This window comes from Manihot esculenta, chromosome 7 (assembly GCF_001659605.2).
Source record: "Manihot esculenta cultivar AM560-2 chromosome 7, M.esculenta_v8, whole genome shotgun sequence".
Taxonomy (NCBI): domain Eukaryota; kingdom Viridiplantae; phylum Streptophyta; class Magnoliopsida; order Malpighiales; family Euphorbiaceae; genus Manihot; species Manihot esculenta.
Genome location: NC_035167.2, coordinates 28707367 through 28779455, shown reverse-complemented (window position 1 = coordinate 28779455; position 72089 = coordinate 28707367). Strand labels below are relative to the sequence as shown.

Below are 72089 nucleotides of genomic sequence, written 5' to 3'. Positions count from 1 at the left end.
GCACAAAAAAGCAATTGGGTGGACCTTGGAGGACATAAAAGGCACCTCAAGACCATTCGGTGGAGGCTCATCTCACCAGAATCAGAGACAGGATACAGCACATGAAGCTATTGACATACGGAGTCCACAAATAAGCAAGGTTTTCAAGGTTAATGGGCATCGTTTGAAGAGATTCTATGAAGGTTTTATTGTCCATGTTGTGGAGGAGGTTCCCTTGGATCCCCCTTCCCAAGACTGCTGAGCAAGACACTGAAGTCCAGCCCAAGACAGAAAACAGGGCGCTACTGGGAGGCAGCCCAGATATAGTGATATGCCCAGTGATTTGCCCACTGCTTGCCCAAATCGCCGGGCAAATCGACTGAATGTACCATAGTCACAAGCGATCGGGGCAGTGATTTGCCCAATTGCCTAGATAATTTGACCAAGATCACCGGTCCAATCGCAAAATCAAGCACATCATCAGAAAAGGGCGTGAACAGTACCAGCCCAGCAACTGCAAAGGAGAAGCGGTCTGGCCAAGTGATTTGCCCACTGCTTATCCAAATCACTGGTCAAATCACCCTGTCAAGAATCCAGAGGGCCAGCATTAAATGATCAAGGCAGTTCACATACCCAAATCACTTTAAGTAGTTCTTTTCTTTTACTCTTTTACTTTTTACGCTATCTACTGTTTTTATCTCTTCTTCTTCAAGATTTCTCCTCTCCGACCCACCACTCACCCACCGGCAAACTCAAGACCACAATGGTAAGAATTAAGATGAAGGCCACCGGCGGACCGTCCATGTGGAAGAAACCAGGGCTGCCGAGACCCATCCCCTCCGACAGTGATGACGAAGCGCGGGACACCCCTCCACAGCAGCCCCTGCAGATGGGACAAAACAGGAAACAGGGCAAGAACCAGCAAATACACTTCCAGCAGCCCCCAGCAGGATGCTCCTCAGCCACCTGAAGACGAAGCCCCCAACCAGACAGTAGAGGCTCGTCTCAGTAGGATTGAGGACCGAATGCAAAGGATGGAGCACTTGTTGGACCTGCTGGTGGACCATTTTCTGCCCCAGCACCGTGCCAGATAGCGATTTGCCCAGTGATTTGCCCAGTGCTTGCCCAAGTCACTGGTCAAATCACTCACAGGCCAGGAAGTCCCTTTCCCTTTTCTCCTTCATCTCTTTATATATATATTCAAACATTGAGGACAATATTTGGGATAGGTGTGGGGGTACTGGAGAGTATTTATTTACTGATCTTATCACACCATCTTTTTGATTTCTTTTTGTTTCTTTTTGCATTATTTTTACCCCTTTTTGCACACACCAGAATTTTTTTCACACTCCTAGCACACACACACATAATTTTGTAGCTAATTGCTTTACTCAACATAGATGACAAGGTTGAAAGAGTGCCCTTATCTCATGACCCCATTGATTTGCCACCCCTTTAAGCCTAAATTGAATCATTCACAGTATGTTACCTTCACTTAGGGAGTTTTTCTCTTGAATTGAATTCTTAAAATTGCTATGGTCAAGAGAAATAAAAATACAAATGCATGCAAACACAAAGTTAGTGTAAATCCCTATGAGTTGATTTGCCCAAACTATCATAAAAAACCAGCACAAAGCACAAATCATAAACCTGTTCCAATGGTCTAAAACTATGAACTGTGCATAAAAGCCACTTGGAGAAGTTACTGACTGAGTAACCGGAGGTGTACCACCCATGTACACAATCGCGTAAAAAGGTCAGTAACTTTTTCAAGCAAATAAGTTTCGATGGTCTAGACTATGAACAGAGCTAGTAGCCACTTGAACAAGTGACTAACTGAGTAACCGGGGGTGTATCACCCATGTACACAATCGCGTAAAAAGGTTAGTGACTTTTTCAGGCAAGGATAAGAATAAGTGCTGCTAAAAATAAAAACAAAAATAAAAAGAAATAGAGAAGAAAAGGGGCAAGTCACTCCTAGGGGTTGCATTAAAACTAACATAAAAGAATAAGCATGATTGAGCCAAAAACCTTTCTCTTGACCATGGTAGGTGAAAGGAAACAAGGAAAGGAGAGGATGACTTTAGTGCATGTACTCTATACTGTGATACTTCAGTTTAGGAGTCTAGGGGGGGCTGATTAAGTGGTGCTTAGGTTCTAAGGAAAAAGGGGGCTTGATTGGCTAAGTTATTTGTTGCTTGAGGACAAGCAAAAAGCTAGGTGTGGGGGTATTTGATCAAGCATAAATTAGCCACATTTTTATTATCTTTTTTATTGCTTATTTACACATTTTTTAGCTTAATTTATGATTTTTATCTTGTTTTTACAGAAAAGGAAGAAATTGGAGAATTGGAGAAAAAGTGCAGAAAGTTGACAGAAAAGTGATCGGGTCAGTGATTTGCCCAGTGATGTGCCCACTGCTTGCCCAAATCAGGCTGAAGCAGAAACCTGAAGGCAACAGGCAGAAGTGATATGGGCAGTGATTTGCCCAGGACACTCGGGGACACTGGCCAAATCACTCGCAGAAGACAAAGAGAACTGACTGGCAGAAACGTGATCAGGTCTGTGATTTGCCCAACCCCTTGAAGAAACTGGTCAAATCACCGGGCAAATCACTTCGACAGCAGAAAATACAGCAGAGCGGGAAATTGTTCAGGAAACCGAATTTCAAGTTTTCAGAAGTCCAAATCCAACTCAATCACTACCAAAACAATTCCAAGAGCCACGAAAGAGTTTCTCACCTAAGGAATTCCAGTTGCAATTAAATTCAACATCAAAAGAGGAATCACAAGCCAAATTAAAGAGGGATTTCAAAACCCTAGAAGGATGGAACTCTTCAACTATAAAAGGGCAGCCTCCAAACCAGCAAAAGCATCTTCTGCTGAGGAATTGAACTCGCCAGAAACTCTCCAGCATCTTCCTTTTTCTTTTCTTTTCATCTTTTTGTGTATTTAGTCCACCATGAGTGGCTAAACTCCTTCCTTTCTAGTTGAAGTTGGTGAATTTCAGATTTTGTGATGAATTGGGAGATTTAAATCTCCATTGTTAAACTCTTATTTACTTTCAATATTTATGCAATTTGAGTTTTCCATCATTATTACTTTGCTTTTAGAATCAATAAGGGCCCATTGCTTTTAAATTGCTTAAGTAATATTGTTTGAATGATTTAGGTCCGTAATTGCTTAGGTTGTTCAAATACACATTTAATCAAATTGCATAATCTAAACTTGACCACGCGGTTGGCAAGGATAGAATTGGGTTTCTCTAAGTCTTAATGCAATCAACAGTTGTTCGATGCTATAATGCCCCAAGGACGTTCCTTGGCAACTTGTTGATTAGTGTTTGATTAGCGAACGTTTCCTAATTAAATTAGAACTAAGGAGGAATTTGAATTGTGAGAAGCGTCTTCCACATTCTAAACTAATTTATTGAGATAAATAGAAGTGTTAAAGAATCAATGATCAATTCTAAACAATCTGAAATAGATCCATACTTCAACTAGAAGCTTTTCTCTTATTGATTTACTCATCTTTAAATTATTTGCTTGCTATTGTTAATTAGCTTTAGTACATCTTCAACACAAAACCCCCCTCTTTTATTTACTTGTTATTTACTTGACCTAGTCATTATTAGGAAGGTCTTTAGTGTCAATTCCCTGTGGTTCGACCCTATTGCCACTATCTGCAAATTATTTTGTTGATTGAGAATAGGTTTATTTTTGACGGCTTCGACAACCGCCTATCATTGCCTGAGTCTTGGCCTTGAATGAACATTTTCCCTCCCCAAGTGTAATACCCGGCTAGACTCCGGTATCGGAATTTCTACCGTCCAGTGGAATCTCGGATGTCGGAAACCTCTAGAAGGGTAAAAGCATGTTTTCATGAAATGTTTTCATGTTTTAATGATTTTAAATACGATTCTAAAAGAGTTTTTGCATGAAAAGTCCTTGGAGGAAAACTCAGGTTCGGCCGCCAAAAGTCAAGTTCGGCCGCCGAACATGCATGCGTTTTGGAGGCACGTTAGGCCCCCGAAAGCATGAGTTAGGGAAGTCCAGGTTCGGCCGCCGAAAGTCAAGTTCGGCCGCCGAACATTGCATGGATGCGGAGGCACATTCGGCCCCCGAACGTGGCCTGGCCAGCCACCTATAAAAGGGGCACTTAGCCGAAATGAGCGAGCTTTCTCTCATTTTCGGCCACAGTGAGCTTCCGACCTTCCCTTTGCAAATCTTGTGTTCTTCCTCCAAATCTCTTCCATTTTTCTTGAGTTTTAAACTCACATTGCAAGTTTTGAACATTTAAACCAAGTTTTGGAGCTTTGGAAACTCAGGAGCCCATTTGCTTGGATCTCCGAGTTTAGGTCGTCTCTCTCTCGATCTTCAAGAGGTAAGAGCCGATCTTGAGCTCAATGTATGTTTTTAACAAGTTTTAAGTAGATTTATGGGGTAGAAATGCATGTTTGGGTTATTTGAATATTTGGGTTTATGTTATGATTTTGAACAATGTATGTTGATTTTTGTGTGTTTGAAGTGTTGTAGTTGGGGTATATGCTAGTTTGAGACCCCTAGGTGTAATGTATGATATGTATGCCTGTTTTAGAACTAGTTTTTGCATGATTGGAGCTTGGGAGGCGAAATGTGCATAGAGGAGCTGAGTTTCTGCCCTTCGGGAGAAGCTCAGGTTCGGCCGCCGAAGTGACTTTCGGCCGCCGAACCCCCTTTGTGGAGGCAGCATTCGGCTGCCGAAGTTGCCCCCGAAAAGAGACTTTCGTCTCTGTCTGGGACTTTCGGCCGCCGAAGGTGCCGCCGAAGGTGCCGCCGAAAGTGCCTGACTTTCGGATCTGTCCAGGACTTTCGGCCGCCGAAGGTGCCGCCGAAAGTGCCCTGTTCAGCCATTTCATGCATGTGTTTCTATGATTATTTCATGATGTTTTAGGGAGTTTTTGGGGAGTTTATTAGAGTTATGTTTATGTATGTTTGGTCCCTCATTGGAGTCCACCTGTGTAGGTTCGGACCCGAGGAACCGAGGACCCCAGCAGTGAGATAGCTGCTTCAGAGTCTGTAGAGCTTCAGCCAGAGGTGAGTGGAATAAACCTTAAGTTTTTAAATAAATGAAATATAACTTTTGAGCATGTTCATGCATTATATATGCCATGTGATATTATAGGGTGTTTGCATTAGTAATCACGAAGATGTTGCATTGCATAATTTGATGTGGATGTGGATTGGTTATTGAATGATCCTCTAGTCCTCCTATGGTATGATATGATGATGATGATGATACGGTACGGATTACCAGTGAGGCCCATTCTACGCCCCTGGACTATGTTAAGAGAAAGACCAGTGAGGCCCATTCTACGCCCCTGGCACATTGGAATGTTATGTTATGTTATGTATGTAAGAGAAAGACCAGTGAGACCCATTCTACGCCCCTGGCACAGTTGGACTATGTTGAGGACTATAGGTGACAATACCATCCTTATGTGATATGTTTGTGATGTGTTGCATTTCATGGAAGCATGAAATATTTAATACATGTTTTCTCTGTTCTGCTCACTGGGCTTTATAGCTCACCCCTCTCCCCTAACCCCAGATGTGCAGGTGCAGGGTAGATCAGGAGGTTAGCCAGAGTATGGAAGCTATGTTTATGTAATAGATAGACTGTGGACATGACAATTGTATTATGATGTAATGTAAAGTGTTTTAAAGTTATGTTATGTAATTTGAATATTGAGGATAGAGTTGTGCTTGACCAATACAGATTGTTAATCCCACTTGTATGTACATGGTCTTTATGATATGAGATACGAGGTTATGTTTCAGCCAAGCTTATGTATGATGAGATACCCCATTGGAGCATTTTGATGAGGGCTCCAGTGGAGGTTTATGTTATGTTTATGTTTATGTACAGGTTGAGCTTGGTTGTTATATGAGAATGTTTACAGGTTCATGAGTATTGTTGATCATGTATGGGATTAAACAGGATTACAGGTTATGTTAGGCTTGCTACGGGTCCCGGCGGCCTTACGCCGATCTGACAGGTTTATGGAGTTGCTGCCATTTGCTGGGCAGGACCTTAATACAGACCAGAAGAAGTCAAGGAGGTATATCATGAAGCTCCATTCCAGGTATTCCTCCTTGATACAGTCAGCAGATAGAGAGAGTTTTCACGCCATAGTAGACATGGCTAGGAGGATGGAGGCTAGTGCTATCATCGAGGGAAAAGTCAAACAGTCAACAGCACAGCCTTCTGGTTCTAGAACCCCAGGTAAGGGAAAAGTGGATCCTTCTTCCTTAAGCTCAGGCAGTAAGAGGTGGAGCAGTACCACCAAGAAGTTTAAGAAGAACAAGTTCTGGAACAAGATCAAGTCAGGTCTGGGATTAGGAAGTGGCTCGAGCTCAGGTGCAGATAATGCAGTATGCAAGAAATGTGGGAGACCGCACAGAGGAGTATGTCTGGTTGGGACGTCAGCCTGCTTCAGATGTGGGCAGGAGGGACACATGGCACGAGAGTGTCCTAGAGCAGCTTTTGTGACACAGTCTCAGCAGACAGCTTCTGGTAGTGTGGCACAGCCAGTAGCTCCAGCCATGACACAGGCCAGTGGTAGAGGCAGAGGGAGAGGGTCAGCCTCTTCTTCAGCAGGGTTCAGAGGTGAGGGTTCGCCAGCTCCAGCAAGGATCTTCACCATGACACAGCAGGAGGCAGATGCATCTAACACCGTGGTGGCAGGTAATTTAGTCATTGGGTGTTCTGATGTGTATGCATTAATGGACCCTGGTGCATCTCATTCTTTTATTGCTCCGAGGGCCGTAGAGAGGTTGGGATTAATGGTCTCTGGGTTAGAGTGTCCTCTCTGGGTCAGTGGACCCAAGTGTGATCCATCAGTGGCAGAGTCAGTCTGTCAGTGTAGTCCAGTTTTTGTTGAGGGGAGATGCATGTCCGCCGACCTTGTGGTTCTAGAGTTGACAGATTTTGACGTCATTCTAGGGATGGACTGGTTATCTACCCATGGCGCTACCTTGGACTGCAGGGACAAGGTAGTCAGGTTCAGAGGTCAGGATGGATCAGAGGTCGTCTTCAGAGGAGACAGGAGGGGTACACCTAGAGGTTTGATCTCATCTCTTCAGGCTCGTAGGTTGCTTAGGAGGGGATGTCAGGGGTATTTGGCTCATGTGAGAGAGCTAAACAGTCAGATTAGAGAGCCCGCCGCAGTGCCAGTGGTCAATGAGTTTTTAGATGTGTTCCCAGACGAGTTGCCAGGTTTACCACCTGTTAGGGAGATAGAGTTCGAGATTGAATTGATGCCTGGAACTAGACCGATCTCTATCCCTCCCTACAGGATGGCACCAGCTGAGTTGAAAGAATTGAAAGAACAGTTGCAAGAATTGGTAGACAAGGGCTTCATCCGACCGAGTACCTCACCTTGGGGTGCTCCAGTACTGTTTGTGAGAAAGAAGGATGGATCCCTTAGACTTTGTATCGACTACAGGCAGTTGAACAAAGTCACTACCAAGAACAAGTACCCATTGCCAAGGATCGACGATCTATTCGACCAGCTAGCAGGAGCGGGTTGTTTCTCTAAAATAGATCTGAGATCTGGGTATCATCAGTTGAGGATCAGGGAAGAGGATGTACCAAAGACAGCTTTCAGGACCAGATATGGGCATTTTGAGTTCCTTGTAATGCCGTTCGGGTTAACTAACGCCCCTGCAGCATTCATGGACCTCATGAACAGAGTGTTTAGACAGTACCTGGATCACTTTGTTATTGTCTTCATAGATGATATCTTAGTGTATTCCAGGAATGCCGAGGAGCATGCCCATCATCTGAGGATAGTTCTGCAGACCTTGAGGGAACATGGCTTGTATGCCAAGTTCTCCAAGTGTGAGTTCTGGTTGAGGAGCATCTCGTTCTTGGGGCATGTAGTGTCAGAGAATGGAATTAAAGTAGACCCCAAGAAGATAGAGGCTGTGACTAACTGGCCTAGACCCACCTCAGTGACAGAGATCAGAAGTTTCTTGGGTTTGGCTGGTTATTACAGGAGGTTCGTACAGGACTTCTCAAAGATTGCAGCTCCTCTAACCAGATTGACCAGAAAGAACCAGAGATTCGTATGGACCGATCAATGTGAGGAAAGTTTTGAGGAGCTCAAGAAGAGGTTAACCTCAGCACCAGTGTTAGCTCTGCCGACTAGTAATGAGGACTTCACAGTATTCTGTGATGCATCCAGAGTAGGCTTGGGTTGTGTGTTGATGCAGAATGGCAGGGTGATCGCTTACGCCTCTAGACAACTGAAGAGGCATGAGTTGAATTACCCCACACACGATCTTGAGATGGCAGCAGTCATCTTTGCACTCAAGATGTGGAGGCATTACCTCTATGGGGTAAAATGTGAGATCTTCACAGATCATAAGAGCCTGCAGCACATCTTGAGTCAGAGAGATTTGAATTTACGACAGAGAAGATGGGTAGAACTGCTCAGTGACTATGATTGCAAGATCCAGTACCATCCGGGTAAGGCGAATGTCGTGGCAGACGCCCTAAGCCGGAAGTCACTAGGCAGTCTATCCCACATCATGGCAGAAAGGAGACCAGTGGTGAAGGAGTTGTACAAGCTCATTGAGGAAGGTCTACAGTTGGAGTTGTCTGGTACAGGTGCTTTAATAGCCCAGATGAGAGTGACACCTGTGTTTCTGGAGCAGGTGGCTCAGAAACAGCATGAGGACCCAGCGTTGGTGAAGATTGCCAGGACTGTTCAGTCAGGCAAGAGTGAAGAGTTCAGATTTGATGATAAGGGGATCCTCCGCTATGGGAACAGACTATGTGTACCAGATGACGTGGGATTGAAAGGAGACATTATGAGAGAGGCTCATAATGCAAGATACAGCATTCACCCCGGAGCCACCAAAATGTATCAAGACTTGAAGAAGGTTTATTGGTGGCCAGCAATGAAGAAAGAAGTGGCACAGTTTGTGTCAGCCTGCGAAGTATGTCAGAGGGTGAAGCTGGAACATCAGAAGCCGGCTGGAATGCTTAACCCGCTACCTATTCCAGAGTGGAAATGGGAAAATATAGCTATGGACTTCGTAGTGGGGTTACCGGCAACGTCCAACAGATTGGACTCCATATGGGTGATTGTGGACAGACTCACCAAATCTGCTCACTTCATCCCTGTCAGGAGTGGCTATTCTGTGGACAAGTTGGCACAGGTGTACGTTGATGAGATAGTCAGATTGCATGGGGTTCCTGTTTCTATTGTGTCAGATAGAGGGCCCCAGTTCACCTCCAGGTTTTGGCGGAGTCTGCAGAGTGCTATGGGTACTAGGTTGGATTTCAGCACTGCCTTCCATCCACAGACAGACGGACAGTCAGAGAGGACCATCCAGACCATAGAAGATATGCTAAGGATGTGTGTGCTGGACTTTGGCGGTTCTTGGAGGCAACATCTACCTTTGGTGGAGTTTGCTTACAATAACAGCCATCATGCTAGCATCGGGATGGCTCCATATGAAGCTTTGTATGGGAGAAAGTGCAGATCACCTGTCTATTGGGAAGAAGTTGGAGAGAGGTCCTTAGCAGGGCCTGAGCTTGTAGAGATCACCAGCAGGGTGGTACCCATTATCAGAGAAAGGATCAAGACTGCTATGAGTAGGCAGAAGAGCTATGCAGACATTCGCAGGAGACTAGTAGAGTTTCAGGAGGGAGATCTGGTATTGCTCAAGGTGTCTCCTATGAAAGGAGTGGTTCGGTTCGGGAAGAAAGGTAAGCTGGCTCCATGGTACATCGGACCCTTTGAAGTCCTGCAAAGGATTGGGAATGTGTCGTACAAGCTGGACTTGCCTGCTTCAATGGAAAGAATCCATCCGGTTTTCCATGTTTCCATGTTGAGGAAGTTCGTGTCAGATCCGAGCAAGGTTCTTAGTGAGCCTGATGTGGAGATCCAAGAGGATCTCACCTATGTTGAACAGCCAGTACGGATCCTAGACACCCAGATCAGAAAGTTGAGAAACAAGGAAATCCCAATGGTGAAAGTCCTTTGGAACCACCACAATATGGAAGAATGCACTTGGGAGACACGGGAGTCTATGCTCCAGCAGTACCCTCATCTCTTTTAAGGATAGATCTCTATGTGCTTGTGTGTTATGTATGTATGATATGTTGTATGCTATGCATGTGTTAGTTGAGGAACATTCGGGGACGAATGTTCTTAAGGGGGGGAGAATGTAATACTCGGCTAGACTCCGGTATCGGAATTCCTACCGTCCGGTGGAATCTCGGATGTCGGAAACCTCTAGAAGGGTAAAAGCATGTTTTCATGAAATGTTTTCATGTTTTAATGATTTTAAATACGATTCTAAAAGAGTTTTTGCATGAAAAGTCCTTGGAGGAAAACTCAGGTTCGGCCGCCGAAAGTCAAGTTCGGCCGCCGAACATGCATGCGTTTTGGAGGCACGTTAGGCCCCCGAAAGCATGAGTTAGGGAAGTCCAGGTTCGGCCGCCGAAAGTCAAGTTCGGCCGCCGAACATTGCATGGATGCGGAGGCACATTCGGCCCCCGAACGTGGCCTGGCCAGCCACCTATAAAAGGGGCACTTAGCCGAAATGAGCGAGCTTTCTCTCATTTTCGGCCACAGTGAGCTTCCGACCTTCCCTTTGCAAATCTTGTGTTCTTCCTCCAAATCTCTTCCATTTTTCTTGAGTTTTAAACTCACATTGCAAGTTTTGAACATTTAAACCAAGTTTTGGAGCTTTGGAAACTCAGGAGCCCATTTGCTTGGATCTCCGAGTTTAGGTCGTCTCTCTCTCGATCTTCAAGAGGTAAGAGCCGATCTTGAGCTCAATGTATGTTTTTAACAAGTTTTAAGTAGATTTATGGGGTAGAAATGCATGTTAGGGTTATTTGAATATTTGGGTTTATGTTATGATTTTGAACAATGTATGTTGATTTTTGTGTGTTTGAAGTGTTGTAGTTGGGGTATATGCTAGTTTGAGACCCCTAGGTGTAATGTATGATATGTATGCCTGTTTTAGAACTAGTTTTTGCATGATTGGAGCTTGGGAGGCGAAATGTGCATAGAGGAGCTGAGTTTCTGCCCTTCGGGAGAAGCTCAGGTTCGGCCGCCGAAGTGACTTTCGGCCGCCGAACCCCCTTTGTGGAGGCAGCATTCGGCTGCCGAAGTTGCCCCCGAAAAGAGACTTTCGTCTCTGTCTGGGACTTTCGGCTGCCGAAGGTGCCGCCGAAAGTGCCTGACTTTCGGATCTGTTCAGGACTTTCGACCGCCGAAGGTGCCGCCGAAAGTGCCCTGTTCAGCCATTTCATGCATGTGTTTCTATGATTATTTCATGATGTTTTAGGGAGTTTTTGGGGAGTTTATTAGAGTTATGTTTATGTATGTTTGGTCCCTCATTGGAGTCCACCTGTGTAGGTTCGGACCCGAGGAACCGAGGACAGCAGTGAGATAGCTGCTTCAGAGTCTGTAGAGCTTCAGCCAGAGGTGAGTGGAATAAACCTTAAGTTTTTAAATAAATGAAATATAACTTTTGAGCATGTTCATGCATCATATATGCCATGTGATATTATAGGGTGTTTGCATTAGTAATCACGAAGATGTTGCATTGCATAATTTGATGTGGATGTGGATTGGTTATTGAATGATCCTCTAGTCCTCCTATGGTATGATATGATGATGATGATGATACGGTACGGATTACCAGTGAGGCCCATTCTACGCCCCTGGACTATGTTAAGAGAAAGACCAGTGAGGCCCATTCTACGCCCCTGGCACATTGGAATGTTATGTTATGTTATGTATGTAAGAGAAAGACCAGTGAGGCCCATTCTACGCCCCTGGCACAGTTGGACTATGTTGAGGACTATAGGTGACAATACCATCCTTATGTGATATGTTTGTGATGTGTTGCATTTCATGGAAGCATGAAATATTTAATACATGTTTTCTCTGTTCTACTCACTGGGCTTTATAGCTCACCCCTCTCCCCTAACCCCAGATGTGCAGGTGCAGGGTAGATCAGGAGGTTAGCCAGAGTATGGAAGCTATGTTTATGTAATAGATAGACTGTGGACATGACAATTGTATTATGATGTAATGTAAAGTGTTTTAAAGTTATGTTATGTAATTTGAATATTGAGGATAGAGTTGTGCTTGACCAATACAGATTGTTAATCCCACTTGTATGTACATGGTCTTTATGATATGAGATATGAGGTTATGTTTCAGCCAAGCTTATGTATGATGAGATACCCCATTGGAGCATTTTGATGAGGGCTCCAGTGGAGGTTTATGTTATGTTTATGTTTATGTACAGGTTGAGCTTGGTTGTTATATGAGAATGTTTACAGGTTCATGAGTATTGTTGATCATGTATGGGATTAAACATGATTACAGGTTATGTTAGGCTTGCTACGGGTCCCGGCGGCCTTACGCCGATCTGGATCCTAGCGCCGGTAGCACTCCGAATTTCCGGGGCGTTACACCAAGCCTCTTTAGCAATCTTGTTAGAGGTGGCCCCATTCTCCTGAGCTTGAGACTGTAGATCCTATACTTGCCGCTAAAGAATAGCCACTTGATCCTCGGCGGTTGTGGCCCGATTCTCAAGGATAAGTTTTGTTGTGTTGGCTTCATCCAGGTCTGGAGCTTTTCCACGAACTTTAGGGTCTCTTTCATGGTGTCCTCCACCTCTTCAACCTGAGCCTTTAGCTTTGAGCACTTTTTCTACAGGAGATTTCTAATCGTTTCTTGTGCCCCGAAATCTCACCTTAGAGCCTTGTTCTGCTTCTTGGGCATGTAAACACAAAGGGCACTCTCCATCGTGAAGTGGATAATATTGAAATAGAGGTCTTCTGTCTCAATCTCGTTCAGGCGGTGGCGATCCCTAGGCCTTAGGGCGTTCTTTGCAATAAGGACTGACAGTAGGGGTTCCTTGAGAAGGAAGGTCGCCCAAGTCAATGCTAACGTGAGATGTTGGATAGGGACTGCTGCAAGAGTGCCCCTTGAAGAAGACTCGGATTGAGAGGGGGCTGGTTTCTTGGTTGTAGGAGGAGGAGGAAGCATAATGATCTCCTTTGCTTGGTGAACTTGTTTAGGAGGCGAGCCGGTTGTTCCAGCAATAGTTTTGCCTTTGCGAGTAGCACGTGCAGGTTCGGTGAACTTGTTTTTCTTTCTGGCCATACCTGCACAAAGCAAAAAGTGAGTAAGGTAGTTTTAAAAATAAAAGAAGTTAGAAAGAAAAATACCATGTTCTGCAGTAAAGGGAACATTTTTCTGAGGGTTTTGAAGATTGGGCAGTTGAGGAGCTCGAACCTAGTTTGCCTGAAAATGACTTTGCCAAGACAAAATGGCGTTCCTCACTGCCATGTTGATGTCTACCCTCTCGATCGAGGCCATCATCTGGAGGAAGTCCAAAACCTCTTCCTCGTCCCGCCATGGTCAAACCCCATTCTTCCTAAACTCCACATGAAGGTTCCAGTCAGTCTAAAACCCCCCAAAACTCTCTGGATACCCTGTGGTGAAGGATAAAGAATTTATTTTTCCAATATTTCAAGGAAAAAGGTACCTGGTCAAAAAGAGTCTTGACGTTTTTTCTCGCTGAAGAACCAAAATCTTTATTCCGGGTACCAAAATCTTTAAGTAGGTTACAAACTTTTATAAATAGTATTTTAGGAATAAATTATAGTTTCAGAAGTTTGATTATCCACTAACTTTGAACTAATATCTATAATGGATAGAATAATTGTAATTTTAGACAGATTAAATATAGAGAGATTTAAGGATTCAATTTTAAATATATAAAGACTAATATATTAATTACGCTAAAATTGAAGGACCATAATATAGTTTACACAATATAAAATTCTTCACTTATATTGAAAAGGGTTAAGTGTTTATGAGTACGTTAAATTTAGAGATCAAAATATAGTTTATACAATATAAAATTCTTCACCTTATTAAAAAGGGTTAAGTGTTCGTGAGAATATTTTATATATTTGAGATATTTATTATTTTTTAATCCGTTGATTAATGGAATTATGGATATAAGAGTTCTAATTTAAACAGATTAATTATATAAAAATTTAATTATTTGATTTTAAAAATATAAAAATTAATTTATTAATTATGTTAAAATTTAGAAGTTTAAATTTAGAAATTAAAGTGTAATTTATTTAAATTTTAAATTAAATTATAATAACAAAATCTATATATTTATATATTCTATATTAAAACTTGAGCATTCTATTTTTCTATGTTTTAATTGATTAATTTTAATTTAATATTTAATTTATAATATGATAATGAATAATTTTTAAAATATAATATGATTCATTCAACACAATTCTAATAAAAATAATATAATTTAATTTAATCATCTAACTTAATGTTGCTGAAACAAAGAGAAAGTTTAGAAATTTTTCTATGTTCAACATCCTACTTTTTCTTTTTAGAAATATTTAAGTTTTTTTTTTAATTTTTACATTTTAATTGACTAATTTCAATTTAATATTTAATTTAATATTATTTCAATTTAATATTTAATTTATAATATGAAAGTTGACAATTTACCTAATTCTGATAAAGTTAATATAATCTAATCTAATCATTTAACTTAATTCCTTCTCTATGTTTCAGCATTCTATTTTTTTTAAAAAAATTTTTCATTTTTTTTTTAAATTTTTTAAATTTTGATTGACCAATTTTAATTTAATATTTAATTTATAATATAATAATTCACTATTTTTAAAATATAAATCTAATTATCCAACCTAATTCTAATAAAACAAACATTATTTAATCTAATCATCTAATCAAATCCTATTAAAACTTAACTGCTAAAAATTTAAATTATTTAAATTTCAGTATTTTATTATTTTTTTCTTTTTTAGTAAAATTTTAAATTTTAAATTTTTCTGCATTTTAATTTATCAATTTAATTATATTTTTCAACTAATAATTAACAATTTTTAAAACGTAATTTAATATCTATTCATCTAATCTAATCATATTAAAATTAACATAATTTAATTTAATTATCCAATCCATTCCTACTAAACTAAACTTTCAAAATTTTAAATTAATTAAATTATATATTTATATATATAAGCTGAAACAATGAGAAAATTCAATGCAAGTTTTTTTTTTTTAATTTTGTTTTTCATGTTATTAGTAATTATATTTTATAATTTTCTTTAGAAATAATATGTAGATTTTTTTTCAATTAAATTTAATTAAATTATACTTATTATCACTTTTATGTTTACTTTACTGATCTTAATTAAAAATAAAAATGCATAATTTAAATTATTAATACTAATTTTTATTCATAATAAATATTTTAAAATTATTATTATAAAAATAATTTAATATATTTATATTATAAAGTATTATTTTTTATCGTTATCATAAATTTTCAATAAATATTTGATTATAATCATCTATTTTTAAGCACATTTTTTATCCAATTATATTTATTTAAGTTATTAATTTAGCTCCATATAAATATAATGCATTTATATATAGAAATTTATAAATTTAATTTTATATAAAAAATACATTTTAATAATTTTTATTTTAGATATTTGTATCAATATTTTTATGCTTATAATGAATTATATATGAATTTTGTTATAAATATTTAATTTAAAAAGTATTAAATATGTAGGTTGAGTAAAATAGATACTATAAATAAATAGAATATTAATGAAAATTCTGAATAATAATTATATTACTAAAAAGAGTTAAATATTATTTAAATAGTTGACAGTGCAGTTGTCGAAGCCGGTCAAAAATAACCTTTCTGGTTATCAACAATTTACAACTGTGAAAGGATCGAATCCACAGGGAATTGAAGACTTACCTATTTTCTTTATCAAGACCAATAAAATAAACTGAAATAAAAATAAACTGCAAAAGAAGAAAACTGAAAACGAGATAAACTGAAATGAGATAAAACTGAAATAAGATAAAACTGAAACGAGATAAAACTGAAAACGAGATAAACTGAAATGAGATAAAACTGAAATGAGATAAAACTGAAAGAGAAATAAACGGAAAGCAAAATAAACTAAAACGAGATAAAACTGAAACCAACTAAACTGTAAGTAAAATGGGGGGTTTTGAGATTGATTTAATTAATCTAAAACTGAAAGCAATAAAAATAAGGCAAATAATAAAAATAAAGAGAAATAAATAATAAGAAAGATCTAGTTGAAGGATTGGATCCACTTTAGTTGTTGGGATTGATCATTGACACTTAGTTTTCTTTGGGTTGATTCAATAGATTAGTTATGGAGATGGAAGACGCTTCTCACCACCATTATCTCTCCTTATGATTAAACCAATTAGGGAACGTCCTCTAATTAATTACTAATTAACAAATTGCCAAGGAACGTCCTTGGGCCTTAGGCATCAAAACAATTGTCAATTGCATTAAGAAATAGAGAGATCCAATGTAACGTCCCGAAAATCGGACCGCTACCGGCGCTAGGATCCAGATCGGCTTAAGGCCGCCAGGACCCGTAGCAAGCCTGACATATAACCTGTAAACCTGTATAATCCCATACATGATCAACAACATGCATAAAAATTTAAAACTTTTCCTTCAAACATCCAACTCAACCTGAACATACATGTACATAGTCATAATCATAATCGTGATCCCTCTGTGGGATCTCATCAATGCCCCAACGGGCGATACAACATGAGATGAGTTGGCTTTCATGAACATTATAAAACATTTTTGATCATGTAATAAAAGGGATACCTCATACACAATGTCAAGCACAATATCTAATCTTCAATATCAATACATGACTGTAACTGTACTTTTACATAACATTAATACATTTATCATGTCCACACTATCTATTACATAAATCAGACTTCATTACTCTTGTAAACCTCCTGGTCTACCCTGTACCTGCAATCCTGGGGAAATGGGAGAGGGGTGAGCTACTAGGGCCCAGTGAGCAGAATAATAAAAACATTTAAATCATATGGATCATGGAATGCATCACATCACAGCTAATCACATCAAGGATGAACTTGTCACCAATAGCCCTCTACATGGTCCAACTGTGCCAGAACGTAGAATGGGTCCTGGTCTTTCCCTTACATATCATAACATAACAGTGTCCAACTGTGCCAGAACGTAGAATGGGTCCTGGTCTTTCCCTTACATAGTGCCAGCGAACGTAGAATGGGTCCCACTGGTCTTACATTCCGTACCGTACATATCACATCGTCATATCATAGATCGAGGGCTATGGATCATCCAACATTCATCCACATCAACATAAAAATATGCAATGCAACATATTCTTGAATTCTAATGCAAGCAACCTAATTCATCACATGGCATTCATGATGCGTGAAACATGCTGAAAAGTTCATTCTTTTCTTTAAAACATAATAAGTTATTCCACTCACCTCTGGGTAGCTCCGACCAGACACTGGGGCAACAGACTCACTGCTGGGGTCATCGGTTCCTCGGGTCCGAACCTACACAGGTGGACTCAAATGAGGGACCAAACATACATGAACATAACTCTAAACTATTCCCCAAAAACCCCCTAAAACATGAAGAAATAATCATAGAAAAACATGCAAAGGAAGGCAAAACAGGGCAGGTTCGGCGGCACCTTCGGCGGCCGAAAGTCCCAGACAGAGACGAAAGTCTCTTTTCGGGGGCAACTTCGGCAGCCGAAAGGCCTGCCTCCCCAGCCATGTTCGGCGGCCGAAAGTTTCTTCGGCTGCCGAACCTGGTTTCTGCCAAAGGGCAGAAACTTGGCTCCCTTAAGCACTTTTGCCTCCAAAACTTCCAATCATGCATTTAGCTCAACCAAAACATGCAAATATACATACATTGGCTCCTAGGGGCTTCAAACTAACTTAAACCCCAACTACAACACAATCCAACATACATTGCTCAAAACATGACATAAACTCAAAAACCTAACTATGAGCTAAACATGCATTCTACCCCATAGATCTTGCATAAAACTTACTTTAAACATGAAATGAGCTTAAGATCGGCTCTTACCTCTTGAAGATCGAGAGAGAGACGTCCTAAACTCGGAGGTGGGAGGGGTTGAGTTCCCTTGGACCTCAAAGCTCCAAAACTTTGCTCAAAGCTTGAAAATCTTCAAAACAAGTGAAAAATCATGAAAATCGAGTAGGATTGGAAGAAAAGAACTCAAGATCGGTGAGGAACGGCGGAGTGCTCACCTTGGCTGGAAATGGGGAGAAAGCTCGCCCGTTTTCGGCTAAGGGACCCTTTTATAGTGGCTGGCTAGGCCACGTTCGGGGGCCGAACGTGCCTCCGCATGCATGCCATGTTCGGCGGCCGAACATGAGGTTCGGCGGCCGAACCTGGACTTTCCTCACTTATGCTTTCGGGGGCCTAAAGGCGTTCCCGAAGGCATGCATGTTCGGTGGCCAAACTTGAGGTTCGGCGGCCGAACCTGAGTTTTCCTTCAAGGTTGTTTTCATGCAAAAACTCATTTCCATTTTTCTTAAAACCATGAAATACCTTAAAACATCTTATGAAAACATGATTCTACCCTACTAGAGGCCTCCGACATCCGAGATTCCACCGGACGGTAGGAATTCCGATACCGGAGTCTAGCCGGGTATTACATTCTCCCCCCTTAAGAACATTCGTCCCCGAATGTTCCTCAACTAGCACATAGCATGGCATAAAACCTAACATACATGCATATCACATAAACACATAGAGATCTAACCTTAAAAGAGATGAGGGTACTGCTGGAGCATAGACTCCCGTGTCTCCCAAGTGCATTCCTCCAAATTGTGGTGGTTCCACAGGACTTTCACCATCGGGATTTCCTTGTTCCTTAGCTTTCTGATCTGGGTGTCTATGATCCGTACTGGCTGTTCAACATAGGTGAGATCCTCTTGGACCTCCACATCCGGCTCACTAAGAACCTTGCTCGGATCTGACACAAACTTCCTCAACATAGAAACATGGAAAACCGGATGGATTCTTTCCATTGAAGCAGGTAAGTCCAGCTTGTACGACACATTCCCGATCTTTTGCAAGATTTCAAAGGGTCCGATGTATCGTGGGGCTAGTTTACCTTTCTTCCCAAAGCGAACCACTCCTTTCGTTGGAGACACCTTGAGCAATACCAGATCCCCCTCCTGAAACTCTAACTGTCTTCTGCGGACGTCTGCATAGCTCTTCTGTCTGCTGGCAGCAGTCTTGATTCTCTCTCTGATTATGGGTACCACCCTGCTGGTGATCTCTACTAGTTCAGGCCCTGCCAAGGCCTTTTCTCCAACTTCCTTCCAGCAAACAGGTGATCTGCACTTCCTTCCGTACAAAGCTTCATAGGGAGCCATCCCGATGCCAGCATGATGGCTGTTATTGTAGGCAAACTCCACCAAAGGCAGATGCTGCCTCCAAGAACCGCCAAAGTCCAGCACACACATTCTGAGCATATCCTCGATAGTCTGGATGGTCCTTTCTGACTGTCCATCAGTCTGGGGGTGGAAGGCAGTACTAAAATCCAACCTAGTACCCATGGCATTCTGCAGACTCCGCCAAAATCTGGAGGTGAACTGGGGCCCTCTATCTGACACTATCGAAACAAGAACCCCATACAGTCTGACGATCTCATCGACATACACCTACGCCAACTTGTCCACAGAATAGCCACTCCTGACAGGGATGAAGTGAGCAGATTTGGTGAGTCTATCCATAATCACCCATATGGAGTCTAATCTGTTGGACGCCACCAGTAACCCCACTACGAAGTCCATAGCTATATTTTCCCATTTCCATTCTGGAATAGGTAGCGGGTTAAGCATTCCAGCCGGCTTCTGATGTTCCAGCTTCACCCTCTGACACACTTCGCAGGCTGACACAAACTGTGCCACTTCTTTCTTCATAGCTGGCCACCTGTAACGACCCGAAAATCGGACCGCTACCGGCGCTAGGATCCAGGTCGGCTTAAGGCCGCCGGGACCCGTAGCAAGCCTGACATACATCATGAAAACCTGTTTAATCCCATACATGATCAACAACATACATAAAAATTTAAAACTTTTCTTTCACTCATAAGCCAAACTCAACCTGGACATGCACTGAACGTACTCAATATCATAATCATGACCCCTCTGTGGGATCTCATCAATGCCCCAATGGGCGATACATCATAAGATGAGTTGGCTTACATGAACATTATAAAACATCTAAAATCATGTATTAAAAGGGATACCTCATACATATTGTCAAGCACAATCTCTAAACCTCAATATCATTACATGACTGAAACTGTACTTTTTCACAACTTCAATACAATTATCATGTCCACACTATCTATTACAAGTACCAGACTTCATAACTCTTGTAAACCTCCTGGTCTACCCTGTACCTGCAATCCTGGGGAAATTTGGGAGAGGGGTGAGCTACTAGAGCCCAGTGAGCAGAATAATAAAACATTTAAAACATATGATAACATGGAATGCATCACATCACAGCTAATCACATCAAGGATGAACTTGTCACCAATAGCCCTCTACATGGTCCAACTGTGCCAGAACGTAGAATGGGTCCTGGTCTTTCCCTTACATATCATAACATAACAGTGTCCAACTGTGCCAGAACGTAGAATGGGTCCTGGTCTTTCCCTTACATAGTGCCAGCGAACGTAGAATGGGTCCCACTGGTCTTACATTCCGTACCATACATATCACATCGTCATATCATAGATCGAGGGCTATGGATCATCCAACATTCATCCACATCAACATTTAAGATATGCAATGCAACATATTCATGAATTCTAATGCAAACAACCTAATTCATCACATGGCATTCATGATGCATGATTATGCTCAAACCTTGCAATTGATTTACTTTAAAACGTAAAGGTTTATTCCACTCACCTCTGGATAGCTCTGACCAGACACTGGGGCAACAGACTCACTGCTGGGGTCCTCGGTTCCTCGGGTCCGAACCTACACAGGTGGACTCAAATGAGGGACCAAACATACATGAACATAACTCTAAACTATTCCCCAAAAACCCCCTAAAACATCATGGAATAATCATAGAAAAACATGCAAGAAAGGGCTGGACAGGGCACTTTCGGCGGCAGGTTCGGCGGCCGAAAGTCCCTCCAGAGCCGAAAGTCAGGCAGGTTCAGCGGCACCTTCGGCGGCCGAAACTCCCAGACAGAGGCGAAACTCATACATGTTCGGCGGCACTTTCGGCGGCCGAAACTCCCAAACAGAGACGAAAGTCTCCTTTCGAGGGCAAGCTTTGGCAGCCGAAGGCTGCCTCCACAAGCATGTTCGGCGGCCGAAAGTTCCTTTGGCTGCCGAACCTGGTTTCTCCCAGAATGGCAGAAACTCAGCTCCCTTATGCATTTGTGCCTCCAATCTCATCCAAACATGTATAAACCTATTCTACAACACTCATACACAAGCATACAAGTTCCTAGGGGCATCAACTAACTAAAACCCCATCTAAAACACATCAAACATACATTTGCAAGCCACATTGTTCAAAATCACATCAAAAACCCATAAGCTCAACATAAGCTACACATGCATTTTCTACCCCATGAACTTGCATAAAACTTGCTTAAAACATAAAGTAAGCTAGAGATCGACTCTTACCTCTTGAAGATCGAGGGTGGAGGCGATCTAACTTGGAGTTGGAAGAGATTTGAGTTCTTGAACCTCAAAGCTCCAAAACTTGCTCAAAACTCGGAAATCTTCAAAACAAGATGAAAACTAGTGAAAAACTCGAAAGATCTGAAGGAAAAGACTCAAGATCGATGAGGGGTGGCGGAGAACTCACCTTGGCCGGAAATGGGGAAAAAGCTCGCCCGTTTTCGGCTAAGCGATTCTTTTATAGTGGCTGGCCAGGCCACGTTCGGGGGCCGAACGTGCCTCCGCATGCATGCCATGTTCGGCGGCCGAACATGAGGTTCGGTAGCCGAACCTGGACTTTCCTCACTTATACTTTCGGGGGCCTAAAGACGCTCCCGAAGGCATGCATGTTCGGCGGCCGAACTTGGGGTTCGGCGGCCGAACCTGAGTTTTCCTCCAAGGTTGTTTTTATGCAAAAACTCATTTCCATTTTACTTAAAACCATGAAATACCTTAAAACATTTTATGAAAACATGATTCTACCCTACTAGAGGCTTCCGACATCCGAGATTCCACCAGACGGTAGGAATTCCGATACCGGAGTCTAGCCGGGTATTACATTCTCCCCCCCTTAAGAACATTCGTCCCCGAATGTTCCTCAACTAGCACATAGCATGGCATACAACATAACATACATACATAGCACATAAACACATAGAGATCTAACCTTAAAAGAGATGAGGGTACTGCTGGAGCATGGACTCCCGTGTCTCCCAAGTGCATTCCTCCAAATTGTGGTGGTTCCACAGGACTTTCACCATCGGGATTTCCTTGTTTCTTAGCTTTCTGATCTGGGTGTCTATGATCCGTACTGGCTGTTCAACATAGGTGAGATCCTCTTGGACCTCCACATCAGGCTCACTAAGAACCTTGCTCGGATCTGACACAAACTTCCTCAACATTGAAACATGGAAAACCGGATGGATTCTTTCCATTGAAGCAGGTAAATCCAGCTTGTACGACACATTCCCAATCTTTTGCAAGATTTCAAAGGGTCCAATGTATCGTGGGGCTAGTTTACCTTTCTTCCCGAAGCGAACCACTCCTTTCATAGGAGACACCTGGAGCAATACCAGATCCCCCTCCTGAAACTCGACCTGCCTTCTGCGGATGTCTGCATAACTCTTCTGTCTGCTTACAGCAGTCTTGATCCTTTCTCTGATTATGGGTACTACCCTGCTGGTAATCTCTACTAGCTCAGGCCCTGCCAAGGCCTTTTCTCCAACTTCTTCCCAGCAAACAGGTGATCTGCACTTCCTTCCATATAAAGCTTCATATGGAGCCATCCCGATGCTAGCATGATGGCTGTTATTGTAGGCAAACTCCACCAAAGGTAGATGCTTCCTCCAAGAACCGCCAAAGTCCAGCACACACATTCTGAGCATATCCTCTATGGTCTGGATGGTCCTTTCTGACTGTCCGTCCGTCTGTGGATGAAAAGCAGTGCTGAAATCCAACCTGGTACCCATGGCGTTCTGCAGACTCCGCCAAAATCTGGAGGTGAACTGGGGCCCTCTATCTGACACTATCGAAACAGGAACCCCATGCAGTCTGACTATCTCATCAACATACACCTGCGCCAACTTGTCCACAGAATAGCCACTCCTGACAGGGATGAAGTGAGCAGATTTGGTGAGTCTGTCCACAATCACCCATATGGAGTCCAATCTGTTGGACGTCGCCGGTAACCCCACTACGAAGTCCATAGCTATATTTTCCCATTTCCATTCTGGAATAGGTAGCGGGTTAAGCATTCCAGCCGGCTTCTGATGTTCCAGCTTCACCCTCTGACACACTTCGCAGGCTAACACAAACTGTGCCACTTCTTTCTTCATAGCTGGCCACCAATAAACCTTCTTTAGATCTTGATACATCTTGGTGGCTCCGGGGTGAATGCTGTATCTTGCATTATGAGCCTCTCTCATAATGTCTCCTTTTAGCCCTATGTCATCTGGTACACATAGTCTGCTCCCATAGCGGAGGATCCCCTTGCTGTCGAATCTGAACTCACTATCATTGCCTGACTGAACAGTCCTGGCAATCTTCACTAACTCCGGGTCCTCATGCTGTTTCTGAGCCACCTGCTCCAGAAACACGGGTGCCACTCTCATCTGGGCCACCAAGGCACCTGTACCAGATAACTCCATCTGTAGACCTTCCTCAATGAGCTTGTAAAACTCCTTCACCACTGGCCTCCTCTCTGCCGATATGTGGGATAAACTACTGAGTGATTTCCGGCTTAAGGCGTCTGCCACAACGTTCGCCTTACCCGGATGGTACTGAATCTTGCAATCATAGTCACTCAGCAGCTCCACCCATCTCCTCTGTCTCAAATTCAAATCTCTTTGACTCAGGATGTACTGCAGGCTTTTATGATCTGTAAAGATCTCACATTTAACCCCATAGAGGTAGTGCCTCCACATCTTGAGTGCAAAGATTACTGCTGCCATCTCCAGGTCATGTGTGGGGTAATTCAACTCATGCTTCTTCAGCTGCCTAGAAGCATAAGCGATCACCCTCTCATTCTGCATTAGTACACAACCCAGTCCCACACGGGATGCATCACAAAAGACCGTAAAGTCCTCATCACTGGATGGCAGAGCTAACACTGGTGCTGAAGTCAACCTCTTCTTAAGCTCTTCAAAACTCTCTTCGCACTGGTCGGTCCACAGAAACTTCTGATTCTTCCTGGTTAACCTGGTCAGAGGAGCTGCTATCTTTGAGAAGTCCTGAACGAACCTCCTATAGTAACCTGCCAAACCCAAGAAACTTCTAATCTCTGTCACTAAAGTGGGTCTAGGCCAGTTAGCCACAGTTTCTGTCTTATTGGGGTCCACCTCAATCCCATTCTCTGACACTACATGCCCCAAGAACGAAATGCTCCTCAGCCAGAACTCACACTTAGAGAACTTGGCATATAAGCCATGTTCCCTCAAAGTCTGCAAGACCAACCGCAGATGATGGGCATGCTCCTCTGCATTCCTGGAATACACTAAGATATCATCTATGAAGACAATAACAAAGTGATCCAGGTATTGGCTAAATACTCTGTTCATGAGGTCCATGAATGCTGCAGGGGCGTTGGTTAACCCGAACAGCATCACAAGGAACTCAAAATGCCCATATCTGGTCCTGAAAGCTGTCTTCGGCACATCTTCATCCCTTATCCTTAGCTGATGGTACCCCGATCTTAGATCTATTTTGGAGAAACAACCTGCTCCTGCTAGCTGGTCGAATAGATCATCGATCCTTGGCAGAGGGTACCTATTTTTGGTAGTGACTTTGTTCAACTGCCTGTAGTCGATACAAAGTCTAAGGGATCCATCCTTCTTCCTCATAAACAAGACCGGGGCACCCCAAGGTGAGGTACTCTGTCGGATGAAACCCTTTTCTACCAGCTCTTGCAATTGCTCTTTCAACTCCTTCAACTCGGTTGGGGCCATCCTGTAGGGAGGGATAGAGATCGGTCTAGGTCCAGGCACCAACTCTATCTCGAACTCTATCTCCCTAGCAGGTGGTAAACCTGGAAGCTCATCAGGAAAGACATCCTGAAACTCTCTGACAACTGGCACCGAGGATGGCTCCCTGACCTGACTGTCTAGCTCTCTCACATGAGCCAAATACCCCTGACATCCCTTCCTAAGCAACCTACGAGCCTGAAGGGCTGATATCAGACCTCTAGGTGTACCCCTCTTGTCTCCTCTGAAGACGACCTCTGACCCGTTCTGATCTCTGAACTTGACTACCTTGTCTGTGCAGTCCAAGGTAGCACCATGGGTAGATAGCCAATCCATCCCTAGAATGACGTCAAAGTTTGTCAAATCTAGAACCACAAGGTCGGCGGAGAGGCATCTTCCCTCAATAAAAACTGGACTGTACTGGCAGACTGACTCTGCCACTGACGGGTCACACTTGGGTCCACTGACCCAGAGGGGACACTCTAACCCAGAGACTATCAGACCCAACCTCTCAACGGCTCTCGGAGCAATAAAAGAATGAGATGCACCCGGGTCCATTAATGCATACACATCAGAACACCCAATGACGAGATTACCTGACACCACGGTGTTGGATGTGTTAGCCTCCTGCTGAGTCATGGTGAAGATCCTGGCTGGAGCTGATGGACCTTCACCTCGGGAACCAGAAGAAGAGGCTGCCCCTCTCCCTCTACCTCTGCCACTGCCTTGAGTTGTGGTTGGAGCTGCTGGCTGTGCCACACTACCAGAAGCTGTCTACAAGGGCTGGCCCATAAAAGGCGCTCTAGGATACTCCCGAGCTATGTGTCCCTCCTGACCACATCTGAAACATGCATTAGTCCCAGCTCGACACACTCCCCTGTGCGGCCTTCCACATTTCTGGCATTCTGTACCGTCTGAGCCTGAGCTCGAGCCACCGCCAAATCCCAGACCGGATTTCAACTTATTCCAAAACTTATTCTTCTTCGGCTTCTTGGTGGTGTTGTCCCACCTCTTCTTACTTGAGCTCTGAGAAGAGAGACCTGGCCCTCCTCTGCCTGGGGTCTTAACCCCTGAAGACTGGGTCACTGACTGCTTCACTGACCCCTCAACTATAGCACTTGCCTCCATCCTTCGAGCCATATCCACCACAGTGTGGAAACTTTCTCTCTCAGCTGACTGAATCAACGAGGAGTACCTAGAATGCAGCTTCATAACATATCTCTTGGCTTTCTTCGTATCTGTATCTAGAGCTTGCCCTGAAAAAGGCAATAGCTCCAAGAATTTATCCGTGAACTCCTCTACACCCATGTGCTCTGACTGCCTCAGTTGCTCAAACTCAATCATCTTTAGTTCTCTGGAACTGTCTGGGAAAGCCCATCCCACGAACTCATTCGCAAATTCCTCCCATGTCATGCCGTCTAGTCTCGGGTCCACATAACACTTGAACCATTCCCGTGCCTTCTTGCACTTTAAGGTGAACCCTGCCATCTGAATGGCCCTGCTATCATCCGCCCCTAGCTCATCAGTTATTGTCTTCACTACTCTCAGATACTCAAAGGGGTCATCCCCTGACTTGTATTTGGGAGCATCCAGCTTGAGGTAATCTGTCATCTTTACCTTGCTCCCAGCAGCTGAGCTAGGTCTAGGAGGTTGAGTAACTGGGGCTGCTGGTTCTGTGGGTGGTGGAGGTGGGAGTGCATCATTCCCCGAGGTGGGGTTTGCCGGGTTTGGATAGAAAGGTGAGGGTGGATAAGCTGGGTACTGTGTGTAAGGTGGATAGAAAGGTGGATAAGGCATGTAGGTAGGGTAGGGTTTAAAGTTGGAATAATCCGATGTACCTCCCATCGGATACCCTGAACCCTGTGGGAAGGGTGGATAATGGGGTGGAAAACCATACCCCGAGGCCTGAACGCCTCCCTGAGACTCCCCTGTCCCCTCTTCTTCCATGCTCACATCCAGATTCCCATCCCTCCTCTGATCCTCTTCCATAACCTCCCTCACATCTGAAGAACTTCCTCCTCTATCAGTCCCCCTTCTGCTAGCATCAAAAGACCTTCTAGGGTCCCTTGACACTCTTTCTCTGTTGGCTCTACAAGACATTGCCCTAGGCAATGTAGGAGGACGGGCGCTCGTGCCCTCATCCTCAGGTGGTACTCCGGTCAATCTTGCCGATCGACGGGTTCCTCTCATCCTGTTTTCTGAAAAACAGTACACATCATACAAACATTAGCATCATATGGTTCATGTGGGCACACATGAACCCTCATCACATAAACATCATTCATCTCATAACATCAATGCACATGTATATAATCATGGCATTCCACATAATCATACAAGACAGGACTCCACATCCTATCCTAGTGGACATGATCTTTCCTATTGTGCTTGACCTTCTAGAACATCTATGAGCCCAACACTCTAGGTCCGATCCTATGAACCTAGGGCTCTGATACCATTCTGTAACGACCCAAAAATCGGACCGCTACCGGCGCTAGGATCCAGATCGGCTTAAGGCCGCCGGGACCCGTAGCAAGCCTGACATATAACCTGTAAACCTGTATAATCCCATACATGATCAACAACATGCATAAAAATTTAAAACTTTTCCTTCAAACATCCAACTCAACCTGAACATACATGTACATAGTCATAATCATAATCGTGATCCCTCTGTGGGATCTCATCAATGCCCCAATGGGCGATACAACATGAGATGAGTTGGCTTTCATGAACATTATAAAACATTTTTTATCATGTAATAAAAGGGATACCTCATACACAATGTCAAGCACAATATCTAATCTTCAATATCAATACATGACTGTAACTGTACTTTTACATAACATTAATACATTTATCATGTCCACACTATCTATTACATAAATCAGACTTCATTACTCTTGTAAACCTACTGGTCTACCCTGTACCTGCAATCCTGGGGAAATGGGAGAGGGGTGAGCTACTAGGGCCCAGTGAGCAGAATAATAAAAACATTTAAATCATATGGATCATGGAATGCATCACATCACAGCTATTCACATCAAGGATGAACTTGTCACCAATAGCCCTCTACATGGTCCAACTGTGCCAGAACGTAGAATGGGTCCTGGTCTTTCCCTTACATAGTGCCAGCGAACGTAGAATGGGTCCCACTGGTCTTACATTCCATACCGTACATATCACATCGTCATATCATAGATCGAGGGCTATGGATCATCCAACATTCATCCACATCAACATAAAAATATGCAATGCAACATATTCGTGAATTCTAATGCAAGCAACCTAATTCATCACATGGCATTCATGATGCGTGAAACATGCTGAAAAGTTCATTCTTTTCTTTAAAACATAATAAGTTATTCCACTCACCTCTGGGTAGCTCCGACCAGACACTGGGGCAACAGACTCACTGCTGGGGTCCTCGGTTCCTCGGGTCCGAACCTACACAAGTGGACTCAAATGAGGGACCAAACATACATGAACATAACTCTAAACTATTCCCCAAAAACCCCCTAAAACATGAAGAAACAATCATAGAAAAACATGCAAAGGAAGGCAAAACAGGGCAGGTTCAGCGGCACCTTCGGTGGCCGAAAATCCCTCCAGAGCCGAAATCCAGGCAGGTTCGGCGGCACCTTCGGCGGCCGAAAGTCCCAGACAGAGACGAAAGTCTCTTTTCGGGGGCAACTTCGGCAGCCGAAAGGCCTGCCTCCCCAGCCATGTTCGGCGGCCGAAAGTTCCTTCGGCTGCCGAACCTGGTTTCTGCCAAAGGGCAGAAACTTGGCTCCCTTAAGCAGTTTTGCCTCCAAAACTTCCAATCATGCATTTAGCTCAACCAAAGCATGCAAATATACATACATTGGCTCCTAGGGGCTTCAAACTAACTTAAACCCCAACTACAACACAATCCAACATACATTGCTCAAAACATGACATAAACTCAAAAACCTAACTATGAGCTAAACATGCATTCTGCCCCATAGATCTTGCATAAAACTTACTTTAAACATGAAATGAGCTTAAGATCGGCTCTTACCTCTTGAAGATCGAGAGAGAGACGTCCTAAACTTGGAGGTGGGAGGGGTTGAGTTCCCTTGGACCTCAAAGCTCCAAAACTTTGCTCAAAGCTTGAAAATCTTCAAAACAAGTGAAAACTCATGAAAATCGAGTAGGATTGGAAGAAAAGAACTCAAGATCGGTGAGGAATGGCGGAGAGCTCACCTTGGCCGAAAATGGGGAGAAAACTCGCCCGTTTTCGGCTAAGAGACCCTTTTATAGTGGCTGGCCAGGCCACGTTCGGGGGCCGAACGTGCCTCCGCATGCATGCCATGTTCGGCGGCCGAACCTGGACTTTGCAATCAAGAATCAACGTAGATCTAAACAACAAAGCAATATTAAAATCAAGCATGAAATTGCATAAATATTGAACAACCAAAAGTTAAACAATGTTTGATCAAGTCTCCCAATCCATAAAACAACCAAAGTATCACCTAATCTTCAACTATAATAAAAGATTTCAGCCTCTCATGGCTGAAACCAAACCAAAAATAAAAGAAAAGAAGAAAGGTAGAAGAAGAGATGTGAATTTCGTAGGTGTCTCCCAAGGGGAGCTTAAGGGTCATGTAGAGGCTCCTTATGTGGCTTTTTATAGTTGAAAAGTGTTGCCCAAGGTCATACTTACTGCCCAAGAGGTATTTTCTGCCCAAGTTATGTCTGAAAAGGAAAGAATCGCGTTTTCCGGCTTCAGAAGGAAGGCTGCGCGCGAATGCTTTGCGGAAGGAAGCTGGTGTGCGCGGTTTGGTCTCAGAAAGGGAAAGAGGCGCAGATTGTGCTTCCTAAATAAGTTTAGATGCTGACCTTACTTCCTAATTAGTGTAGAGGCTGCCCAAGATGCTACCCATGCTCAACTTGTTGCCCAAGTTGTTACAGAAAAGGAAGGAGGCGCGCAGATGGCTCTCAGAAGAGGAAAGCGTGCAGATTGTTTCTGAATAGGAAGGATGCACGAATTTTGATCTTCAAAGGGGAAGATATGCTTGTCCATACATTCCTTTTTAGGTGGAGCCTCATTTGAAATTTGAATATTGAATGCAGAAGAGGAAGAGCATCTCTTTGAGATCTTGCTGCCTAAATAGGAAGATATGACTGCTGCAGTGTGTGCACATCTTTGAACAAGAAAAGAAAGATCTGCGATTTGAATTTCAAATAATCTTCTGACTGAGCTTTCCTTGTTTGCTTTTGCTTCTGCACTTTCCTCATTTGAAAGCTTTCCTTTTCTGAAAACTTTCCTTATTTGGAAACTTTCCTTTTTTGGCACTTTCCTTTTTTGGCACTTTTCATATTTGGCACTTTTTGGCAGTTTTAAGAGCATTTTCTCCAAATTGTCTCTTTACAACTAATATCTGCAAAACATAATTAAAACCACAAAATTAAGCAGAAAAGATGTAAATAAACATCAAGAACATAATGATAAAATGGACTAAAATATGCTCTATCAAATACCCCCACACCTACCTTTTTGCTTGTCCTCAAGCAAATAAACATAGTCAAATAAGCTTTCTTTGCTACGTGATCCTTATTTCCACTTAAGCTCTTACTCTAGACACCTATTTTGAATCATTGCAGTGAAGAATACATGCATGAAGATTACTCATCTTCTTTCCTTGTTTCTCTTTACTTACCATGGCTAGGATTTGTTTTCCTCAAGAGAGACCATACATGCACATTTATTTGTTCAGATAAGACTTTTTCTAGCTTTCAGAGTGACTTGCCCTTACCTTGAAGTACTTTATTCAGGCTTTTGCACTTTAGATCTTGGAAAGGTCACCAACCTATTTTTGATTGAAGGTTTATATTTTTCAGTTGGTCACCTATCCAAGTGGCTACTAGCTCTGTTCATAGTCTTTTGACCATTGGAACAATTTTTAATTTGTGCTTTTGAGGTCTTTGCCCTTGCTGAATTTTCTTTCTCTCAATGATTTGGGCAAATCAACACCAATTGCTAAATCAAGTCATATTAAGTTCATTCACACAACTTTCAATTTATTCTCATCAATTGAGGGTCATCAATATATTTTTCACCATGGCAAGCTCAAAGATTCAATTCAAAAGGCAATTCTCAAACATGAATATAACTCACTGCAATTGATTCAACATAAGTTTAAAGAGTCATCACATCAATGGGGTCATGGAAAGAAAAGCTCATCCAACATAGTTCATATGATGAGTAAAGCATCTCAAAAACGGAAACAAAATAAATAATAATAAAAAAAAACTGTGGCTATCTGTGTGTGTTATTGAAAGCAAAAAAATGAAAAAAATTTCAACTAATGCAAGCAAACTAAAAATCAAAGCAAAAATAAACTCAAAAAGTAAAAATTCAGAAATATGCACCCCCACACCTAAATCATGCATTGTCCTCAATGTATAGGAAATATTAAAATGCAAAAGAAACTGAGTACTCCCCTGGGTGTGGTGTGCATGGTGCGATCCACTTGATCAAGGCTCAAGTAATTGGAGAAGGGAAGAGAGTCCCAACTGTATTGAGCAAAAAGTGTAGCACTCTTTTTTATTTGGTCATAGCCCATCCTACTTTTTCCATGTACTCATGAAGTAACATGATTAGCTTCTCCTCTTTCAAATGAGGTGTGCCTCTAGCCCTTATGTTTGCATTTTTGAGCACTTCCAACTTCAATTGATATTTCTCCATGGGTGGCTGCAATTTGGCATTAAGTTCAGGCAAAACAAATTCTACCTTATCTGGAGGTTTGGGCAGGCATTGATCTGCATGCTCCTTTGGTTTGGGCCATTGGACTACCATTTGTTCCTCCTGGGCATGGACTGTTTGCATTGGAAGGATGAAAGGAGTTTTAGTTTCCTCCTTCTGCATAGGACCTAACTGAGGTGGAAGACTGATTTGTGTTGGAAGCTGAAAGGACGCGCCTGAGAGGATTTCAGGTACTCCTTCTTGTGCAAGATTGATCTGCAATGGAAGAATGATCTGCGTTGGAATCTGTGGAACAAGGTTCGACGGCCGAAGGTCTTCAGTTTGCGGAGTGAATTGCGGTGATGGATTCGGCATCTGAAGATTGCTTGGGTTCGGCGGCCGAAAGATGGTGGAGTTCGGCGGCCGAATGTCTTCTATCTGCGCTTGGCCGTAGTCTACCTGTTGGATGCAACAGTCAGTTTCTTTCAATTCTGGCTCTTTCTGAGTCTCTTCCCTGCAAGGATCAGTGTTTAGCATATCATCTTTTATATCAAAAATATCTTTGTTCAAACAATCAATGATATCTAAATTATCAACAAGTTCTGTTTGATCTGTTTGTTGGGACAAACAGTATTCTGGTTGTGTTTCTTCAGCAACTTGTACTTGCCAACTTTCATCATCATCCCATACATCTTGAAGCTCTTCCTCTCTTCTTAACATGGTTGCATTCATTGACGCAGTCAGATGTCTTATGTCCTGTCGTACGCTTTGCATAGATGTGGTCATTTGGCCTAGGTCTTGTCGCACGCCTTGCATGGTGTTCACCATTGTTTCCATCATCTTTTCAAGTTGTTGGTAAGGATTTGGAGGTTCTGGTTGGACTTGATATCCTTGATAATCCTGGTAGTTGTTAGCCTCAGCATAGCCATAGTTTGGTTGGTCTCCCCAATATGGACTGTATGTGTCATGGTAGGGATCATGTCTTGGTTGTTCATAGAATCTTCCATATGTATGTACTTGTTGGTCATACTCATAACGTGTAGGACATTGATCAGTTGGGTGGCCTACATATGAATAGATCCCACATGGTCTTGGTGGCTGAAAGCGTTGAGCTCGACCTATGACATAGCTATCCACAAGAGAGGTTAGTTTTGAAATTCGAGAATCAAAATTAGATGTACTTACCTCATCCATGATTTTGGAATCTTAAGGAAGAATGTCCTTGAGTGCAGATTTGGCCATGAAAGAAAAATAAACAAGTTAAATCAATTCCCCGGCAACGGCGCCAATTTTTGACAGTGCGGTTGTCAAAGTCGGTCAAAAATAACCTTTCTGGTTATCAACAACTTACAACTGCAGATAGTGGTGAAAGGATCGAATCCACAGGGAATTGAAGACTTACCTATTTTCCTTATCAAGACCAATAAAATAAACTGAAATAAAAATAAACTGCAAAAGAAGAAAACTGAAAACGAGATAAACTGAAACGAGATAAAACTGAAACGAGATAAAACTAAAATAAGATAAAACTGAAACGAGATAAAACTGAAAACGAGATAAACTGAAATGAGATAAAACTGAAATGAGATAAAACTGAAAGAGAAATAAACGGAAAGCAAAATAAACTAAAACGAGATAAAACTGAAACCAACTAAACTGTAAGTAAAATGGGGGGTTTTGAGATTGATTTAATTAATCTAAAACTGAAAGCAATAAAAATAAGGCAAATAATAAAAATAAAGAGAAATAAATAATAAGAAAGATCTAGTTGAAGGATTGGATCCACTTTAGTTGTTGGGATTGATCATTGACACTTAGTTTCCTTTGGGTTGATTCAATAGATTAGTTATGGAGATGGAAGACGCTTCTCACCACCATTATCTCTCCTTATGATTAAACCAATTAGGGAACGTCCTCTAATTAATTACTAATTAACAAATTGCCAAGGAACGTCCTTGGGCCTTAGGCATCAAAACAAGTGTCAATTGCATTAAGAAATAGAGAGATCCAATCCTAGCTACCCAAACGTATGGAGATAACGCTAGATCATACAATTTCCTTGGGTTTTATCCCAAGTGTTCTTATGTAAGAATAATCTAAGCAATTACGGACTTAAATCATCCAAACTAACATATTATTACTTTGCAATCAAGAATCAACGTAGATCTAAACAACAAAGCAATATTAAAATCAAGCATGAAATTGCATAAATATTGAACAACCAAAAGTTAAACAATGTTTGATCAAGTCTCCCAATCCATAAAACAACCAAAGTATCACCTAATCTTCAACTAGAATAAAAGATTTCAGCCTCTCATGGCTGAAACCAAACCAAAAATAAAAGAAAAGAAGAAAGGTAGAAGAAGAGATGTGAATTTCGTAGGTGTCTCCCAAGGGGAGCTTAAGGGTCATGTAGAGGCTCCTTATGTGGCTTTTTATAGTTGAAAAGTGTTGCCCAAGGTCATACTTACTGCCCAAGAGGTATTTTCTGCCCAAGTTATGTCTGAAAAGGAAAGAATCGCGTTTTCCGGCTTCAGAAGGAAGGCTGCGCGCGAATGCTTTGCGGAAGGAAGCTGGTGTGCGCGGTTTGGTCTCAGAAAGGGAAAGAGGCGCAGATTGTGCTTCCTAAATAAGTTTAGATGCTGACCTTACTTCCTAATTAGTGTAGAGGCTGCCCAAGATGCTACCCATGCTCAACTTGTTGCCCAAGTTGTTACAGAAAAGGAAGGAGGCGCGCAGATGGCTCTCAGAAGAGGAAAGCGTGCAGATTGTTTCTGAATAGGAAGGATGCACGAATTTTGATCTTCAAAGGGGAAGATATGCTTGTCCATACATTCCTTTTTAGGTGGAGCCTCATTTGAAATTTGAATATTGAATGCAGAAGAGGAAGAGCATCTCTTTGAGATCTTGCTGCCTAAATAGGAAGATATGACTGCTGCAGTGTGTGCACATCTTTGAACAAGGAAAGAAAGATCTGCGATTTGAATTTCAAATAATCTTCTGACTGAACTTTCCTTGTTTGCTTTTGCTTCTGCACTTTCCTCATTTGAAAGCTTTCCTTTTCTGAAAACTTCCCTTATTTGGAAATTTTTCTTTTTTGGCACTTTCCATATTTGACACTTTTTGGCAGTTTTAAGAGCATTTTCTCCAGATTGTCTCTTTACAACTAATATCTGCAAAACATAATTAAAACCACAAAATTAAGCAGAAAAGATGTAAATAAACATTAAGAACATAATGATAAAATAGACTAAAATATGCTCTATCAATAGTGAATGAAATAAAAATATAAAAAATAATTATAAATTAAAATATTAAATTAAAAAGTTTATATTATAAGTCACAATAGTCTATAATGTCATTCCATCAGTCTAAAATTAAATAATCGAATCGAATAAATTAAAAATTAAAATTTTAATATTTATAAAAATTAAATCGATTTTGATTAAAAATTAAATTGAACTGAATCGATCTGATTCAATTTGATTTGATTCAATTTAATCGATTTAAAATTTTAATAATTTTTTATTTTTATTTTAATATTTTAAAATTTAATTAAAATATTTTTAACGTTAATATAATATAATCTCTTTATATTATTAAAAATAATATATTATTATTACTAATCGATTTAATTTAATTTTTTAATTTTTTTTAATTAAAATTAAATCAAATCAAAATAATAAATATTTTTAAAATTAAAAATTAAATCAAATTAAAATAAATAAAAAATCAAATTAAAATATTAAATTAATTCAATTTAATCAATTTTTACCGTTTAAATCAAATACTCACTGCTTCTATTCGTGCGAAAAGAAAAAATACCTAAAGAACTCAAATATATTTATTATATTACCCGTTTTGCCCTTAAGTTTTTCAATAATGTCTAAACCACCTCTTCTTTAAGTGCTTGGTGCCACTCCCACATATAGCCCGAAAAGCTGCGAAACCGCCGGCCCCTGTGTTGAAGAAAACTACTCGTCTCCCTCTCTTTCTCTGTCCATACCAAAAGATAACACGAAACATGGCAAAAGGGGATGATGCAGTTGCGAGAAAGAAGAACAAATCCAAAAGAAAGAAACTGAATAGAGAAAACTCTAATGTTTCCGCTCGTGTCGCTTCCATTATCGCCGCCAAAAAGCGCCGCCAGTCCGGTAAACGCCGAATGTGCCAGGTAAACTAACTCTTTTTCATCATCTAAAAGTCTGTTCTTCAAATTAAATGTTGTCGATTTTTTTTTTCAGTCTTCAATCATGATCGGAGTCTGGTTAATGCAGAGAAAATTCTTTTTTTTTTCCTCTTTCTTTTTGTTGCTGGTAGTATGGCAGATTGGATTTCGAATGTTATTTGTTCAGGCGTATGAAAATTAAGTTTGCTTTTAATGAGTTTGAAGCGATATGGTTAGAATTTAGTGTTAGGAAATACTAGTGTTGAAATTTTTACTTTTCTAGCTATATTAATTATCAAACACATCATAGAATTTTCTTCTTCGATGAACTTGATATGTTTTATGGAGCACCATGTTTCGGTGTGGGCACATTGGCTTGAGTGTCTAATTAGTTGCCTAGTCAAATTTTGCTTATGTACTGTATTTTTCACTTTAAGCATTAGTGATGTTGTTTATTGGGGTGTAAAAGCTTGGGGTTTCTTTTGTTTCTGTAGTTGTTCCTTTTCAGACAAGCCTTCATGTATTGGAACATTTGAATGATAGGCACAAAAGAGAAATTTTGCTAGTGACTTATCTATGCAACTTAGAATTGTTATATGATATTTTACTAGTAATTTTTCCCTTCTTTTGAGTATAGTGTTTTTTTTTTCTTTTGTAGTGACAAGTTTTTGCAATGGATTACATATGCTAAAAGTCTCTTTGAGATTTGGTTCAATACATTCTTTAATCTTTAATCTCTTGACTCTGCACTTTAGTCCTTGATGCATATGACGTGAATTTCACCTTATACTTTAATCCTTGAGAATTTAATAGTTACCATATTTTGGTCTCTGAAATGAAATCTTAAGATTTGACTGTACTTTGTTCCTGAATTGTTAATTATAAAAAACTTTTATCCTTTAAAATGTTCACCGATCAAAATTAATAGCATAAGGGCTAAATAATTATTTTGAAACATTAAAGAAGAAAATTTGTATTAGGCCTTCAGGAGGTTTTAGTAATTTATCATTTTATTTAACAAGATTATTAATTAATTAGAAAAATATGAACACTTGCTCTAACACATAGAACGTTAGTGCAAAGTTGTTTACATTCTTAACATTGTTACAGTAGCATACAACAAATTTGGAAATTAAACCTGATTTTTGTTCAATTTTTGCAAATTATTTGATTCTTGAAACAGGGAATGTGTTTCAGCCTTCCTACTCCAGATGATCCTTTCAATGAACAGCATGAAAAAATGGATTTCAAAGTGAAAGAGAAGAAAAAGATTGTTCAAGCCAAAGTGAATAAGAGAGAATTTGGTAGGGGAAAGAATGCTCCTTTGGGTCAAGACATCCATTGTAGGAAGAATAAAGATATAGATCATCTAGAACACAAAAAAGAGAAGATTGTCCTTGTGACAAGTGAAATGAAAAATTCGATCCTAACAAATGATAATTTAGGTCAGAAAAGCCCTGTTGATAGTGAAACCACAAAGATTCAACTAAATGAGAAAGATTATAATCATCAACAACGGGCCTGTGAAAACTCAGATTGCCCATCAAAATTTTTTATATTGTGCTTGAATGCAATAGAGAAAGCATTGCATCTGGAGGTTGCCTATAATAATGAGGACAAGCCTCTGTTTGCTAACCCTTGGGGAGTTGAATTTTTGAAATGCTATTCAACTGGAAAAGATGTACTGGACACTAGTGGATCTTCTTGTACAACTGAGCAAATTGCATGGATGGCTTCAGTTGCAGCTGATACTATTGCAAGAAAAGAGAAACAAGGTCTATGGTTTGCCAGTCCATTTCTTCTATTCCTTGTGCCATCCCAAGAAAAAGCTGCTGAGGTTTGTCATTTCTTTAAGGATCCTTTCTTCTGATCTTTAACTTTCCTAAAATAGTTTTTTTTTTTTGTAGTATGCCAGTGTCTGTGGCACTCACTTGTTGGTTTTACTTCCCTATTCATTTGAGTGGCACTTTATTTGCTGTTGATTCATGTTAGGAATGTTAAGGCTATTTTCAGTATGAAACATTTACAGAGAAAACTTGTACAATGAACTCAATTTAAATGTTATATCTGCATGACCTTGTTATGCTATTTACATGATATGGTGATTACTTGTGTGGAAATTCTGATCACACACCTTCTAAATTATGTTAGGTACGTATGGTTTGCAAACCTTTGAAAGATCTTGGTATACATACAGTGAGTTTACATCCCGGTGCCTCTTTGGATCATCAGATTCATGGGTAATACAAGCTTTTCTTTTTTACTCATGTGTTATGGTCTCATTATTTTTCTCTCTGTGCAAGTCTGCATGAATGAGTGCAATTATGCAGGCGTGTTTATTTTATTCTCCTGCTAATTATTAATGCTTTGCTTATGATTTATTTACATATTTGTTTTTTTTTTCTTAACTGTACATCTGTTTCTACTGTTTTTAACAATGGACTTCAGCTTCTTTTCCTTAATACATGTTTTTTCCTCTTTTATAGCCTGAAGAGTTGTGAACCTGAGTTTCTTGTTTCCACACCTGAGAGACTTATGGAGCTTGTTTCCTTGAAGGCCATCAATATATCTGGAGTCTCATTCTTGGTAATTTTTTAACCATTTATATTTTTTTACTTTATCCATAATCTTTATTATGTCTGATTGTTTCATAAACAGTTTGCAAAAGGAATTATGTATAGAACTTTGGAGACAATAATGATAATGGTTAAATTGTCTCCATTTTCTTATACATATGATTAATTTTCTATTTTAGGATAGTGATTTATTTTATGTAATGATGTTCTTTGTTTCATAGGAGCTTGGATTACTGTCCTGAAAAGTTTTTCTGCATTGTATTCATATATTTATTTGATTAGAGTTACAAAGCCTAACTGTCAATTTTACCAATGGTAATCAGTAATGTGATTGCTAAATTGATTTGTCAATGTTTCTTTCTAGTCAAGGATCTTTATGTGCAATTTTATTTGTTCATATTTTGTTGCAGGAATGCTCTACCTTCTTCCATATTTACAAACACTTATGCAATCCTGCTTTCTTATTTATATTTTTACTATTTAGTACACACACACAGTGTAGGGTGTCCATAGACAAAACTTTTTTCTAATGTCTTATTTTGGAAACCTTTTTTTTTTCTATTTATTTATTTATTTACTTACTAAGGTTGGCGATCATACTTAATTATCTGGTCTTTGGTGGGACATTTAGGCACAATCTTTGTTTGGCATGCTCAATAGCCGTCAATGATGATGTCAATATTCTCTTTGGTTTTGTTAGTTTTATCATTATCCTAAGTTTCATAAGTTTTAATGGATGAGCTATTCTATGGCCAATTTATCTAATTTTTTTTTTTTTTGTTTATTTTTATGCATGGATAGGTTGTTGATGGACTGGATTGTCTTAATCAAGATGGTTACCTTGATACTCTAAAATCCATCAGGCAATGTATTTCAGGGAATCCTAACACTGTGGTTTTCAACAATTGCTTCAGTCATGAATGTGTTCCAGTTCTGCAAAATCTTCTCTCAGTATCTATTCAGAGATTGTCTCTCAGCCATTCCATTGGCAGTCAGAGTGCATGCATTGTCCAAACTATAAATGTTTGCTCTTCTGAAGAAGAAAAACTTTCGAAGGTGTGTACACTGCAATATCAAGATGCCTAATATGTTAAATTCTTTTTGTGAATCGAAATATTTTAAAACCAAGTTCCCTCTTCATACTTTATGTTTTTTTTTTTCTTATGATATAGCTAATGTAGTGGTCCTTTACTTTTATTGCATATGTTCTATGTTCTATTCCGATACTTTGTCCTTTCAAAGAGAGCTGTTATTTTGTGTCAAGGCAAGTGCTCCCTTTGTAGGAGTAACTACTTTACTGTTTGTTTCTTTTTTTTTTTTTTTTTTTTTTCATATGAACTCCGAGGCTGATTGCAAACCTCAATGCATGAGGCATATTTCGTTTGTTTGTAGAATTAGCTGATCATAAAAAGAATGGGAGAAAAGAACAAGCATGTGAAGCAGTGTTATGATAATCTAATGTATAATATATTGGAAGTACTGTATCCATTTGACTATACGACTAGATGAACCAGTTGGTTGTTTAGTAGGTGCTTAGAGATGACTTAATATACAGTGAGTGAACTTCCTAGATTCATGGTTGGCACAGTATCCCAGGCCCTTATTACTTTAAGAACTGCTGCATTTAAAGGATGGAATTCTTCTTTGACCTTGAGTTGAAATTAGAAACTAAATTTGTTTACAGTGTGTCAACTATCTTGGATTGTCATTTGTCCCATTATGTTATTCGACATTCCCTTTTTCATCCAACTCAAGATGCCACAATTAGTTTTCCATTGAGCATTTTATCTTGTTAATATCTTCCTGATATCTCTTGCCTAGTAGGCTGCACTATAACCAGTGTTATTAAATCCGGACCAGACTCGAAACCAGTCTGGTTGTAATTGAATCAAACAAGGACCCAAACTATCCCTGCAGTGGGGCCAATGAACCCACTGCAGTGGGGCCAATTTTTATTCGGTTTTAACATATAATTGATATTTCATATTATTAAAAAGATATTACATGTAGAATATTTTTATGTTTTACTCGTAAATATTGAAAAAAATAAAATAATATATAGTTAATCTTGTAATGTCCCTCATGTTGAACCATTGACCTACTGGTTGAACGCTGATCCATCTACCTGGTTCCTAGCTGGGTCAACCTTTGGTTCAGGTTTAGTAAAATGATCATGACTTACATGGTAATATCAAATTCTCGTGGCACTGGTTGCTAGGATTTCAGTGAGGTTTCCTCCAGTCCCCCCCCCCCCCCCCCCTTTTGCTTTTCTTCTTTTTCTCTCTCATTTGTTTGGTCAATTAACTCATGTTATTTTAAGTCTCTTTTGTTGAACTAGCAGAAAGTTTTTGACAAAAAATTTTACAGGGCCTCCAAGTTTTGCGTGATACTTTTGGAGACCCACTATGCTTCCATAATTTAAAGGTTCTATACATAGTTGGAGGAGATGACAAGTCTGCTAATTTACTTGAGACCCTTAAAAGCAATCGTTATTCTGTTTCAAAAGGCTCAGATTTTGATATTCCAGATGTTGATAGCAGGTCAGTATGAAAGCCTTGTGCCTTTCTCAATATTTTCCTGTGTATGGATTGGATTGTGTCTTCTTCTAGCATCCACTTCTCGAATTTGAATTTATTTGTCTTTCTGTGTTTCCTTTCTCTCATTATCTGATACTTCATCTCTTGTTTATGTAACTTATATTAGTCTTCATCATTTGTTCAGCTTGGATTCAGATCGTGGGAAAAAACCTACAATCTCCATGATAAATGCAGAGCACATCAGTACTGCTGATTTAGGCATCTACGAGATAGTTATTTTAAGCAATTTTGTTCTCTCCATTGACATTTATGTTAAAGTTCTCACAAGAATGGCTCGGCACAGTACCCGTGGTGTTTTGCATAGCTTTTTGACTGAAGAAGATGCACCACTTGCTGGATCATTGATTGAAATTCTTGAACAGTGTGGGCAGGCAGTGCCTGAAGGTCTCAGAACATTGCATATTAGATCATCCATGTTAGAATCATGAAGTTTAAATGTCTTCTTTCCTTACAATTCCTTCCACATCCCAAGAATTTTCCGTCTGAAACGAGTGTTTGAAGCTCTTGCAAATGGTGCAGTGAAGATGGGTTCTGCAATACGAAGCATTCTTTTTATTGGTTCTGAAGAAACTACAGATAACAGCCTGAATCACGTAGGGTTTGGCAAGTGATATTAAGAACTCCTGAGTCTTTGATCAATTGGTGAGGAGAATTATCGATTTTCGTGATGAAAATTCGATTTGGTTTATACTAGACAGCATATGTTAGAAAGTTCTGATTGTTGTAATTTTGCCAAACGCATTTCTTCATGTCCTGAAAAATTTTGGACTCTTTTTCTAGCTTGTGATTATTCTTCAGTTATCAGGTCACGTGGTAGAGAGCTTTGATGAACTCATTATAATAGAGATTTACTCTCGGAATTATTTTAATTGTTAAAAAAAAAAAGTTGTTTGTAGATGTGAAAAATCAATAAATTAGAATTCAAGTTATTTACTGCTAAAACTAATTATTAAAAAAATTTACTATGAGAATAAAGGAAGGCGAGGAATGACAATAAAGACCAGAAAATATGAGAAAAGAAAAGGAAGTAAAAGAGAATAGACGATAGCAATCAAGTTAAAAGTAAACAAGTACGAATGAAAAATTAAAATTATATATTAATAGGCGGATTTTATTATATTTTAAATTTAATTTACCTGTCAGGATATAATGAATGGATAAATTTTTTTTATATAATTTATTAATAAATTTATTTTTTTTTAAAAAAAAATATTGATAAATTTAGTAATAAATTTAAAGTTGGTAATAATTGATTCTAAAAATCATTGGTAAATTGAGAAAGTAGTTTTTTAAGTCATGCAATTTATTAAGGTTGTATTTGAATTTAGAGATCAAGATTTGAAATTTAAACTTCAAATACTGAAATTAAAATTTAGAGTTCATATTTTTTAAGTTTTCCAAACAATATATATAATCTAAAATTAAATCCATAGATTTAAAGCCAAAAATCCAAATATAAAATAATAAATTTTGAAATTCATTAGAATATACACGTCATTTTTTTAAGGTATATGATTTAAATTCATTTATAAGTTTTTTTTTTCTAAATAAAAAATGGGAGAGAAGAATATTAGATTTTAAATGATAAAAATTAAAATTTACTATTAAATTATATAATATAAATAAATTAATTAAATTTTATTTTTCAATTTAAATTTATTTTTAAATTATCGTTAAAAAAATAATTAATTAAAATAAAATAAAATAAAATAAAATAAATATAGTTTGTATATGATAAGTGATAGTTTTATTTCATCACTTAATAATATTAAAAATATAAATTTAAATTGAAATATAAAATTTAATATTTTTTTGCCATTCGCTGTAACTTCCATCTTGTAATTTTTTTTTTATATAGATATTAATTTATTAGTTAATTTTTTAATATATCCCTACCTAAAATAAATAGTAAAAAGTAAAGTGTAGTGGTTTTAATAACAATTTAATAATAAAATAATATAAATTTATTATTTTTAATTATATTAATTATATTTTTTTTAGTTCACGTGAATTTAATTTCTATATCGATCTCCGCATATCTGAATGACCTCATAGGTACTGGATTATTCGGAAACCTATCTCGTCGCACAAAAGTGAAGTATGAGCATCCCTTCCACTGGACAATTCTTGGGTAGACCTTTGCCTATGATGGATTCAAGACAAAAATAATTATATTCTATTTATTTTTTTCACATGGATTCCATTATAATTAGATAATTAAAATTATCACGTTAATCCATAGTTATAGGTTAATCAATTATATTTATTTTTTGTGAAAAAACGTAATTTTTTATTCAGAAATTTATTATAAAATCGAAAGAGAAACAAGTTGATTAGGAAAATTTGCAATTTATATTAGAGAAAATTTTATTAATTAATTGCATCACTTTAAAAAAGTTTTTAAAATTTTAAAAACTCTATTAATTGATTTTTTTATTAATTTTAATCATTAAATATTTATTATTTAATTTTTATAATATAAAAAACTCATTAGTAATTAATCATTTAATTTTAAAAAATATATTAAAATATATTTAAAATTTTAAAAAATTTACCGATTAGATTCAACATTGAGATATTTTAAATTTTTTTAAATATTTAATAGATAAAATTAATTGAAAAATTAATTAATAAATTTTAATTTTAAAATTTTAAAAATATATTTTTTAAAATTAAAAATCAATTAAAAATTTTTTTTTATAATACAAGAGTTAAATAGTAATTTTTTCTAAAATAAGTTGCTTGAGGTTGCATATGCTATTCTCAATTTATTATTTGTGAAATTCTCTGCAAATCCAGGTGATATTTAAACTATAATTTATTTTTTTAATGGGTAATTGTGTATGGTAGATTTGGAATTAGGGTTATATGACTTTATAGAAAATATTTTCCATAACTTTTATATTGGCGGAAAATATTTTTTATTAAAAGAAATTAAATTATTATGAGAAAAATAAATTTACCTTTCGAAATAAAAAATCTTTTTACACACATTAAGGTCGTTATTAATATTTTTATATATAAATTTATTAATATATTTTATTTTTAAATTAAAATTAAAAATTAAAAAATATGGTTGAAAAATATTTTTTATAAAAACTATTTTCTAAATATATATTATTTTTTACAAACCTAATTATTCAAATTAAAATTTACCGTATGCAATGACGATGATCAAAGCTGGAACAAGGCATCATAGGCTGTCCAACATCTTCAAAACTCACTTAGTGTGGTGCAAGCTTTGGGAAATCCTTAAGTCAAGAAGATAAACTGATAGAAAGAATACAAGCAATTTATATGGTTCATCAGTATACCTATGTTCACAGTAAAGAATACAAGCAACTTATAATATCCGACTAAATTTCGGTATCAGAATTTTAACTTTTCTACGAAATCTTTGTTGGAATCTAAAATTTCGAAACCAAAAACTTTAGAAAGGGTAAAATAGATTTTTGTAAAATGAATTTTAAGTATTTTAAAATGTGTTTTAAAAAATAATTTAGAAAAATTTAAGATTCGGCCGCTGAAAGTGGCTTCTCTACCCACCTATAAAAGGGTTTCAGTACGAAATAAAAGAGAAATCTTTTTCCATTTTCGGACAAAGGTAAGTCAAAGCACTTTCTTTAATATTTTTGAGTTATTCCTTCATTTTCTCTTTAAAGAATTCATAAGTCTTCCTCTCGGTTTTGAAAATTAAAATTTTGGGTTAAAAGCTTAAAGTCAAAGGTTATAAACCTCTTTCTCCTCTTTCAAATCCTTATTGCAGTTGTAGTTTTATCTCAAGAAGGTAAGTAAATCCTTGCCTCTCTTTGGTCCTGTAATTTTTGTAAAGAAAATACAAGTTGTTTTGTTTCAATGGTTTAGCATGCAAGATCTTTAAGTGTTTTGGGTTTAAAGTTTGAATATGTGCTTTAATCCGTGTTTAATGAATGCATGTAGTTCCTTTCCTTGTTTTCATGTCGTTTTATAACCCTAGTTATGTTTTTGAGTAGTTTTATAGGTCTATGTGTTGATTTGGTTGTGTTTGGAGCTGGATTGCAGAAGTAGAATCGGGTTTGGCATGAAGCCAAAACCCATGTTCGGCCGTCGAACCTGCACTTGAGGCAGTCATCTGTAGCTGCCAAAAGTGCCTCCAAAAGCTTGACTTTCGGATATATAAGGGGACTTTAGGCCGCCGAACCCACTTGTAAAAGTCCTCTGTCTAGCCGTTTTCAACTCGTTTCTCCCATATTTTCTTGTATATTTATAGGGGTTTCTTGGGGTAGTTTTAAGAGTTATAAAAATTATGTTTAGTCCCTCATTTAAGTCCAGCTGTGTAGGATTGGACTTGAGAGACTGTAGAGGCTAGCAGTGAAATAATTGTTTCATAGCTAGGCTTGCGTCAACGAGAGGTGAGTAGAACTAAACTAAACTATTATTTTAAAGAAATCATACGTTTTAAACATGCTCATACATCATGAATGCCATGTGTATATGATTAGGCTATTTTGTATTAGAGTTCACAAATATGATGCATTGCATAAGTAATTGTTATCGTGGATAAATGTTGGATGGCTCACTAGCCCTTGAGCATGTTATGATGTATATGGAAATACTAGGGTTGCCCATTCCGCCCCTAGCATTATGTAAGGAAAAGACTAGGGTTGCTCATTCTATGCCCTTGGCACTATGAATATGTTATGTTATGTTTAAGAGGAAGTCCTGATACCCCGTTGTGGGTCGGACACTATTGAAATTATGGAGGGTTACTGGTGACAAGTCCATCTTGATGTGAATTGTTTGTGTTATGACGTATTCATACGATCATATGTTTTATTAAATTGTTTTATGATTATGTTTCTACTCATTAGGCTCTTCTAGCTTATCCCTTTCCCCTAATCCCAAGTTTCCAAGACTAGAGTTAGCTCGGGAGGTCAGCAGTATTATATGGTATAGTTCTGATGTACTAGTATAGCTGTGGACATGTAATATATATTATGGATTAGAATCATCTTTGCCTAAGTTTTCTTTTATAATCCCTTTGTTCATGATCTTATTATGTAAAAATTCTAAAGTTTAAGCTTTATGGACCAAATTGAGCCATGTAATAATGACCATACTGGAGCATTTGATGAGGGATCTAGTATGGGTTTTATGTTTTCAGTTATATTGCATGTACATGTCGAGTTTTGATTCATGAGATGAAAATATTTTTATATGTTTATTATGATCATGTTTGGGATTATATCAGGTGTAAGAAGATATGTAGAAGGCTTACTATGAGTTTCGGTGTAATACCCGACTAGACTCCGGTATCGGAATTCCTACCGTCCGGTGGAATCTCGGATGTCGGAAACCTCTAGTAGGGTAAAACCATGTTTTTATAAAATATTTTAATGTGTTTTATGTTTTAAGCATGAAAGAAAATGAGTTTTTGCATGAAAATAGCTTTGGAGGAAAACTCAGGTTCGGCCGCCGAACCTCAAGTTCGGCCGCCGAACATGCATGCGTTGCGGGTGTGCTTTAGGCCCCCGAAGGCATAAGTGAGGGAAGTCTAGGTTCGGCCGCTGAACATGGCATGCATGCGGAGGCACATTCGGCCCCCGAACGTGGTCTGGCCAGCCACTATAAAAGGGTCCCTTAGCAGAAAACGGGCGAGCTTTTTCCCCATTTTCGGCCAAGGTGAGCTCTCCGCCGTCCCTCACCAATCTTTGATGTTTTTCCTCTAGATCTTTCAAGATTTTCATTTGTTTTAACTTTGTTTTGAAGTTTTGAGCTTTTGAGCAAAGTTTTGGAGCTTGGAGGTTCAAGAACCCAATCTCTCCCAACTCCGAGTTTAGGTCGTCTCTCTCTCGATCTTCAAGAGGTAAGAGCCGATCTTAAGCTCATTGCATGTTTTAAGTAAGTTTTAAGTAGATCTATGGGTTAGAATGCATGTTTAGGTTATGGTTATGTTTTTGGGTATAAGTGTATGTTCATGAACAATGTGGATGCTTGATGTGTTGTAGATGGGGTTTATGATGGTTTGAGGCCCCTAGGAACATGTATGCTTGTGTATGTGTTTTGTAGAATAGGTTTGATACATGTTTGGAAGGTTTGGAGGCGAAATGGGCAAAAGGAGCCAAGTTTCTGCCCTTTAGCAGAAACCAGGTTCGGCAGCCGAACATGGCTAGGGAGGCAAGCCTTTCGGCTGCCGAAGCCTGCCCCCGAAAGGAGACTTTCGTCTCTGTCTGGCAGTTTCGGCCGCCGAAAGTGCCGCCGAATATGCATGAGTTTCGTCTCTGTCTGGGAGTTTCGGCCGCCGAAGGTGCCGCTGAACCTGCCTGACTTTCGGCTCTGGAGGGACTTTCGGCCGCCGAACCTGCCGCCAAAAGTGCCCTGTCCAGGCCTCCTTTGCATGTTTTTCTATGGTTGTTTCATGATGTTTTAGAGGGTTTTTGGGGGAGTAGTTTAGAGATATGTCCTAGTATGTTTGGTCCCTCATTTGAGTCCACCTGTGTAGGTTCGGACCCGAGGAACCGAGGACCCCAGCAGTGAGTTCAGCTGCTTCGGTGTTGTCAGAGTCAGCCAGAGGTGAGTGGAACTAAACTTAATCTCTTAAATTGAGAAATTAAATGTTTTATCATGTTTCATGCATCATGATTATGCAATAGGGTGATTGCATTAGTTTTCACGAATATGCCGCATTGCATCGATTGTTGTTGATGTGGGTGAATATTGGATGACCCAATTAGTCCATGACAGGAAGACCAGGACCCTATTCTACGGCCTGGCACAGAGTACGGAAAGACCAGGACCCCATTCTACGGCCTGGCATGGTTATGGGACTCGAAGACCAGGAGCCCAGAGGAGGCCCTGGGGCAATGGTAAGTAATGTATGTTATGACAGGAAGACCAGGACCCCATGCTACGGCCTGGCACAGAGTTAGCTTGGACTAATTGGTGACAAGTTCACCCAACCCTTATGTGAATTGTCTGTGTTATGATGCATCTCATTGGATCATAGTGTTAATATGTTTTATAGTTCAACTCACTGGGCTTTTAGCTCACCCCTCTCCCTTTACCCCCCAGGCTTGTAGGTACAGTATAGAGCAGGAGTCCGGATAGAGTAAAGAATTCATGGTTTTGTAATAGCTAGCAATGGACATGATCAAATTGTAATGTAAAGTCTTAATCAGTATAGTTATGTAATGAGATGATGTTTATGGATGTTAGAGGTGTGCTTGACCATAGACTGTTGTTATCCCTTTTATTACATGGTCTTAGAGACTTTTATGATGTTTATGTAAACCAACTCAACATATGTTATGTCACCCATTGGGGGCACTGATGAGATCCCACAGAAGGATCAATGTTATGTACAGTGCATGCACAGGTTGAGTATGGTTGATGTATATGGAAAGAAAAGTTTTAATTTTTATGTATGTTGTTGATCATGTATGGGATTATACAGGTTTACAGGTTATATGTCAGGCTTGCTACGGGTCCCGGCGGCCTTAAGCCGATCTGGATCCTAGCGCCGGTAGCGGTCCGATTTTCGGGTCGTTACAGAGTGGTATCAGAGCCCTAGGTTCATATGGTCGGACCTAGAGTGTCGGGCTCATAGATGTTATAGAAGGTCAAGCACAATAGGAAAGATCATGTCCACTAGGATAGGATGTGGAGTCCTGTCTTGTATGATGATGTGAAATGCCATGATAATATGCATGTGCATTAATGATATGCTATGATATGTGATGTATGTGATGCGGGTTCATGTGTGCCCACATGAACCATATTATGCTAATGTTTGTTTGTTATATGCTGTTTTTCAAAAAACAGGATGAAAGGAACTCGTCGATCTGCATGATTGACTGGAGTGCCACCTGAGGATGAGGGCATGAGCGCCCGTCCTCCTAAATTGCCTAGGGCAATGTCTAGTAGGTCTAACCGAGAAAGAGCAGTAAGAGACCCTAGAAGGTCTCTGGATCTGGGTAGGAGCAGATCAGTGAGGGGAACAGTTCAGGGAGGAATGTCAGAGGATATGGGGGATGATATGGATGTAGAGCAGAGGAGGGATGACAGTCTAGGAGTTAGCATGTCAGAAGAGGGAATGGGAGAGTCCCAAGGAGGCACTCAGGCATCGGGATTTGTTCAGCCACCCCACTACCCACACTTCTCACAACATCCCGGGTATTCGATGGGAGGTACATCGGATTACCCTAGCTTCACCCCTTATCCCACACAGATGCCATACCCACCATACTACCCACCATATTCACAATACCCAATGTATCCACCCCCACCTTACTATCCCAATCCAGCAAACCCTACCTCAGAAAATGTTGCACCACCTCCACCACCTGCAGAACCAGCAGCCCCAGTTACTCAACCTTCTAGACCTAGTTCAGCCAGTGGGAGCAAGGTCAAGATGACCGATTACATGAAACTGGGTGCTCCTCAGTATGAAAAAGGGGATGACCCATTTGTGTATCTTGAGAGGGTTAAAGTGATCACAGAGGAGATTGGGGCTGATGACAGTAGAGCCATTCAGATGGCTGGGTTCACGCTTAAGTGCAAGAAGGCACGAGAGTGGTTCAAGAATTATGTGAACCCGAGAGTGGACAGCATGTCTTGGGAGGAGTTTGCAAACGAGTTTGCAGGATGGGCTTTTCCCGATAGTTCAAGGGAGCTGAAGATGATAGAGTTTGAACAGTTGAGGCAGACGGATGAAATGAGTGTAGAGGAGTACACCGACAGATTCTTGGAGCTGTTGCCTTTTGCTGGGCAGAGTCTGGATACAGATTCAAAGAGGTCAAGGAGGTATGTCATGAAACTCCATTCCAGGTATTCCTTCTTGATTCTTCTTGATTCAGTCAGTGGACAGGGAGAGCTTCCATGCCATAGTAGATATGGCCAGGAAAATGGAGGCCAGTGCCATCGTTCAGGGGACAGTTAAGCAGACAGTGGCACAGTTTTCTGGTCCTAAAACTCCGGGTGGGGGAAGGTTAGATCCCTCTACCCTGAGTACAGCAGCTTCAGGCAGTAAGAGATGGGGTAAGCCCAAGGGTAAGAAGAATAAGTTCTGGAGTAAAGTCAAGTCCAGTCTGGGATTTGGGAGTGGCTCAAGCTCTGGTGCGGATAATGCAGTTTGTGCGAGGTGTGGTAGGCCACACAAGGGAGTATGTCGGTTTGGGACGAACGCCTGCTTCAGATGTGGTCAGGAGGGGCATATGGCTCGAGAATGTCCAAGAGCAGTCCCGATGGCTCAGTCCCAGCAGACGGCCTCAGGCAGTGTAGCGCAGCCAGTAGCTCCAGCCATGACTCAGGCCAGTGGCAGAGGCAGAGGGAGAGGGGCAGCCTCTTCTTCAGCGGGTTTCAGAGGTGAAGGTCCATCAGCTCCAGCACGGATCTTCACAATGACACAGCAGGAGGCAGATGCATCTAACACCGTGGTGGCAGGTAACTTAATCATTGGTTGTTCAGATGTGTATGCCTTGATGGACCCTGTGCATCTCACTCTTTTATTGCTCCGAGAGCCGTGGGGAGGTTGGGTCTGATGACTTCTGGGTTAGAGTGTCCTCTCTGGGTCAGTGGACCCAAGTGTGATCCATCAGTGGCAGAGTCAGTCTGCCAGTGTAGTCCTGTGTTTGTTGAGGGAAGATGCTTGTCCGCCGACCTAGTGGTTCTAGATTTGACAGATTTTGACGTCATTCTAGGGATGGACTGGTTATCTACCCATGGTGCTACCTTGGACTGCAGGGACAAGGTAGTCAGGTTCAGAGGTCAGGATGGGTCTGAGGTTGTCTTCAGAGGAGACAGGAGGGGTACACCTAGAGGTCTAATATCAGCTCTTCAGGCTCGAAGGTTACTCAGTAGGGGATGTCAGGGGTATTTGGCTCATGTGAGAGAGCTTAGCAGTCAGGTTAGAGAGCCCGCCTCGGTGCCAGTGGTTAAAGAGTTCTTAGATGTGTTCCCAGACGAGCTGCCAGGTTTACCACCTGTTAGGGAGATAGAGTTCGAGATAGAATTGATGCCTGGAACCTGACCGATCTCTATCCCTCCCTACAGGATGGCGCCAGCAGAATTGAAAGAGTTGAAGGAGCAGTTGCAGGAGCTGGTAGACAAGGGCTTCATCCGACCGAGTACCTCACCCTGGGGTGCTCCAGTTTTGTTTGTGAGAAAGAAGGATGGATCCCTTAGACTTTGTATCGACTACAGGCAGTTGAACAAAGTCACTACCAAGAACAAGTACCCATTGCCAAGGATCGACGATCTATTCGACCAGCTAGCAGGAGCGGGTTGCTTCTCTAAAATAGATATGAGATCTGGGTATCATCAGCTGAGGATCAGAGAAGAAGATGTGCCAAAGACAGCTTTCAGGACCAGATATGGGCATTTTGAGTTCCTTGTGATGCCGTTCGAGTTAACCAACGCCCCTGCAGCATTAATGGACCTCATGAACAGAGTGTTTAGCCAGTACCTGGATCACTTCGTTATTGTCTTCATAGATGATATCTTAGTGTATTCCAGGAATGCAGAGGAGCATGCCCATCATCTGAGGTTGGTTCTGCAGACCTTAAGGGAACATGGCTTGTATGCCAAGTTCTCTAAGTGTGAGTTCTGGCTGAGGAGCATTTCATTCTTGGGGCATGTGGTGTCAGAAAATGGAATAGAGGTAGACCCCAAGAAGGTAGAAGCTGTGGCTAACTGGCCTAGACCCACTTCAGTGACAGAGATTAGAAGTTTCTTGGGTTTGGCAGGTTACTACAGGAGGTTCGTTCAGGACTTCTCGAAAATAGCAGCTCCTCTGACCAGGTTAACCAGGAAGAATCAGAAGTTTGTGTGGACCGACCAGTGCGAAGAGAGTTTTGAAGAGCTTAAGAAGAGGTTGACGTCGGCACCAGTGTTAGCTTTGCCAGCTAGCAATGAGGACTTCACGGTTTTCTGTGATGCATCCCGAGTGGGACTGGGTTGTGTGCTTATGAAGAATGAAAGGGTGATTGCTTATGCTTCTAGGCAGCTAAAGAAGCATGAGTTGAATTACCCCACACATGACCTGGAAATGGCAGCAGTTATCTTTGCACTCAAGATGTGGAGGCATTACCTTTACGGTGTTAAATGTGAGATCTTCACAGATCATAAAAGCCTGCAGTACATCCTGAGTCAAAGAGATTTGAACTTGAGACAGAGAAGATGGGTAGAGCTGTTGAGTGACTATGATTGGAAGATTCAGTACCATCCGGGTAAGGCGAATGTTGTGGCAGACGCCCTAAGCCGGAAGTCACTAGGCAGTCTATCCCATATCACGGCAGAGAGGAGACCAGTGGTGAAGGAGTTTTACAAGCTCATTGATGAAGGTCTACAGTTGGAGTTGTCTGGTACAGGTGCCTTGGTTGCTCAGATGAAAGTGACACCCGTGTTTCTGGAGCAGGTGGCTCAAAAACAGCATGAGGACCCAGAGTTAGTGAAGATTGCCAGGACTGTTCAGTCAGGCAAGGACAGTGAGTTCCGATTTGACAGTAAGGGGATCCTCTGCTATGGGAGTCGATTGTGTGTACCAGATGACATAGGGCTGAAAGGAGACATTATGAGAGAGGCTCATAATGCAAGATACAACGTTCACCCCGGAGCCACCAAGATGTATCAAGATCTGAAGAAAGTTTATTGGTGGCCAGCTATGAAGAGAGAAGTGGCACAGTTTGTGTCAGCCTGCGAAGTGTGTCAGAGGGTGAAGCTGGAACATCAGAAGCCGGCTGGAATGCTTAACCCACTACCTATTCCAGAGTGGAAATGGGAGAATATAGCTATGGACTTCGTAGTGGGGTTACCGGCGACGTCTAACAGATTGGACTCCATATGGGTGGTTGTGGACAGACTCACCAAATCTGCTCACTTCATCCCTGTCAGGAGTGGCTATTCTGTGGACAAGTTGGCGCAGGTGTACGTTGATGAGATTGTCAGACTGCATGGGGTTCCCATTTCTATAGTGTTAGATAGAGGACCCCAATTTACCTCCAGGTTTTGGCGGAGTCTGCAAGATGCCATGGGTACCAGGTTGGATTTTAGTACTGCCTTCCATCCACAGACTGACGGACAGTCAGAAAGGACCATCCAGACTATCGAGGATATGTTTAGAATGTGTGTGCTGGACTTTGGCGGTTCTTGGAGGCAGCATCTACCCTTGGTGGAGTTTGCCTACAACAACAGCCATCATGCTAGCATCGGGATGGCTCCATATGAAGCTTTATATGGAAGGAAGTGCAGGTCACCTGTTTGCTGGGAAGAAGTTGGAGAAAAGGCCTTGGCAGGGCCTGAGCTAGTAGAGATCACCAGCAGGGTGGTACCCTTAATCAGAGAAAGAATCAAGACTGCTGCAAGCAGACAGAAGAGTTATGCAGACATCCGCAGAAGACTAGTAGAGTTTCAGGAGGGGGATCTGGTATTGCTCAAGGTGTCTCCAATGAAAGGAGTGGTTCGCTTTGGGAAGAAAGGTAAACTAGCCCCACGATACATCGGACCCTTTGAAGTCTTGCAAAAGATTGGGAATGTGTCGTACAAGCTAGATTTGCCTGCTTCAATGGGAAGAATCCATCCGGTTTTCCATGTTTCAATGTTGAGGAAGTTTGTGTCAGATCCGGGCAAGGTTCTTAGTGAACCTGATGTGGAGATCCAAGAAGATCTCACCTATGTGGAACAGCCAGTACGGATCCTAGACACCCAGATCAGGAAGCTGAGAAACAAGGAAATCCCGATGGTGAAAGTCCTTTGGAACCACCACAATCTGGAAGAATGCACTTGGGAGACACGGGAGTCCATGCTCCAGCAATACCCTTATCTTTTCTAAAGTTAGTTCCTTGTGAGTTTTATGTGCTTTGTGTGTTTGTTATATGTATGCCTTGCATGTGCTAGTTGAGGAACATTCGGGGACGAATGTTCTTAAGGGGGGGAGAATGTAATACCCGGCTAGACTCCGGTATCGAAATTCCTACCGTCCGGTGGAATCTCGGATGTCGGAAGCCTCTAGTAGGGTAAAACCATGTTTTTATAAAATGTTTTAATGTGTTTTATGTTTTAAGCATGAAAGAAAATGAGTTTTTGCATGAAAATAGCTTTGGAGGAAAACTCAGGTTCGGCCGCCGAACCTCAAGATCGGCCGCCGAACATGCATGCGTTGCGGGTGTGCTTTAGGCCCCCGAACGCATAAGTGAGGGAAGTCCAGGTTCGGCCGCCGAACATGGCATGCATGCGGAGGCACATTCGGCCCCCGAACGTGGTCTGGCCAGCCACTATAAAAGGGTCCCTTAGCCGAAAACGGGCGAGCTTTTTCCCCATTTTCGGCCAAGGTGAGCTCTCCGCCGTCCCTCACCAATCTTTGATGTTTTTCCTCTAGATCTTTCAAGATTTTCATTTGTTTTAACTTTGTTTTGAAGTTTTGAGCTTTTGAGCAAAGTTTTGGAGCTTGGAGGTTCAAGAACCCAATCTCTCCCAACTCCGAGTTTAGGTCGTCTCTCTCTCGATCTTCAAGAGGTAAGAGCCGATCTTAAGCTCATTGCATGTTTTAAGTAAGTTTTAAGTAGATCTATGGGTTAGAATGCATGTTTAGGTTATGGTTATGTTTTTGGGTATAAGTGTATGTTCATGAACAATGTGGATGCTTGATGTGTTGTAGATGGGGTTTATGATGGTTTGAGGCCCCTAGGAACATGTATGCTTGTGTATGTGTGTTGTAGAATAGGTTTGATACATGTTTGGAAGGTTTGGAGGCGAAATGGGCAAAAGGAGCCAAGTTTCTGCCCTTTGGCAGAAACCAGGTTCGGCAGCCGAAGGACTTTCGGCCGCCGAACATGGCTAGGGAGGCAAGCCTTTCGGCTGCCGAAGCCTGCCCCCGAAAGGAGACTTTCGTCTCTGTCTGGCAGTTTCGGCCGCCGAAAGTGCCGCCGAACATGCATGAGTTTCGTCTCTGTCTGGGAGTTTCGGCCGCCGAACCTGCCTGACTTTCAGCTCTGGAGGGACTTTCAGCCGCCGAACCTGCTGCCGAAAGTGCCCTATCCAGGCCTCCTTTGCATGTTTTTCTATGGTTGTTTCATGATGTTTTAAGGGGTTTTTGGGGAGTAGTTTAGAGATATGTCCTAGTATGTTTGGTCCCTCATTTGAGTCCACCTGTGTAGGTTCGGACCCGAGGAACCGAGGACCCCAGCAGTGAGTTCAGCTGCTTCGGTGTTGTCAGAGTCAGCCAGAGGTGAGTGGAACTAAATTTAATCTCTTAAATTGAGAAATTAAATGTTTTATCATGTTTCATGCATCATGATTATGCAATAGGGTGATTGCATTAGTTTTCACGAATATGCCGCATTGCATCGATTGTTGTTGATGTGGGTGAATATTGGATGACCCAATTAGTCCATGACAGGAAGACCAGGACCCCATTCTACGGCCTGGCACAGAGTAAGGAAAGACCAGGACCCTATTCTACGGCCTGGCATGGTTATGGGACTCGAAGACCAGGAGCCCAGAGGAGGCCCTGGGGCAATGGTAAGTAATGTATGTTATGACAGGAAGACCAGGACCCCATGCTACGGCCTGGCACAGAGTTAGCTTGGACTAATTGGTGACAAGTTCACCCAACCCTTATGTGAATTGTCTGTGTTATGATGCATCTCATTGGAGCATAGTGTTAATATGTTTTATAGTTCAACTCACTGGGATTTTAGCTGACCCCTCTCCCTTTACCCCCCAGGCTTGCAGGTACAGTATAGAGCAGGAGTCCGGATAGAGTAAAAAATTCATGGTTTTGTAATAGCTAGCAATGGACATGATCAAATTGTAATGTAAAGTCTTAATCAGTATAGTTATGTAATGAGATGATGTTTATGGATGTTAGAGGTGTGCTTGACCATAGACTGTTGTTATCCCTTTTATTACATGGTCTTAGAGACTTTTATGATGTTTATGTAAACCAACTCAACATATGTTATGTCACCCATTGGGGGCACTGATGAGATCCCACAGAGGGATCAATGTTATGTACAGTGCATGCACAGGTTGAGTATGGTTGATGTATATGGAAAGAAAAGTTTTAATTTTTATGTATGTTGTTGATCATGTATGTGATTATACAGGTTTACAGGTTAGATGTCAGGCTTGCTACGGGTCCCGGCGGCCTTAAGCCGATCTGGATCCTAGCGCCGGTAGCGGTCCGATTTTCGGGTCGTTACATTCAGCGACCTTAAGTCAACTTGAACCCTAGTGCCCTTAACAATCCAATTTTTGGGTCGTTACACTACTAGAGACCAATTATAACCATATTTACCACAGAAAAATAGGAACCAAATCTATTTTAATTTCCAAAGACTTAGGTGCCATCAAAGGATGTTGTTTTATTTTCTTTCCCGGCTCTTGCCACACTCCCCCTCTGCACTAGATAACGCCCCCACTTTCTATTTCTTACTCCTCCATGTTACCAAATTTCCTCCAACAAAGGTGAAATATCCAGACATTGATTTCCTATCAATAGTAGTTCCTGCCTAGTGTGCATCCATATATCCTTGAATGTCAAGATGATTATGTTTTCTAAACATCAAGGCTTTATCAAGAGAATATTTCAAATACTTTAGAATCTTATAAACTGTATCCATGTGACTCTTATTTGGATTATGCATGAATTGACACACTATATTAATCTTGTAGGTTATGTCTGGATGTGTATGAGACAAATAGATGAGCTTTCCCACTAACCTTTGGTATTGTTCTTTGTTTGCAACCATATGCTCTTGTTGATCTCCCAAACCATAATTCTGAGCAATAGGTGTATTTGCAGGCTTACACTCGAGCATCCTTATTCCAGCAAGAAGAACAAGTACATATTTCCGTTGTAATCAGAAAAGATCTTGGTTAGACCTTGCCACTTCAATTCCTAGGAAGTATTTTAATCTTGCTAGATTTTTCATTTTAAAATCTTACTAGATTTTTCATTTTAAAACCTTGAGCCAATCTCTCTTGCAGTCTTAAAATTTCTTCCCTATCACCACATGTTATTATCATGTCATTGACATAAATTATAAGAGCAGTTACCATACCAGCTTTATATTTGAGAAATAAAGTATGATCAGAGTTGCTTTGTTTATACCCATAATTTTTCATTGCATAACTAAATATGCCAAACCATGCCCTAGGTGGCTGTTTTAGCCAGTACAAAGATTTTTGTAGCTTATAAACCACACCTTCATTTGAAGCTTCAAAACTTGGTGGAATATCCATGTAAACCTCTTCCTCCAGATTTCTGTGCAAGAATGCATTTTTTACATCAAATTGATGTAAATGCCAATTAAGATTCATTACAAGAGATAGCAAGACTTGAATTGTATTGAGTTTTGCTACTGGGGAGAAAGTCTCCTGATAATCAATATCATATGATTGAGTGTAGCTCTTGGCTGCCAATCTACCTTTATATCTGTCCACCATACCGTCTACAGTATACTTGATGGTAAACACCGATTTATATCCCACTATCTTCTTCCCAATAGGTAGAGTAACTAGCTTCCATTTGTGATTTGTTTGCAAAGCTGTCATTTCTTCATTTATAGCCTGAGCCCACTTTGGATAGCTTAATGCCTCCCGCGCTGTGCCAGGAATCTGATCTGCAGATAGAGTGTGGGCAAAGTCTACCATTTTTTGGATAGATATTGAGTACTCACATGATTAACAATAGGATACCAAGTTTTCCTATTTTCCATATCTAGTGAATATCTTGAAGGAGCTTTTCCTCGATTGTGTCTGTGAGGGAGCCAATATGATTTGGTTTTAAGATCACCCAAATCCTTAGTATGTTCAATTTTTTCAGCTAGTTCTGCTCTATTTTCACCCTTCACCTCATAAACTCTCATAGCAATGGCATTTGCATCATCAACTTCAGTAGCCCCTGTAGATGAATTGGCTATTTCGAAGAGATCAACAACTCCTACTGCATTATTTGTCAATCTCGCATCACCTACAGTAACAGTATCAGTATCCACTGTACTACTATCTATAGTAGTATTTGTCGTGATATCTGTAATCCCTAGCCATGGATCCCAATTTTATTCTTTAGAATCTTGTACTCTCTCCTCCTGAAAAGCAGAATGGGGACCTGAAGAATAAAACATGTCAGATTCAAGAAAAGTAACATCTAATGTCGTATATACCCATCGACCGATTGGGTCATAACAATGATAGTCTTTCTAAGTCATGCCATAATCCAAGAAAATACATCGCACAGCACAAGGGTCAAGTTTGGATCATTGGTTTTTGTAAATATGAACATATGCAACACAACCAAATGGAATAGAGACATATTTAATCAACTCTTGTAAGGGAGTAAGAAAATTCAAAACTCGAGAAGGCCTTCTATTTAAAAGGAAAACCGTTGTTGTAACAACATCAATTCAATGGCGTTTAGCGGCTTTAGCCATGGTTAAGAGTGCTCGGGCAATTTCAGAGATGTGGCGATTTTTTCGCTCAGCAAGACCATTTTGCTGAGGTGTTTGAACACAAGAGGTTTGATGGATTAAACCATATTCTCGACAATACCTGTGAACTTCTCTATTGGTATACTCTTGACTGTTATCAAATCGAATGATTCTCAAATTGGCTATAAATTGTGTTTGAATCATCTTATGAAAGGATCTTAATATTCCAAACATATCACTTTGTGTTTCATCAAACATAACTAAGTCATCCTAGTGCAATCATTAACAAAAATAATGAACCATGATATTTCAGAAGCAACAATGATAGGGGCAGGACATCAGAATGAATTAGATCAAAAGGTCTTTTACACCGACAACTTTGAGGAAGATATAAAACTCGAACTTTGTAATAATACATGCCTCACATTTCAAATATGATTCACTGATATCAAAAAAAAAATGGTAATACATGCTTCATATAAGAGAAAGAGGGATGACTAAGACGTTTGTGCCATAGAGGCACTTGTTCTTGTTTTTTTCTTTTCACTGGACACATGATTTACTTTTTCCATGCTAACGTTATCCATGTAGTAGAACCCATCTTGTTTAGTACCATGACCAATAATCTCCTTAGTCTGCATATCCTGAAACAAACAGAATTTTGAATACATGAGCACACAACATTGCAGCTCTTCTGTGACTTGATCAACTGATAAAAGCTTGTTTGATAAGGATGGAAAACAAGCAAAGTATTAGTTAAAGACATAGCTCCAGATAATCTTATATTTTTCGATCCTGTAACAGAAAATCTATCCCCATTAGCATATGTAACAAAGTTTTTTTTAGGACCTAAACATTCGCTAAAATCTAAAAAGTCATTGTTTATATAATCCAAAGCTCTAAAGTCAATAATCCATCTGTTGTTACCTGAACCATCATTTTCCATAGTGTTATTTGCTGAAGCTAACCTATTTCCTTGAATAGTAAGAATAGAGAAATTTGTCCCATCCTGTTTGTAATACCCGGCTAGAGTCCGGCATCGGAATTCCTGTAGTCCGGTGGAATCTCGGATGTCGGAACCCTCTAGAAGGGTAATACATATGTTTTCTAAGGTAGTTTAACATGTTTTAATGTTTTAAAGTGTTAAAGGAAAAGAGTTTTGGAATGAAAAGCAACAAGGGAGAAATGCAAAGGTTCGGCCGCCGAAGGTCACTTTCGGCCGCCGAACATTGCATGGTTTCGGATTCAAGTTCGGCTGCCAAAGGTGGTCTGGCCAGCCACCTATAAAAGGGCCAAAGGTCGGTGAGAGGAGGGTATTTTCTCCTCCACTTGCAGCCAGAGGTGAGCCAAAACCTTCTCACGTTGACTTTGATGATTTGTTAGTTTTCCTTCAGATCTTTCAAAGTTTTGAAGGGTTTTATGTTTGTTTTGAAGGTTTTAAGCAAAAGAGCAAAGTTTGGAAGTTTGGAGCTTTGGAAGCTTGGTTCTTCATAACTCCACGTTGGGATCGTCTAATCTCTTGTTTGGAAGAGGTAAGAGAAGATCCTGACCTTCCTTTCTTGATTTTTGAAGGTTTTCTGAAGTTTGTATGGGTAGTATGCATGGATAGGTTTAGGTGAGGTTTTTTATGATCTTTGAGTTGAAGCATGTTTAAGTGTTGTTAGATGTGTTTGTTTGGGGTTTTAGGATCGTTTTAGACCCCTTTGTGCATATATATGTGTATATGCTAGTTGGGAGTAGTTGATATGCATGTTGAGTAAGTTTTGGGTAAGTTTGCATGAAACAGAGCAAGTTTCTGCCCAACGGGCAAAAGTCAGGTTCGGCCGCCGAAGGAATGTTCGGCAGCCGAACCCCTTGTGGAGGCAGTTTCGGCTGCCAAAGCCTGCCCCCGAAACTTGGGACTTTCGTCTCTGGAGGCAAGGTTCGGCCGCCGAAAGTGCCGCCGAAGGTTGAGTTTCGTCTCTGGACGAGACTTTCGGCTGCCGAAGGTGCCGCCGAACATGCATGAGTTTCGTCTCTGGAGAGGGGTTTCGGCCGCCGAACCTGCCGCCGAAAGTGCCCTGTCCAGTTTTCCTTTGCATGTTTTCTGTGATTGTTTGAGGATAGTATAGAGGGTTTTTGGGGAGTTTCTTAGAGATGTTCTTGAGTTAGTTTGGTCCCTCATTTGTGTCTACCTGTGTAGGAACGGACCAGAGGAACCCCAGAGAGCAGCAGTGAGTACAGGGTCAGAACCTGCAGAGTTAGCACAGAGTCAGCCAGAGGTGAGTGGAACTTACTTTAATGTTTTAATATGAGAAATGGACATTTTATCATGTATCATGCATCATGACTATGCTATAGGCTGAGTGCATTAGTGTACACGAAGATGATGCATTGCATTTATCCTTGATTCTATGATTGTATGGGGGTAGGAAGGTCAGAAGAAGGTATGGGGGAGTCTCAGGGAGGCGCTCAGGCCTCGGGGTTTGGCTATCCACCCTTTCCGCAGGGCCCAGAGTATCCGATAGGAGGCACGTCGGATTACTCCAGCTTTGCCCCATATCCACCCTATATGCCATATATGCCCTATCCTTCCTTTTATCCACCATATCACATGTATCCACCCCCACCTTTTCATCCAAGGTCAGCATCGCCTAAAGCTAGAGAAACAGTACCTCCACCACCACCTGAACCAGTAGCCCCTGTTGTTGAAGCACAACCCAGTTCTTCAGGGGGAACTAAGGTGAAGATGACTGAGTACTTAAAGTTGGATGCTCCTAAATTCAATACGGGAGATGATCCCTTTGAGTATCTCAGTGCAGTCAGAATGATAACAAGTGAGTTGGGAGCAGATGAGAGCAGGGCCATTGAGATGGCAGGGTTCACATTAAAGTGCAAGAAAGCCAGAGAATGGTTCAAGAACTATGTGGACCCCAGAGTTGACAGTATGACATGGGAAGAGTTCGCCAACGAATTTGCTGGGTGGGCTTTCCCTGACAGTTCCAGGGAGCTAAAGGTTGTGGAGTTTGAGCAGTTAAGACAGACGGAGGTGATGAGCGTTGATGAGTACACAGATAAGTTCTTGGAATTGTTGCCATACGTGGGTCAGGCGTATGATACGGATCAGAAGAAGGCAAAGAGATATGCCACAAGGCTTCATCCCCGGTATTTCTCTTTGATTCTTCATGCGGAGAAGGAGAGTTTCCACTCCATTGTGGATACTGCTAGAAAGATGGAGGCCAGTGCCATAAGTCAAGGTGTAGTCAAGGCACAGTCTTCTGGTGTTAAACCAGGTTCCGTCTCACAGAGTACAGCAAGTGCAAGCGAGAAGAGATGGGAGAAATTCAGAGGAAAGAGAGGCAAGTTCTGGAACAGGATTAAGACGGGTCTGGGAATGAGTAGCGGCGCCAGCTCTGGCACAGATCTTCCAGTTTGCAATAGGTGTGGGAGACCACATAGCGGAGCTTGTTTGTTGGGATCTACAGCCTGCTATAGATGTGGGCAGGAGGGACATTATGCACGAGAATGTCCTCAGGCGACTTTGGTTGCACCATCCCAGCAGATGACCACAGGTAGTGTCGTCCAGTCCGCAGCTTCAGTTCGTCCACCAAGCAGTGGTAGAGGTAGAGGAAGAGGGGCAGCCTCTTCATCAGGGATGGGTTCCCCGAGGTGCAGGTCCGTCAGCTCCAGCACGGATTTTCACCATGACGCAGCAGGAGGCAGACACGTCGAACACAGTGGTGTCAGGTAACCTCATCATTGGGTGTTCAGAGGTGTATGCTTTGATGGACCCCGGTGCTTCTCACTCTTTCATTTCTTATAGAGCCGCAGAGCGATTGGGGTTGATAGTCTCCGAGTTAGAGTGTCCTCTCTGGGTCAGTGGACCTAGATGTGACCCATCATTGGCAGAGTCAGTCTGTCAGTTCAGTCCAGTGTTTATAGAGGATAGATGCCTTCCAGCTGACCTTGTGGTTCTAGAGTTGACAGATTTTGATGTCATTCTAGGGATGGATTGGTTATCTACCTATAGTGCTACTTTGCACTGCAGGGACAAGGTAGTGAGTCTCAGAGACCAGGATGGATCAGAGTGTGTCTTCAGAGGAGACAAGAGAGGGACACCTAGAGATTTGATATCAGCCCTTCAGGCTCGTAGGATGTTGAGGAAGGGGTGTCAGGGGTTCCTAGCTTATGTGAGAGAGCTAGACAGTCAGGTTAGGGAACCATCCTCAGTACCAGTTGTGAACGAATTTCCAGATGTGTTTCCTGAAGAGCTTCCAGGACTACCACCTGATAGGGACATAGAGTTCGAGATAGAGTTGATGCCCGGTGCTAGACCGATCTCTATTCCTCCCTACCGGATGGCACCAGTAGAGCTGAGAGAGTTGAAAGACCAGTTACAGGATTTGGTAGCAAAAGGTTTCATCCGCCCGAGTACCTCCCTATGGGGTGCTCCAGTATTATTTGTCAGAAAGAAGGATGGACCACTTAGGCTTTGTGTCGACTACAGACAGTTGAACAAAGTCACTATCAAAAACAAGTATCCTTTACCCAGGATTGATGATCTATTCGACCAGCTGTCAGGAGCAGGTTGTTTTTCTAAGATAGATCTGAGATCTGGATACCACCAGTTGAAGATCAGAGAAGGAGATGTATCCAAGACTGATTTCCGAACCAGATATGGGCATTATGAGTTCCTAGTAATGCCGTTCGGGTTGACTAATGCCCCTGCAGCATTCATGGATCTCATGAACAGGGTTTTCAGGGAGTACTTGGATCGTTTTGTGATCGTCTTTATCGATGATATCTTAGTGTACTCCAAGAATGCAGAAGAGCATGCCCAGCATCTGAGACTCAGTTTGCAAACCTTGAGAGAGCATGGCTTGTATGCCAAGTTCTCCAAGTGCGAGTTCTGGCTAAGGAGCATTGCCTTTTTGGGACATGTAGTATCAGAGGAAGGAATAACAGTAGATCCCAAGAAGGTAGAGGCAGTAGCCAACTGGCCTACACCCACGTCAGTGACAGAGATTAAGAGTTTTCTGGGTTTGGCAGGCTACTATCGAAGGTTCGTTCAGGACTTTTCGAAGATAGCTGCTCCGATGACCAGACTGACGTGGAAGAATCAGAAGTTCGTATGGACAGAAGATTGTGATGAGAGTTTTGAAGAGTTGAAGAGACGGTTAACTTCAGCACCGGTGTTAGCTCTGCCGATCAGTGAGGAAGATTTCACAGTGTTCTGCGATGCATCCCGAGTGGGATTAGGTTGTGTGTTAATGCAGAAGGACAGAGTGATAGCTTATGCTTCTAGACAGCTGAAGAAGCACGAGCTGAACTATCCGACACACGATCTTGAGATGGCAGCTGTTATCTTTGCACTTAAGATGTGGAGGCATTACCTCTATGGGGTAAAGTGTGAGATCTATACGGATCATAAGAGCCTGCAGCACATCTTAAGTCAGAGAGAGTTAAACTTGAGGCAGAGACGGTGGGTAGAATTGCTCAGTGATTACGATTGTAAGATCCAGTATCATCCGGGTAAGGCTAATGTTGTAGCTGATGCCTTAAGCCGGAAATCACTTGGCAGTTTATCCCACATTGCAGTAGAGAGAAGACCGGTGGTGAAGGACTTTTACAGGCTTATGGATGAAGGGTTACAGTTGCAGCTATCTGGTACAGGTGCTTTGATTGCACAGATGAGAGTTACACCAGTGTTTCTAGAGCAAGTGGCTCTGAAACAGCACGAAGACCCTGAGTTAGTGAAGATTGCCAGGACTGTTCAGTCTGGCAACAGTGCAGAGTTCAGATTTGACAGTGAGGGAATTCTTCATCACGGTAAGAGATTATGTGTACTAGATGACGCCAGTTTAAAGGAAGACATTATGAGGGAAGCTCATAATGCAAGATATAGCGTTCACCCTGGAGCCACTAAGATGTATCAAGACCTGAGAAGGGTGTATTGGTGGCCAGCAATGAAGAGGGAAGTGGCACAGTTCGTGTCAGCCTGCGAGACATGTCAAAGGGTGAAACTAGAGCATCAGAAGCCGGTTGGAATGCTGAACCCACTGCCGATTCCAGAGTGGAAATGGGAGAATATCGCTATGGATTTTGTAGTGGGGTTACCGGCGACGTCCAACAGGCTAGACTCCATATGGGTGATTGTGGACAGATTGACGAAATCTGCTCACTTCATACCAGTCAGGAGCAACTATTCTGTAGACAAGTTAGCGCAGGTCTATGTAGAAGTGATAATCAAGCTGCATGGAGTTCCAGTGTCGATAGTCTCAGATAGAGGACCGCAGTTCACCTCCAGATTTTGGCGGAGTCTGCAAGCTGCTATGGGTACAAGATTGGATTTCAGCACTGCTTTCCATCCACAGACAGACGGTCAGTCAGAAAGGACCATCCAAACCATAGAAGATATGCTGAGAATGTGTGTGTTAGACTTTGGCAGTTCTTGGAGGCAGCATCTACCTCTGGTGGAGTTTGCCTACAACAACAGCCATCATGCTAGCATAGGGATGGCTCCTTATGAAGCTCTGTATGGGAGGAAGTGCAGAACACCTGTTTGCTGGGAAGAGGTAGGAGAGAAGACTCTTGCAGAGCCAGAGTTAGTTGAGATTACCAGCAAGTTGGTGCCTGTGATCAGAGAGAGGATCAGAACAGCAGTAAGCAGGCAGAAAAGCTATGCAGACATTCGTAGGAAGCAGATAGAGTTCCAGGAGGGGGATATGGTATTGCTGAAGGTGTCTCCAATGAAGGGAGTGGTTCGCTTTGGAAAGAAGGGTAAATTAGCTCCACGGTACATAGGTCCCTTTGAGATCTTACAGAAGATCGGACCTGTGTCGTATAAGCTGGATTTACCTGCATCCATGGAACGAGTTCACCCGGTATTTCATGTTTCTATGTTAAGAAAGTTTGTGTCAGATCCAGAGAAGGTTCTTAGTGAGCCTGAGGTGGAAATCTTAAGCGATCTCACCTATGTCGAGCAGCCAGTGCGGATCATTGACACCCAGATTTGGAAGCTGAGAAACAAGGAGATACCAATGGTGAAAGTCCTGTGGAACCACCATAACCTAGAAGAGTGCACCTGGGAGACACGGGAGTCTATGCTCCAACAGTACCCATATCTGTTTTGAGGTTCGTTTTCCCCTTTTCTATGTGTTTTATGTTGTGTTAGGAACATTCGGGGACGAATGTTCTTAAGGGGGGGAGAATGTAATACCCGGCTAGAGTCCGGCATCGGAATTCCTATAGTCCGGTGGAATCTCGGATGTCGGAACCCTCTAGAAGGGTAATACATATGTTTTCTAAGGTAGTTTAACATGTTTTAATGTTTGAAAGTGTTAAAGGAAAAGAGTTTTGGAATGAAAAGCAACAAGGGAGAAATGCAAAGGTTCGGCCGCCGAAGGTCACTTTCGGCCGCCGAACATTGCATGGTTTCGGATTCACGTTTGGCTGCCGAAGGTGGTCTGGCCAGCCACCTATAAAAGGGCCAAAGGTCGGTGAGAGGAGGGTATTTTCTCCTCCACTTGCAGCTAGAGGTAAGCCAAAACCTTCTCACGTTGACTTTGATGATTTGTTAGTTTTCCTTCAGATCTTTCAAAGTTTTGAAGGGTTTTATGTTTGTTTTGAAGGTTTTAAGCAAAAGACCAAAGTTTGGAAGTTTGGAGCTTTGGAAGCTTGGTTCTTCATAACTCCACGTTGGGATCGTCTAATCTCTTGTTTGGAAGAGGTAAGAGAAGATCCTGACCTTCCTTTCTTGATTTTTGAAGGTTTTCTGAAGTTTGTATGGGTAGTATGCATGGATAGGTTTAGGTGAGGTTTTTGATGATCTTTGAGTTGAAGCATGTTTAAGTGTTGTTAGATGTGTTTGTTTGGGGTTTTAGGATCGTTTTAGACCCCTTTGTGCATATATATGTGTATATGCTAGTTGGGAGTAGTTGATATGCATGTTGAGTAAGTTTTGGGTAAGTTTGCATGAAACAGAGCAAGTTTCTGCCCAACGGGCAAAAGTCAGGTTCGGTCGCCGAAGGAATGTTCGGCCGCCGAACCCCTTGTGGAGGCAGTTTCGGCTGCCAAAGCCTGCCCCCGAAACTTGAGACTTTCATCTCTGGAGGCAAGGTTCGGCCGCCGAAAGTGCCGCCGAAGGTTGAGTTTCGTCTCTGGACGAGACTTTCGGCTGCCGAAGGTGCCGCCGAACATGCATGAGTTTCGTCTCTGGAGAGGGGTTTCGGCCGCCGAACCTGCCGCCGAAAGTGCCCTGTCCAGTTTTCCTTTGCATGTTTTCTGTGATTGTTTGAGGATAGTATAGAGGGTTTTTGGGGAGTTTCTTAGAGATGTTCTTGAGTTAGTTTGGTCTCTCATTTGTGTCCACCTGTGTAGGAACGGACCAGAGGAACCCCAGAGAGCAGCAGTGAGTACAGGGTCAGAACCTGCAGAGTTAGCACAGAGTCAGCCAGAGGTGAGTGGAACTTACTTTAATATTTTAATATGAGAAATGGACATTTTATCATGTATCATGCATCATGACTATGCTATAGGCTGAGTGCATTAGTGTACACGAAGATGATGCATTGCATTTATCCTTGATTCTATGACTGTATGGACATAGTAAGGATTCAATAGCCCTCAGAGGAAAGACCTGGAACAGCCCTACGGGGACCAGGCACAAAGACCTGGAACAGCCCTACGGGGACCAGGCATATGGTATAGAGGGAGTGTTGATCCGTCCATGCTGAGATGTGATTACTTGTGATGTGATACATTGCATGAGAGCATGTTTTATCACCTGTTCTTTATTACTGTTCTACTCACTGGGCTATAGTAGCTCATCCCTCTCCCCTAACTCCAGTTGTGCAGGTTCAGAGGTCAGAGGTCAGCAGGGTACAGGAAGAGTATTTTGTAATAGCTAGTGTGGACATGTAAATGTAAAGAGATAATGTATGTGTACAGTGTATAGAAGGGTGCTTGATTGTAAGAGTTGTAATCCCTTTTTGTGTTTTCCCATGATCAGTGTATGGTTATATATTGTTGTATGTTTATGAGAAAACCAGGCTTAACATTATGAGTTGTATCCGCCTAGAGCAATGAGGAGCTCTAGTAGGGATTGGTAGAGAACAGAGATAGTGCATGCACAGGTTAAGCCTTGGAATGAAGAAAAGTTTTATGTGTTTTACAGAAAATATATGATCATGTATGGGATGTTACAGGTTCACAGTCAGGATAGCAGGATAGCAGGCTTACTACAGGTCTCGGCGACCTTAAGTCGATCTGGATCCTAGTGCCGGTGGCAGTTCGGTTTCCGGGCTGTTACAGATTGGTATCAGAGCCCTAGGTTCACATGGTCGGACCTATATAGACAGAGTTGGGCCTATAGAGGTTTTAGCAGGTCAGGCACCATAGGGAAACATGTCCACTAGGATAGGATGTCAGTCCTGTCGCTATATGCTGATGTGCAATGCCATGATTCATACATGTGCATTAGTTTATATGTGATGTATGCTGATATGTGTTGCTTATGTGCTCTGTGATGTGTTGTTTTCCAGAGAGAGTTAAGATGCGAGGAACTCGTCGATCCGCGAGATTGACTGGAGTCCCACCTATAAGTGAGGGTACAGCTGCTCGTCCTCCTGCATTGCCAAGGGCAAGATCGCACAGGTCAAGCAGGGAGGGAATGTCAATAGACTCGAGAAGGTCTTCTGACGAGAGCAGAAGAGGAATAGGCAGAGGGGGAAGATCAGAAGAAGAGAGAGTTGCTATGGAGGAGGCTCAGAGTAGAGATGTCAATATGGGGGTAGGAAGGTCAGAAGAAGGTATGGGGGAGTCTCAGGGAGGCGCTCAGGCCTCGGGGTTTGGCTATCCACCCTTTCCGCAGGGCCCAGAGTATCCGATGGGAGGCACGTCGGATTACTCCAGCTTTGCCCCATATCCACCCTATATGCCATATATGCCCTATCCTTCCTTTTATCCACCATATCACATGTATCCACCCCCACCTTTTCATCCAAGGTCAGCATCGCCTGAAGCTAGAGAAACAGTACCTCCACCACCACCTGAACCAGTAGCCCCTGTTGTTGAAGCACAACCCAGTTCTTCAGGGGGAACTAAGGTGAAGATGACTGAGTACTTAAAGTTGGATGCTCCTAAATTCAGTACGGGAGATGATCCCTTTGAGTATCTCAGTGCAGTCAGAATGATAACAAGTGAGTTGGGAGCAGATGAGAGCAGGGCCATTGAGATGGCAGGGTTCACATTAAAGTGCAAGAAAGCCAGAGAATGGTTCAAGAACTATGTGGACCCCAGAGTTGACAGTATGACATGGGAAGAGTTCGCCAACGAATTTGCTGGGTGGGCTTTCCCTGACAGTTCCAGGGAGCTAAAGGTTGTGGAGTTTGAGCAGTTAAGACAGACGGAGGTGATGAGCGTTGATGAGTACACAGATAAGTTCTTGGAATTGTTGCCATACGTGGGTCAGGCGTATGATACGGATCAGAAGAAGGCAAAGAGATATGCCACAAGGCTTCATCCCCGGTATTTCTCTTTGATTCTTCATGCGGAGAAGGAGAGTTTCCACTCCATTGTGGATGCTGCTAGAAAGATGGAGGCCAGTGCCATAAGTCAAGGTGTAGTCAAGGCACAGTCTTCTGGTGTTAAACCAGGTTCCGTCTCACAGAGTACAGCAAGTGCAAGCGAGAAGAGATGGGAGAAATTCAGAGGAAAGAGAGGCAAGTTCTGGAACAGGATTAAGACGGGTCTGGGAATGAGTAGCGGCGCCAGCTCTGGCACAGATCTTCCAGTTTGCAATAGGTGTGGGAGACCACATAGCGGAGCTTGTTTGTTGGGATCTACAGCCTGCTATAGATGTGGGCAGGAGGGACATTATGCACGAGAATGTCCTCAGGCGACTTTGGTTGCACCATCCCGACAGATGACCACAGGTAGTGTCGTCCAGTCCGCAGCTTCAGTTCGTCCACCAAGCAGTGGTAGAGGTAGAGGAAGAGGGGCAGCCTCTTCATCAGGGATGGGTTCCCGAGGTGCAGGTCCGTCAGCTCCAGCACGGATTTTCACCATGACGCAGCAGGAGGCAGACACGTCGAACACAGTGGTGTCAGGTAACCTCATCATTGGGTGTTCAGAGGTGTATGCTTTGATGGACCCCGGTGCTTCTCACTCTTTCATTTCTTATAGAGCCGCAGAGCGATTGGGGTTGATAGTCTCCGAGTTAGAGTGTCCTCTCTGGGTCAGTGGACCTAGATATGACCCATCATTGGCAGAGTCAGTCTGTCAGTTCAGTCCAGTGTTTATAGAGGATAGATGCCTTCCAGCTGACCTTGTGGTTGTAGAGTTGACAGATTTTGATGTCATTCTAGGGATGGATTGGTTATCTACCTATAGTGCTACTTTGCACTGCAGGGACAAGGTAGTGAGTCTCAGAGACCAGGATGGGTCAGAGTGTGTCTTCAGAGGAGACAAGAGAGGGACACCTAGAGATTTGATATCAGCCCTTCAGGCTCGTAGGATGTTGAGGAAGGGGTGTCAGGGGTTCCTAGCTTATGTGAGAGAGCTAGACAGTCAGGTTAGGGAACCATCCTCAGTACCAGTTGTGAACGAATTTCCAGATGTGTTTCCTGAAGAGCTTCCAGGACTACCACCTGATAGGGACATAGAGTTCGAGATAGAGTTGATGCCCGGTGCTAGACCGATCTCTATTCCTCCCTACCGGATGGCACCAGTAGAGCTGAGAGAGTTGAAAGACCAGTTATAGGATTTGGTAGCAAAAGGTTTCATCCGCCCGAGTACCTCCCCTTGGGGTGCTCCAGTATTATTTGTCAGAAAGAAGGATGGACCACTTAGGCTTTGTGTCGACTACAGACAGTTGAACAAAGTCACTATCAAAAACAAGTATCCTTTACCCAGGATTGATGATCTATTCGACCAGCTGTCAGGAGCAGGTTGTTTTTCTAAGATAGATCTGAGATCTGGATACCACCAGTTGAAGATCAGAGAAGGAGATGTATCCAAGACTGCTTTCCGAACCAGATATGGGCATTATGAGTTCCTAGTAATGCCGTTCGGGTTGACTAATGCCCCTGCAGCATTCATGGATCTCATGAACAGGGTTTTCAGGGAGTACTTGGATCGTTTTGTGATCGTCTTTATCGATGATATCTTAGTGTACTCCAAGAATGCAGAAGAGCATGCCCAGCATCTGAGACTCAGTTTGCAAACCTTGAGAGAGCATGGCTTGTATGCCAAGTTCTCCAAGTGCGAGTTCTGGCTAAGGAGCATTGCCTTTTTGGGACATGTAGTATCAGAGGAAGGAATAACAGTAGATCCCAAGAAGGTAGAGGCAGTAGCCAACTGGCCTACACCCACGTCAGTGACAGAGATTAAGAGTTTTCTGGGTTTGGCAGGCTACTATCGGAGGTTCGTTCAGGACTTTTTGAAGATAGCTGCTCCGATGACCAGACTGAAGAGGAAGAATCAGAAGTTCGTATGGACAGAAGATTGTGATGAGAGTTTTGAAGAGTTGAAGAGACGGTTAACTTCAGCACCGGTGTTAGCTCTGCCGATCAGTGAGGAAGATTTCACAGTGTTCTGTGATGCATCCCGAGTGGGATTAGGTTGTGTGTTAATGCAGAAGGACAGAGTGATAGCTTATGCTTCTAGACAGCTGAAGAAGCACGAGCTGAACTATCCGACACACGATCTTGAGATGGCAGCTGTTATCTTTGCACTTAAGATGTGGAGGCATTACCTCTATGGGGTAAAGTGTGAGATCTATACGGATCATAAGAGCCTGCAGCACATCTTAAGTCAGAGAGAGTTAAACTTGAGGCAGAGACAGTGGGTAGAATTGCTCAGTGATTACGATTGTAAGATCCAGTATCATCCGAGTAAGGCTAATGTTGTAGCTGATGCCTTAAGCCGGAAATCACTTGGCAGTTTATCCCACATTGCAGTAGAGAGAAGACCAGTGGTGAAGGACTTTTACAGGCTTATGGATGAAGGGTTACAGTTGCAGCTATCTGGTACAGGTGCTTTGATTGCACAGATGAGAGTTACACCAGTGTTTCTAAAGCAAGTGGCTCTGAAACAGCACGAAGACCCTGAGTTAGTGAAGATTGCCAGGACTGTTCAGTCTGGCAACAGTGCAGAGTTCAGATTTGACAGTGAGGGAATTCTTCGTCACGGTAAGAGATTATGTGTACCAGATGACGCCAGTTTAAAGGAAGACATTATGAGGGAAGCTCATAATGCAAGATATAGCGTTCACCCTGGAGCCACTAAGATGTATCAAGACCTGAGAAGGGTGTATTGGTGGCCAGCAATGAAGAGGGAAGTGGCACAGTTCGTGTCAGCCTGCGAGACATGTCAAAGGGTGAAACTAGAGCATCAGAAGCCGGCTGGAATGTTGAACCCACTGCCGATTCCAGAGTGGAAATGGGAGAATATCGCTATGGATTTTGTAGTGGGGTTACCGGCGACGTCCAACAGGCTAGACTCCATATGGGTGATTGTGGACAGATTG

General features: G+C 41.5%; 1 protein-coding gene across 1 annotated transcript; it reads left to right on the top strand.

Annotated features, from left to right (window-relative positions):
- Positions 1–35756: 35756 nt before the first annotated feature.
- LOC110608261 (ATP-dependent RNA helicase DBP3) lies at positions 35757–41959 on the top strand. Its single transcript, XM_021747475.2, has 7 exons — positions 35757–36010; positions 37188–37841; positions 38156–38244; positions 38491–38590; positions 39382–39636; positions 40948–41120; positions 41302–41959. The coding sequence occupies exons 1-7, from the start codon at positions 35861–35863 to the stop codon at positions 41603–41605; spliced, it is 1725 nt and encodes a 574-aa protein (XP_021603167.1). The 5' UTR covers positions 35757–35860; the 3' UTR covers positions 41606–41959.
- Positions 41960–72089: the final 30130 nt, after the last annotated feature.

Bases quoted from the DNA above. Each gene is read 5' to 3' on its own strand.
- LOC110608261 (XM_021747475.2), top strand. From the start codon at position 35,861: ATGGCAAAAGGGGATGATGCAGTTGCGAGAAAGAAGAACAAATCCAAA. The intron at 36,011-37,187 runs GTAAACTAACTC...TTCTTGAAACAG, and splicing joins GTAAACGCCGAATGTGCCAG to GGAATGTGTTTCAGCCTTCC. The intron at 39,637-40,947 runs GTGTGTACACTG...AAAATTTTACAG, and splicing joins AAGAAGAAAAACTTTCGAAG to GGCCTCCAAGTTTTGCGTGA.